The sequence below is a fragment of the Delphinapterus leucas genome, chromosome 17 (genome assembly GCF_059928025.1).
Source record: "Delphinapterus leucas isolate spDelLeu-1000000601 "Yukka" chromosome 17, BTC_Dleu_Yukka2, whole genome shotgun sequence".
NCBI lineage: Eukaryota > Metazoa > Chordata > Mammalia > Artiodactyla > Monodontidae > Delphinapterus > Delphinapterus leucas.
Genome location: NC_143145.1, coordinates 36,445,861 through 36,517,056, shown reverse-complemented (window position 1 = coordinate 36,517,056; position 71,196 = coordinate 36,445,861). Strand labels below are relative to the sequence as shown.

The window sequence follows — 71,196 nt, the reverse complement described above, 5'->3', positions numbered from 1 at the left end:
GTTGCATAGAATATGACCCTCTGGTCAGGAGATACAGATGGAAAGGGAGGGGAGAACAGGGTGTGAATAGCAGCAACAATTATAAAAGTGAGTGTTTCTGGTACCTCTGAGACACCGGATACTGATCCATGTCACTTACATACATTCTCTCATTTAATCCTTCACTGTCGCTATTGTTCTCATTTTACAGGTTGAGTTGCAAGTGGCAGAACTCATATTCAAAGTGAGCTCTCTCTAACATGATAAAGGATTTAGACTTTATCTTCAAAGGAATAAGAACCAATGAAGGTTGGACAGTGATATGGTTAGATGGTTGTTGTTGTCAAAGCGCTGGAGAAAGAGAGCTTGACAGGAGGACTCGTTAGGAGTCCAGAGGAGAGATGATAACAGCCCAACAAGTCAAGAGAGGTGAGAATGGGGAAGATTGGCCATATCTGAGAAATGTTTTAGAGGCTTAATAAACAAAGCCTGGAGACCGATCCCATATTGCAGAGAGAGGAGGCAACGGGAATCAAGGATGAAGCCAAGACGTGGGCTTGGGTGGCCGGGTGGATGGTGGCTCCATTCATCAAAGTAGAGAAAACAGGTGAAGAAGCTGGTTTGGGATTAATGAATGATTTTGGTTTTAGACGTGTTAAGATTTGATTCCTTCAGAACAATAGCTTGGAGATCATCAAGATAATCCATTTGCCCAAATCTGTAGTCCCCGTGACCCTGGAGAAAGAGCTGGTGCCCTGAGTGTCTTGGCAGCTGTTGAAGCATGGCTGGAATGCGGCTCAGCGCAGGCCGGGTGAGCACAGGGCCATGCGTTGCTGCATATTTAAAATTACTTGTCAGGCAAGGGAGCTACAGAGAAGAAAGGCTCTGGCTGGGGCAGGCAAACACCCGTGCCATTCAATAATTCAGCGCAGAGCTTGTCTTGGCCGCAGAGTTACCATCACAAGGAGCATTTTTAAAGTCAAACTCAATTTCTGTGCTAAGTCATGCCTGAGTGAGCTGGATAGTTGCCAAAAGACAAGAGAAGACTCCAGGCCTCTTTATGAACAGGCCCTGACAGATGGGGGTGCTGCAGGATGAAGCTGTCAGTCATGTCCCAGCACTGCAGGCACGTGACTCATTTGCATATGTCACATCCTTCAGCACAGCCAAGTCCGCAGGCCCGGGCTCCAGACCCATGGGTACATGAATCTGTGGCGCACAACCTCTGACTATCGGATTCGAGCTTTATTAGACGCAGGGATCTGGCCTCCTATCCCTCATCTGTATGCTGCTCCGGACCAACTCACAGCCCGTCCAGCCAGAGTGGAGCTCTTCTGGCGGGGGGGGGGCGCATTTCAGAGGAGTGCCCCAGCTTGGCTTTTCTGTGGGGCCCGAGAGGGGCTGGAGCGCCATTAACGTGCTGCTACCAGCAGCCAACTTGCAAAGCTCTGGAAGGACAGGCTGCGTCCGCTTTCCCGGCGGGCTGCCTCGCAGCTGGCCACAGGGACAAGTCCTGTGTATGGGGCTACCTGTCCCCTTGCTTCTCCCTGGTCCTGCTTCTGTGCCTCCTTGATTAGTCCTGGAGCCCTGTGCTACCCCTACTGGGATTCAATTGCTAAGCAGCGGGCCTCTAAGGAGACCTTGATTGCATGTCGATGGTGCTGCCTAAGATCTGGTATTGATGCTTGTTGACCGGTTAGCTGCCTGGTTAGGGCTGGATTCAAGCATTCATTTTCTTTTCTTTCTTTCTTTTCTTTTTTTTTTTTTTTTTGATGTGAGTTAGACACAAGGCTGCTCCCAGCAGGAGGGATCTGCCCTGGTTGCCCCATGGTACTGTCCTAGCCTTCCTGGCTTCCCTAAGGGCCAAATGCATCTATATTTCAACTGGTCCATAACCCACTAGCAGAGCCAGCAGCTAGCACAAACTAGGAATAACAGAAGTGTGTCTTTTCCTGCAGGCTGGCTCATCCCTGCACCAGGATGCCAGGCTTGGAGGACAGGACACAGGCTAGATTTCGGCTCCCACCCATCCCCTATGCCAGGTTCTCTGTGCTGGTCACCAGTGGCACAGCCCTGCTGGGGGCCCTACCCGTGAACAGTCCATCAGTGTGCTATGATATGCCAATCGGTCAATTCTGCTTTAGAGACCCTTCTGCAACCCCCCTCCCCCATTACGTGTTCCAAATTTTAAAATATACTGACTCTTAAAACACAAACTTACTTGAGTGTTGAAATTTTAATGACTTTACTTGAGATGTCTGGATTGTAAAACTTTTGGTTCAGTTCTCACTGAAGGTGAACTTTTGTAGTTTTGTTGGAGGCCTGTGCTGGGCTGGGTCTCTAAGCTCATGTTTAGGGTGCCCACTGGGCAGTCCAGCTCAGCCCCTGTGGCTAGACCTCCCAATGCTGCCTTCTCTCAGGCCCTGCCCCATGCCTCCTTGATCCTTCTGCTTAAAGAGACGGCTCAGGCCTTGGCTAACAGTGCTTACACCTGGCTCCTACCTTCCCCCTTGGGCTGCTCTGAGAGCCCCATCCCAGGAGTGACACAGTTTTGACTGTGTTCTTATGTTTAGGTACCCCTGACCTTTCCTGACTCTGTCTGATTCCCAGTCCCAATATTGTCAAGTTGACCTTGCTCACGCTATTATCTCTGGATCCATAATAACCCATCACATTTAGGGGATCAGGATAGTGGAGGCAGTTCAGGGAATCTAGCTTCCTTCATGGCCTTTGGCGATCTTAAAATAAGCCCGTGAATTATTTGATACTCCTCCCTTCCAGCGCTGGAGCTTAATTCTCTCCCCTCAACTGTGGGCTGAACTTAGTAAGTTGATCCTTGTGAACAGAATGTGGTTTCTTTCTTTCTCTTTCCCTTGGATCCTTTACTCTGGGGGAAGCCAGCTGCCATGCTGTGAGGACACTCAAGTAGCCCTATGGAGAGGTCCACATGGTGAGGAACTGAGGCCTCCTGCCAACAGCCAGCATGTGGCAGTCCTCTGAGTCACCGTGGAAGTGGACCTTCCCACCCCAGTCAAACCTCCAAGTGACTGCAGCCCTGATAATATTTTGACTACGACCTTCTGAGAGACCCTGAGCCCAAACCACCCAGTCAATCCATTCCCAAATTCCTAACCCCTGGCAACTTTGCAAGATCATAAGTGTTTACTGTTTTAATCCCTTTATTTTTGAGGTAATTTGTTACACAGCAATAGATTACTAATACACTTCCCAAAAGTGAGACTGGAGAGAGAGATGGGGGGACTCTTCACAGAATGGTTTTCTGTACAAGCAGCTTCCGTATTGTTTAATACCCCTTTCCACATCCTAATGGCTTGTTTGCTTCTTTATTCCCCAGATAAACTGTGGGCCCCTGAGAAGAGGGTCTTGATAAACTCATCCTTAATTTAGCCGAGTTCTAAGGATACAAGCTTAAAGGTGTCAGTAATCTAAAATTCTCTATTTTCTGTAGCTCACCCTAATATCTGTTTTGGGCATCTGTTCTGAGAGTAACATACACAGACAATACTGGGGGCCCCCTACCTCCCAGGCCCTGTTTCTCTCAGCTCCTTCCATGCCCCCACTGGGTTATGGGAAACACTTGGTTGTCTCTGTTCCCTGCAGGATATGGGAAGTCCTGCCAACTGTTCTCAAGTCCTCTGGGACACGGTTTGGTCCTTCTGGGCCTCTTCCCCAGAAAGGAGGCCCCTCCAGGCACTTGCCTGCCATGATTCACCCAAGGACAAGCGGCTCAATGCTTTGTTCCCCAAGAGAAAAGAATGAATTCACTTGGACTCCTAATTATAAAAGTGTCAGCAAAGGGACCCTTTCAGACTTTGTTAACGATAAACATTAACCTTCCCGGGAAAGGAGATCAATGCCCCTGCCTTCAGTTTCTCTGCAGCCCAAGGATCTGTGTCAGCAACTACGGCTCCTGGGATGGTACATATTTTCAGAAGGAACAAGTATTATGATTGATTAGTAGTGCTGTCTGCATAAGAGAGGGAGAGAGTAAATATAGCTCTGCTCTGTTAACCCCCTCCGACCTATACTTTCTTTTTTTTTTTTGCGATATGCGGGCCCCTCACCGCCGTGGCCCCTCTCGCCGCGGAGCACAGGCCCCAGACGCGCAGGCTCAGTGGCCACGGCCCACAAGCCCAGCCGCTCCGCGGCATGCGGGATCCCCCCGGACCGGGGCACGAACCTGTGTCCCCTGCATCGGCAGGCGGACTCTCAACCACTGCGCCACCAGGGAAGCCCTGACCTATACTTTTGATGCTACCCTGTTACTTCTCCAAGATGTTGGAGAAACAGGCCCTTGGGTGGCAAAACGTCTCCTGTCCTTCTAGGAGGCCCAGTTGCTGGTGCTGTTCCGCAGCTAGCTGACCTAGAAGGGCTCTGCCTGGGTGCGGCCTGGGTAGCAGCACTCTTTTTGTAGCTAGGCTGAGAAGATAAAACAACAGCGGTGGAGTTAGCGTATTATTACCCCAGACGCTCTGTGCTGGATGCAAATCAGTACGGATGTCTGAACTGGCCACATTTCTCACTGAAGGTCCAGGCAGCAAGTATAAAGGCACTTTCATTACTTAGCATCCTGATGGAGGTGTGTGCTTGTCAGGGACAGAATAAACCTTACAGGTCCCGCCATCTCATTGATTCCTCTGATGAAAGGAAACAGGCAGCCTGGCCACGGAAATTCCAAGTTGCAAGAGCAAAAGGAGCAATTCCAACCTGTATCCACTTTCCTGCATGTGCTGGCCCTACTGGGGTGGCCTGTCCATTGAGGGTTCATGGACCTCTTGCTTCTGCTGACTGGCCACAGTGAAAAATGAAGGCTGAATCTCTGGGCTGTAAATAAGAATATGGCAGAACTCTCTCCCCTGCCCTGAAAGGGATTGACAGTGTGCCCAATGGAAGCAAAGACTCTGAGCAGAAGTATGTGCTTTCACCCTGCAGGGCTCCTGGGGACCCCTGGGGGAGGGGCACACTTGGGGAAAAGAAGCCAAGAGGAAGCTGATGCGGAACAAGCTCTGATGATCTCCAGTCGTCACTCACCGCAGATCAAAGCAGCCTCGCTGTGCCCAGACCGTATAAATATCGAACAAGTCTGCTTGGAAGATTTGAGATCCTTAAAGGAGTCAGAGGGAAGAGGATGAGTTCAGCGCAGAAGGTGGTATCAGAAAATGCTGACCCTCAGCTAAGTGCTAATACAAAAGTCAGCAACAAAAGAGTGAGCATGGATTCTATCAGGCATGGCTTCTCTTCTAGGCTTAGAATTCGCACATGCATTACTTCCGAGGTATGGCTGTGCAGGAATTTGACTGTCTGGGTCAGGACAGTCAGGAGAAGGAAAGCATTCATCTCTCTGTTGGGTTTCCTAAAGTCTCCTCCCTTACCTGGAAGTGCAGCATGTTAACTCCAGGCTCCTTCTGTACTGCAAGAGAGCTTTCCACCCCATCGCAGGACACACGCGCTCAGGGTAGGTCATTCTCTGAGGGACCCCAATCGGCTAAAGAGTCATTTTTGCTAAGAAGCCTTCCAAACACCCCAAATCTAGGCCAGGCCCCACTCTCTGCACCCCCGCAAGCCCCACTACTCATTTCCATCAGAGCACACATGACCCTGGCTTGTATATGTATCCATCTCTCCCACTAGACCACAGTGATGGGGCAGGTGGTGCTTTACTCGCCATTATGTCTCTTAGCAAAGTGCCCAGTATGCAGCAGACGCCCCCAAAACATGTATTGAATGAATACACGAGAAAGTGTACGGGGAGCCTCAGAGTGGGCTGTGCTGAACAGCTGCTCCTAAGGCAGCCCCCCGGCCAGAAGGTACCTCTGAGTTCTTGTTGTGACTTCTCCTGGCTAATTGCTGGTGCCACCTGGGAGATTAGCTAGGGGTGATTCTCTTGCAAAGGCTGAGCCCCAGGTTTTATCATCTGACCCCTTTCCTTTCCTAGTGGTTCCCACCAATCACCCAGCTTGTCTGCCCTGGAACACAGCACATCCAGGAGGCCAACTTAGAAGCCAGGAAATTCTCCTTTCACAGTGTGGTGAATCTGAGCACACAGCAAGTGGGACTTCCACTGCGTGGTTTAGGGTTAAAGCATTTCCTGAGCCTCTTCCCAGACTTTCCCACCTCTCTTACCATCTCTGGCTGCCCTAAGTCCACACTCACGGGGTTTTCTGTCCTTCTTAATATTTTCCTTTAGTTACTCTCCTTGCCAGGGGCTGAGCTATCTCTCACTCCTTTCCCCCTTTGTGCGTTACTGGGAGTGCAGGCACTGTTAGGTCAAGGTGCCTAGGCTTCCAGCTGAAATCGCTCTGCTTACAACACCCTGAGAGATGCTGCAGCCCCGCCCTGAATCCCTGGTGTTCATACTCTGTCCTTCCTAGCTCTCCACTCTCTGCCCTCCAGGCTCTTCTGAAAACACAGCCCACTGAATGCATGTGCCCAGGCCCCACGCCCCATTAGGGTTCACCACCCCCAGGCCCCCCTCCACAAGCCCTGCTCTGTGGAAGCTTCCTCACTCGGCCACACTGTCCCCTGGTCCTCATACGGCTCTGCCGCTCACGAGGCCTCACCCTGACCCCAGATCTTGACTCACACTGCTTCCCAGGCATTTGCCCAGCCTGGGCCTCCCCTCGGTTCTCTATGATTTGGAGGAAGAGCCTCACAGCTTCACACTGGCACTCTCCCCTGTCCCTACTTGCTCTTTGTATGAGAAGGTGCCACAGACCTTGGGGAGGGGAGCAGAAATTTACCAGGAGGACAAAGGGAAAATCTCATTCCAGGAAGAGGAAACAGCCAATACAAAGGCCCCAGGGAAGAAAATCAATGAAAGAGGGACAGCCAGAAACCTGGTGTAACCTGCGGGGACAGGTGGAGTGAGGTGAGGGAGAGTGTGGAAGTGGGGATGGAAGGCCTAACCTTGATGTGAACTTGATGGGACATCATCTGTGGGCAAGAGAGTTATTGATTAGCTCTGTGTTTATATTCACTGTCCCTCATATTACAGACAAAGGGCTAGTGTCCTTGATAAGGGTTTGAAATTGATAAGAAAGTTGATGAGAAAAATTAATAAGAAACTGACTTTTAAAAATAGACGATAGGGCTTCCCTGGTGGCGCAGTGGTTGAGAGTCCGCCTGCCGATGCAGGGGACACGTGTTTGTGCCCTGGTCCAGGAAGATCCCACATGCCGCGGAGCGGCTGGGCCCATGAGCCATGGCTGCTGAGCCTGCGAGTCCGGAGCCTGTGCTCCGCAGTGGGAGAGGCCACAGCAGTGAGAGACCTGCGTACCACAAAAATAAAAAAAATAAAAAGACAATAACTCCAGAGAAGAATGAGCGAAAGATATGATCAGACAGTTCACAGAGAAGGAAATACAAATGTCTCTTAAACGTATAAAAGATGTTTGACCTCACTCATAAGAAGAGAAATGCAAATTAATTCTTACTGAGATTCTATTTTCACCTATTGTATTGGCAGAAATCCCAGAATTTGATAACTCGTTCAGTCATTGCTGGTAGAAGTGTAAATTAGCACAACTCAATGGAGGGCAATTTGGCAATATCTACCCAAAGTACAAATGCTATACCCTTTGACCTCCCCTTCTGGGATTTTACTACAGAGGTATACTGTGCACATGTGAAATAATGTATATTCAGGGTAACTAACTATAGCATTGTTGAAATGGTAAAATATAAGAAGCAGCTAAGTGTCCATCTATAGGGTACCATTAAACTGGTGATGTCTTGTTAGGGAACCATTGACTGAAACCTCCTGCTTGGCCAGGCACCATGGTAACTACTTGCCTGAGTTGTCTCACAACAGGAGGTTCCGATAAAGAATGGGGTGCTGCCACCGGGAGAATTCGCCAGGAGCCAAAAGGAGGAGGGAAGAGACGGTATGTCTTGCCAACCTCCCAGAGACCCTCACGCTCGAATCCATCTTGGCTGAGAGATGCGTGTGCCACCAGGAAGGACTCTGAGTCAGAATGCTTGTCCAGAGACAACCCGGAAACTAACCCCGTTACCATGAAACCCGAGACTGCGAGCCACGTGGCAGAGCAGTTCTACGGGGTTCCCTTACCCTGCTGCTCTCTGCCCGGGCGCCCTTTCCCAATGAAGTCTTTTGCTTTGTCAGCACGTGTGTCTCCTCGGACAATTCATTTCCGAATGTTAGACAACAGCCCACTCTGGGACCCTGGAAGGGGTCTCCCTTCCTGCAACAGTCTAACTACACAACTGTGAAAAAGAATGAGTTGTGCTCTCTGTCCTGACAGGGAAGAATTCCAAGACATCCAAGACAGTGATTAGATGGTTAAGTAAAAGATAGGCTAGTGTACACAGTTGGTACCTTTTGTGTAAAACAAGGAGGGGAGAAATGAGAATATATATTTGCATTTTCTTGTGAAAGCATAAAGGAACTTGGGATGGGTCCAAAATGGCCGCCCAAGTGGACGCGGGAGAGGTGTGGGAACCAGGCACGCAGGGGACGGGAGTGAGGAGAGACTTTTCACTGTGAACCTTTTTATACTTTTTCTGAATTTTGAATCATGAGAGTATGTACCGTATTCATAACATTACATTAAAAAAACAGAATTCCTGTTTCCACAGTCTCTCACAATAGTTCTTCTGTAGCCTGGCTGCCCAGAGGAACCCAGCAACTGCTCTTATGACTCACAAGCCATCTGCAGTGATCCCCAAGTGTGAACAAATATTCTCCCCAAACAAATTCATAAGTGTCTTTAGAGGACGGCCACGCAGTATCACCCAACTGTAAGTCATTACATCTCCCTTGAGGTTGAAAAATACCTCCTCATTCTTCTGGAGCTCTGATTCGGATTTTCCCATGTGCTTCTTTCCTGCTCAAGTCATCCTTTTCAGGTTTTTTTTTTTTTTTAATTAATTAATTTATTTTTGGCTGTATTGGGTCTTCATTGCTGTGCGTGGGCTTTCTCTAGTTGTGGCGAGCAGGGCTACTCTTCGTTGCAGTGCGCAGGCTTCTCATTGCGTTGGCTTCTCTTGCTGCGGAGCACGGGCTCTAGGCACATGGGCTTCAGTAGTTGTGGCTCGCAGGCTCTAGAGCGCAGGCTCAATAGTTGTGGCACACGGGCTTACTTGCTCCGCGGCATGTGGGATCTACCCAGACCAGGGCTCGAACCCGTGTCGCCTGCATTGACAGGCGGATACTTAACCACTGAGCCAACAGGGAAGCCCCTCAGGTGGCATTTTGATTTCATTAAGCCTGTATCTGCCCTTTACTCTGATGTCTTTCTTCCTCAGTCATCCCCTCCCTAAAGCAACCTTGCTGAAAAGTTCTGTGGGAACCGGTCACTCTTGGTGCTTTGTGATGACTTTCCCAGACCCTGCCTATCAAATGTGGTTGCCCAATTTGAACACTTTGTAAAAACAGTAAAAATCACTCGGTGAAAATCCTTCAAACAAAGAGCAGCTGTGCTGGAGAAAAAGCCAGTGGGGTGCTCACCACTTTCTTAGAAGTGTGGTGGGAAGCACAGTGTCCCAGAGTTCCAGGAGGTGAATGATAAAGTTTTCCTACACGTGCACTTTGGTTGGGATAGGATTGCGTGAGAAATGGTCTTCTCCACCAGCTGGTTCACAAAGCTGCCCTCTTTAGATCATGGTCAGGAGTTCTCCCAGGAGAGCTTTGAGTCTGGGCTTCCTTCTTCTGGCTTCCTTGCTCTGTGGATGTGACACCTGTTACTCAGGCCTAAGCTAAATTACCACCCACGCATCTGCAAGCAGGTGCTGAATGAAAGATTTATAAGCTCAGGTCTGACTAGGTTGACTCCCTCCCCCGCTCTTGCCTTAAAGCTAATCTTTCGTAAAAGTTCTATTCACTCACGTGTGGCTTGTTTTATTCCCCAGATGAAAAGGGTCTACAGCTTTGATTACACATATGTGCATCCAGCAAACTCCTGGAGTATAGGGACCCAAAACATAGCCAACGCTCCATAAATATTCGTTGAATAAACAAATGAATGAGTGGTTAAGCGGATCTCTAACATTTGCTGTGTATCTAGAGCCGGTCTTATCCAATAGAAATTTCTGTGATGGTGGAGATGTTCTATAGCTGTGTTGTCCAATACTGCAGCCGCTAGCCACAAGTGAGCACTTGAAATGTGGCTGGTGTGAGTGGGGGGCTGCATTTTAGATTTCAATGAATCTGATTTAAAGGGCCACATGCCGCTATTGGCTGCCGTATTGAATGGTATAGATTTCGATTATTGGCTATATAATTTGCTCATCTACACTGATAAACCGTGTAGCCTTCTCAGGTTAACTCTTCTTGTTTAACACGGCCCAGAAACTTTCAACAACCGCTGTGGAAGCAGTGGAAAGGCATATTAGTACTTCCCGTGGCACTTGCCATCGTCACCACAGGCAAACGGAAGCCAGGAGGAGGAAGAGGGAATAGAAATTGGTTCTGCCTGCTTTTTTCGGAAAAAGTCTTGGGTCACCCCGGGAGGGTAAGTGGTCAGCCTCCTGGTTTATGACTTACCCAAGAGCTACCCTCTATGACTGCTCCAAGCCACCACCAGCCGGCTGGGCATAGAGTCAGAGTTGAGTCTGAGGGAGGAGTGCCACGTGGTGAGTCATCATTACCATTTCTCAGAACAGGTGTTCTTCAGGGAACCTCCTCGGAGGGTTCCACACCCAACCTGCCCTTACCTGCAGGGGTGACTATAGCCTGAGGACAGGCATGGAGCTTCATTCCTGTTCAGTGTGGAGTAACCAGCAACTTGTGCTCAAAGATCCCACAAGGGGGACTTCCCTGGTGGTCCAGTGGCTAAGACTCTGAGCTCCCAATGCGGGAGGCCTGGGTTCCATCCCTGGTCAGGGAACTAGATCCCGCATGCCACATCTAAAGGTCACGCATGTCACAACTAAAAAGACCCTGCATGCCACAGTGAAGATCCCACGTGCCGCAACTAAGACCCGATGCAGCCAAATAAATAAATAAATATTAAAAAAAAAAAAAAGAACAAAAGACCCCACAAGGATTTGGATCCAGGGGTAGTTTTGTGCTCTGGCCACTCAGGTGAAAGCTGAAGTCCCCTGTATGGGTACCAGCAACAACTTTAGCAACTTTAATGCCAAACTGGAACCCTCTGTTTGGCACTTGGCCCATCTGGTTCCATCCACTGTTGCCGCGGCCGAAAGCAGAGCACGTTCGCTTTCTGGAGAGCCTGGGGCATTTCAATCACAGCAGAAGGGATGACTGCTGACTCAGCCCTTGTGTGTGACTGTGTGTGTATGTGATCCCCTAGGTGCCACTGTCCTCTAATGGATGGAACGGGACAACCTCTACACCCAAGGTGAGCAGGACTTGCTTATCCAGCTGAACGAACGTAGTTCTTTTGCTTTCTGAATTAGGAAATGTCACAGGGCTTCCCTGGTGGCGCAGTGGTTGAGAGTCCACCTGCCGATGCAGGGGACGCGGGTTCGTGCCCCGGTTTGGGAAGATCCTACATGCCGTGGAGTGGCTGGGCCCGTGAGCCATGGCCGCTGAGCCTGTGCGTCTGGAGCCTGTGCTCTGCAACGGGAGAGGCCACAGCAGCGAGAGGCCCGCGTACCGCCAAAAAAAAAAAAAAGAAATGTCACAGCCAGAGCCCCCAGAGCATCTTCTCTCATCCCTCAGGGATACAGGCAAAAGGTCCATGCCACCTAGCACTCCTCAGTCCTGCGCTAGCCTGCTTGCCACCATTCATTTGAAAGACGAAAAGACTGCAGCGCCAGGTCCCTGACACAGCAGAACTTCCGAGGTGCCTGAGGCCCAGGGCAGTGTCTGGGAGCAGTCTTCCATTGCTGGTGAGCCATATTCTAGAACCTAGAGGTATTTCCACATATCCAACATGCCCGACAGGCCCAGCAGGCAGGGTGGGGAAGCCCATACTGCGCGACACACGGGAGAAGCTCTGGTTACCAGTAGCACAAACAATGCCTCATTCAGGGGCTCAGGTAAGAGTCAGGGTAACCCGTCACTCCACGCTGATGCACCTCGCCCTCCCCTCACTCTTCTGCTTCTCCTCCCAACCTCATCTTCCAAATCCTTGGGGGAAGGGCAAGCCTAAGTTTGAACAATTGGTGTCCAGAAACCCAATCCTTGCAAGAATAATGTGCAGACAGCATGGCAGTCTACTGTCACCTTGTTATTTGACCCTTTGCTTCTTGAAATCCCATCCAGCTGTGTCTAAACTTCCTACAGTTTCCATCACTGCCTTACTTTTTCAGAGCTACTCATCCTTGCAGATGGTGTGACTCTTTCTGGGTCAGGTGTGACTGAGAAGGCTAGTGTGAGTGGATCTCCCTGGCCATTCTGGAAGACCTCTAGTTCCCTGGAGAAGGAGTCTGTCCCAGGCTACTGTGTGTGGCTCTGTACATTTCTTGGGACACTGAAGGTTACTACCTGCAGAAATTATTCCCTAAATAAAGAACAGTTATTTGAGGGCAAGTTTATCTCTGTGTAGCATAGTCATAGAATTTTACATTTTGACAGCTGGAAGAAAACCTAAAAATCACAGCTTCACTTTTAGGGTGAAGAAAACAATACCAGAGAGGTTAAGTAGCTTGGCCAAAGTCATTAAGCTTACAGACACAGCTACTAGAACCTAGAGGAGACAATTGCCAAGACTTGACATGTAAGTCAACGAGTTGAGGTTGACTTCAAATGGAAGTAGGGAACTTACTATGGACTCCTCACTTAGAAGACGGGGTATGGCTTCAAAATTATTTTAAATAATTTCTCCCTTTTTTCCCCAGTATCAGATACTCTAAATTTTATCCTATATTAAGTAGGAAGATCATGTGTCCTCTCTTTCACTGTAAAATGTTTTGCTTCCCTGCCCCCCATTCCACCCCTGTTTAAATTGTACCAACTGGGTTTATATAATTTGGGATTCACTTGGTTGACAGAATCTGCTCATAGGGGAAGATCTAAGTGAAAGTCATGCTGCCCAAAGGGCAAGTAAATCTTGCCTGGAGCCATCCTTACATCTCCAGGGCTATGGATGGTGCCATTTGTCAAAAGATGCTGCAACCTCTCGGGAGGCTGACCTCCAAGGTTGAATTGGGGTCAAGGCTTGCTCTTTCCTTTCTCCTTGATAATGTACCTGTCAACTCTCAGGAGATGTGGGCTGCTATGATATTGAGATGAGAATGGGAGGCTGATACCATCTTGGGACTTACATAAGTTTCAGTCAAATGAACCCCTTTGAACCAGGTGAGAGGTAGCCAAAGTCCATTGCCGTGGAACAGGGTGCACCCGTGGTGAGTGAAGGTTCTGCTTTTTTATGAGCCATATGGGTCTCTCTCCTCCATCTTATCCTGGAACTGCAGGGGTCAGCACCTCTCCAAGTAGGGGCTGGTAAAAGGATCAGTTAATGTTTTCCACAAGGTTCTTTATAGAAGTTTTTTACTTGTCCTGCTAGAGGTCATTCCAGTTCTGTTTATGAAACAGTTGCTAGTTAAGAACCTGGCTGTCATCCATCCTTTATGTTGGGCCACTTTTGTGGTGGGAATCCTGTTTTTCTGGAGATATCAGGGCTATAAATGGTTCCTGGGATGATGGCTCGTGTATCCTACCAATGTAGCGCTGTATTTTATGCTATTCTGTATTATTCCTTCAACAAGATTGGGCATTCCTTGAGCCCAAATAACGCAATTTGTATTTTCCTTAATTTCCTGTCTGGTACACAGCCTAAGCGCACTGTACCTATGAATAAGCAACTTGATTTGAGTTATTAGAGGCTTCAATTAGACAGAAACATACATTAGTAGCAAAATGTTTGTGTATTGTATACAGAGTAAAAATTTACAGTAAAAATACAGTGTTACTCATTCAAGTCAGCAATGAGAAATGGAAACAATTGTTTTAGAAAAAAATGATCTCAGTAAAAGACTTGGATTCAAACGTCCAAAATTTTTCAATAATGTCCCTAAAAAAATTGATCGAAAATGGTGCAGAGGGCATTAAGTCAGCTTGGAAGGTACACACTATGCGTTCACATACGTGAGGAAGCCTGACAACACCTTTGAAAGCTTAGAACCAAAGAAAGGTTGAGAAATGTGACAAATATGGAACACAGCCCTGAGACTAGATGGTTTATCACACTTGCCTGTATCGTGAGGACAGTTTCGGCATAAATGCCAGGTATGTGGACAGATAAGGGGAAATCACATTTCAAGAATGCCCTCCCAGAGCTGGAGAGCCGTGGCTCGGGTGTGACTGAGAGCCACTGCGCGGCATCCTTTCGAAGGGGTTTTCTCATACCTGAGGCCTGACGTCCTCCCAGGGGGTGCTTGCAGCCTGGAAATTAAGTGCACCTTAATTTAAGTGCACCTGGAAATTAAAGGAAGCATCCGGCTCCTGTTCTGTGAGCTGAGTCAAAGGCACAGTGGTGCCCAGCCATTTTCTTTTAAATTTTAACAACGTGAGGGATTTACGCAGCCCCGCAACGTCTGCGTGATCTGCGTGATCCGCTGCTGCCAGGGCAGAAAGCAAGAGATGGGACTCAGACTCCAGAAAGCAGCGCTTCCCTGGAAGATAATGAGCGAGAATAGCTAGCACTCTTAAGTCCAAATTGCTGTCCTGGAAGGTTCTGTGAGGGGAGGAGCCTGAGGAAGTTTGAAAGGAGGGATTGTTCCGCTCCCTTGGGTGCTGGTCGCAGATTAAGTATCAGCAATAACACGTGCACCTAAATCGTTCCATTGGGCTGGAGAAGTTCTAGCCGAAGGTCACTATTTCCAGTTCTGAATAAAATTATGTAAGTTGTTGCCTTAAAATTTTCAGATACATTTTTGAACTGGACTTCGGCCATGCTGTCAGGCAGGCGTTCAGGGAAATGTTGTTAGCTTTGGCTCTCTTGGCCTGGAGGAATTAATCATTTCCCGAAGCTTCTCTTTGGGTTTGGAGACCTCTGCGTGCCTCTCACTTGCTTTTGTCTTGGTTTATGGTTGAAGCCCACTGAAGTCTCCCACCTTTGCTTTCCTGGAGGACTCTCCCAAGTCTGAGGACAACAGCAAACAAACATAACTCAACCAAACAAAAACCCACACATGGGGCAGGACGTCTGTGTTTGGTTGTTGCTTGGAGTATAGTAATGTCATGGCTGTTCCTTAAAAAGGTATCATTGACTTCTGTTTTCAATGGTCAAAACCAAATATAAGGCTTCCCTGGTGGCACAGTGGTTGAGAGTCCGCCTGCCGATGCAGGGGACACGGGTTCGTGCCCCGGTCCGGGAGGATCCCACATGCCGCGGAGCGGCTGGGCCCGTGAGCCATGGCCGCTGAGCCTGCGCGTCCGGAGCCTGTGCTCCGCAGCGGGAGAGGCCACAACAGTGAGAGGCCCGCGTACCGCAAAAAAACCCCCAAAAAACAAAAACAAATTTAAAACAAGATTTGGTGTCAGAAATAAGGGCCTCAGGTAGCTCAGCTAGAGGGTGATAAGATGGGCCCCGAGGAAGGGGTGCTCATGGCCATGACCCCCGGCTCACCACCCATCCCATGGGAACAGACACCCACTTTTCCCTTATTTGTGGGGAACTCCATGAGCAAATCGGGGGTGATGAATCCTGAGCTCCGCTAAAACTCTTCTTCCTTTTCCCAATGAGACAGACCTGCATACAGGAGTTGCTTCGTTGCCAAGTCAGGCAGCTCCCACTTGCTGTGACTCTCAAGCTGAGCTGAGCTGTGTAAGATCAAAAGCAGGAGAGACTTTGTTCTTGCCCACGGGGACTCCACGCAGAGACGTGGAGCCCCAGAGGTCCCTGTTGCGGGTTGAGGAGGGCTCAACCAAGTACCTGTGACTTTCTGCGTTCATCTCTCGACGGGCTCAGACATCTGGTGAGCACTGGACGCGTCCTCATTCCAAGAATGGTACTGAGAATGTCCCCTTTGGCCCCAGAAAGGAAAGGAACTTCCAAGATATATATGTTTCATGTTTAACAACTGGCTCTTGATGCGGGAAGCCCTGGTTTTGTATCATCTGCCAATTTCTGTGGTGTAAATACTCCCAACATGGCCAATTTCAAGCTAACAACATGATGGCAATTGGCTTACAAAATTCCTGAGCAAAAAACGGTGGACTCTTGTGAGTAGAGGCCAGCTCCAGCTCACCACGGGCACTAGCCTGGCACGGCATTACTGAAACTAACCTGAAGACACAGAGCCAGACAGACCTGGAGAGACCCCCCTGGCCCCAGCGCATGGGAGGTGTGTAGCTCAGGCATGTTACCTAACCTTCTGAACTTTCGTATACTTAACCAGGAAATCAGGGTGAATAGCCATCAACATTCTTTCAGTTGTGAGTGGCAGGAATCATTTGAAGTAAAGAGAAAAGGGGGAATTTATTGGTTCATGCACATAATCGAGGAACTGGAGCATTATGGGATTTGTTCTTCTCGCTGTCTCCCTCTGTCAGTGTATTCTTTCCTAAGGGTAAGAACTCGGGCTCATCCGCAATTTCAAATTTATATTCTCACGGTTGAATGACCAAAGATGAGCAGCTCCTTCCCTGTTCTACTTTGGGGAATCCCAGGCTTGGCCACCTCGTGTGTCATGTTGGGTCACGTGTCCATCCCTGGAGCAGCCTCTGTGGCCAGGTTGATGGAGGACTGGATGACTGGCAGCGCCCACCTTACCCTGCGGTCCACATTAGACTTGCCCAGAAGAAGATGCCATTCTGAGCAGACACTACCCCCAGTGGCCACCTTGGGAGTTATGTGCTGATCCTGAGGTTTTGCTGTGAGCCTGGGATAAGACTGTGAGTGGAAAGGGCTGCCCTGCAGTAAGGATTCAGTGTTAGTGCCCAACTCCTCCCCTCCCATCCTTCCCATCCCTCCTGCTTTCTCCCAGTGAATTCTGCCAGACAGACCATGGGCCATCGATAGGGGTCTGGCTCACCCATTAGAAACAGCCTGTACACTTTGCCTCCTGTCCGTGCAGGGCAAACAAGACTGGACAGCACAGAACTGGGAGGCGTGAGACATGGACATTAGTGTGTCACCACCATCTGCTTCAGTATCTTTTTCTTCAGCCTCCTTGACCACTGATTTATATCCTGGATACTGTTCTTAAAGGGCTTTGTTCTTGGTCATTGTGAATTATATGTGAATTACAGCCATGTCTTCTAGAGATGAGAAGACGTAGAGCACTCTGCCAGTGCCCTACTGTGTCCTTGGCCGTGCATACCCCTCTAGCTGCCGGCTGCCGGCGCTGACATTTTGCTGTCTAGGGGCTTCTCCTCACTCCTGGGGCGCCCTCTGCTCTCTGATGGCAGCTGAGAGAGTCTCCGGGAAGCATCCTGCAAGCAATAACTGATGAGCCTTGATGATGAATACCCAGCCCCCACACCTCTGAGGGCTGTGTCTTACGTGGAGCCCCAGAGCTTCCCAGACAGCGTTAAGCTCCGTCACCCACACTGGCAGCTGGCTAGGTCAAAGACCCTCTATTAGCCGCCTTCCCTTCCTTGTCTCTCTTCCCATCCCCGTCTGGTTTTCTCTGTACCTATTTGTGCTTGAATCCTTGTCTCGGGGTCTCCACTGTAGGGGGAACTCAAACAATCATAGGGGATTTCTGAAACAGCCAAAAGAATAATTCTTGAATTGGAATTCCAAATTCTATTTTCTGATTTGGAAATAGCAGAGTCTGACATGTGCATATAAATGGGTAGGAACAATGGGACAGAATACTTGAAATGGAAATTATCCAGAAAATCATGGAGGTTTGGCTGCTACCGTGATAACAATTAATGGGAGGCTACTTTGGAGTGGAGATGCTGCTCCAGACCCGTAGGGCAAGACCCCTAGGGCCAAGCTTCCTGTCTTGAGGCCAAGGTCATGCAGAGGAGGACAATCCTATAAAACTTGGGCTTAGGCCCCTGCCTGTTGTTGGTACTGGCCCTTGCAGCACACCTGGAACACATGCTAACTCTTGTCTCTGTGTCTCACCACATCTTGTGTCTCACCACATCATCTCACCTACATGTGGGAGCCATTCCCATGGAGGGCCAGACTCCATTTGCTGAGGATAAATTGCTGTTTCTTGGGACAGTAGAAGGGAGAGCAGAAAGCAGGAATTCCACCGCACATGTCTTTGTTAAGCCCCTGCGTATATGAATCTGTGCTCGGAGCTGGGAGGGACTCCGGAGCATTATGACCTGCCCTCAGGGAGCTCCCAGCCTGAGTGGAGAGACAGACAGGACACTCACTAACTGCAGAACAGAGCCGCGTGAAAAAATGCCCTGGAATCTTTGCCAGTGAAATGCTGAGGGAAGGCGGGGGGGGAATGATCGATTCTGATTCACAGGGTTGGAAATGACATCCTGTATATGATGAATGGATATAAATCTTCTAGCAGGGGGTCAGATGTATCAAAGGATTGATTCGCTTCTAGGGTCTTTTCCACACTGAGAATTCTACGTCTAAGTACCAGAGAATATCTAGTAGATGTTTGATGAGTTCTAGCTACAGTTATCTGCAAAATGAAAGGCAAAAGCCAAGGGCCTATTTGTAGCTGAATTACCGAACACTGAGAGGTTCTGGCTGGTGTTACCTGGATTGGCTGTCCTTGATGCCAGAAAACGGTGCACAGTTTCCTACTATCCAACTCACTTGGCACTGGTGGCCCCGGCATCCCAGTGCTGGATACTGGGGGGAGGCAGGGCCCTCAGTGGGGGAGGCTACCTATCTGGGAAGGATCCAGAACACAAGGGGCATTTTCAGCACCAGGCTCTGCAGCCTTTGCTGCTGTCCTCGCCGAATTGCAGTGCCTTCCAGAAGGGACTGTACTGGAGGGTGAGCTCCTGCAGGGAAGACTCAGACACCAGACACGTTGGCATTTGCAGGGGAGTTTGCTGTGGTGCCCGGTGGGTGGGAACCATTCCCAGGGTATGTGAAGGGGTGGGAAGGAGAGAAGGCAGGGAAAGCAGCGGATTATTTGAGCTCAAGTCCAGGACCACCCCGGGAAGCCCTTTGAGGCTGCGGGAGCCATCGTCATCTTGAGAGTTAGGGGAGCGCTTGCAGGCTACACCCGGGGAATTCTCCCCAGCCCTCCCACACAGCAGGAAAGATGCAGCGCATGTTTGCTGCCTGTCTGCTGCCGGGGAGGAGGCTCCTGCTCTAGCTGAGCAGCTCTGCTTGAACACAGAGCTGTGGATGGGTGTGTGGGAGTGAGGGTGTGGTGTGTGCCAGGGAGGGCCTTTTGCCATCCTAAATGGCAGGGGGGCAGCTGTTTCGGGATGAGAGGCAGAGCAGGAGGGTGTCTGAGCTAGAGCAAAGGTAATGGTTAGCTGGTTTATCTAGCTAGCTCCCTCGGAGGAGGCCAGAAAGCAATGGTTTGTAAGCGCTGGTGTGTGTGGGGTGTGTGTGTGTGTGTGTGCGTGTGTGTGTGTGAGAGAGAGAGAGAGAGAAAGAGAAAGAGTGAGAGAGAGAGAGAAAGTCTTAAGAAAACAACCCAGGGAAAATAGGCAATATTTATCTTTAGTAAATTTTACACTATTATAAGTAATCGAATTCAGTTCACAAATGTATTTCTTTGTAAAATCGGATGCAATTATATATCGACTTGTTGAGGTTTTTGTTGGCTGGTTGAAGAGATGTTACAAGGGAATGAAAACATTTGCTGAGACAATCAGGCCATGCTCCCTACCCACCACAAAACCTGAAGAAAATCCTTAGAGAAAAGTATTTTTCCCCCTCTCTTCCCACAGCCTCTCACCACTGCAACTACTTTCCCTCCTTTCCCTTTTTCTCTTCCTTGCCAATTTCCTCTGTTTTATAATTCATTCATTCAGTCAGTCAACACACATATTATAGGCATATATGCCAGCATTAGTATCTGTGCGTGTAAGCTACTACGTAAGCAGATTTTCAGTTTTCACTTAATCTAAGGAAGACTTCTCTGATTAATTTCACTCCTAAAGGCAGTGTGTTCTCCATCAGGGAACATGTCTGATTATTTGAGTGGCAGTAGACAGCTGGGATGCATATGGCGGATTCTTGCATGATGTTGGGCTTGGCTGAGATAACACCTCAGGCTCCTCCCCATGCTGAGATGCCATGATTTTGTTGTGATAATTTTTTTTTTTTTTTTTTTTTTGCAATACGCGGGCCTGTCACTGTTGCGGCCTCTCCCGTTGCGGAGCACAGGCTCCGGACGCACAGGCTCAGCGGCCATGCCTCACGGGCCCAGCCGCTCCACGGCACGTGGAATCTTCCCGGACCGGGGCACGAACCCGTGTCCCCTGCATCGGCAGGCGGACTCTCAACCACTGCGCCACCAGGGAAGCCCATGTTGTGATAATTTTTAATGGAATTAAATAGACACCAAGGAAGGACTGTGGTCCCTAAATTGGATTTCCACCCCCTCTACTCCCAAGTGATCAATTCCAACAAAGAAAATGTCAGGCTGATTCCCCACTTCACCCTGAGCTCTGCCTTTTCTCCAGCATTTGCTGACTTGAAAGCTGTGTAGACTGAGCTGAAGAAATTGAGAAAAGAGCAATGTCAGTTCTCCAGAACAGACAGACTTTGTGGAGAGGAGTCAGGCCTGCTACATCCAGGACGTGGCACGATTCACCCCAAAACAGGTAGGAGTCCTCGCTCAAAACTAAAGGTAACAATCGAAAATGAAGGACAGGACAAAAAGATAACTAAAAACAGGGCAATTGTCTAATAAAGGTGTGAGAGCCTCTGGAGATCTGGCAGCCTCTCCAAATCACATTGGGCAGCACGAAGCAGCAGGGGCTTCACTTTGGGTAAACTGGATTCACTCTAACAGACACGTTTTGCGCATCCCCGCTGCATGAGTCTGCACTTTGGGGACCTGCGGGGAAGCTCTGCTCTGTCTACCCAAATCAGACGGTCCTGGGCCCGATGCCCGACTCCACGCGGGTGGGGACAGGGCAGGCTTTATTCCTGGAGCCTGAGATGACGTCCCTTTGCCTGGTTACCATTCTCATCTGAAACAGGGGGATTCTTGCCTTCAATCTCAGTGATTAACACGGAGAAGAGTAAGTTCTGACTTTAGTAATCCTTCCGAAGATGAAGAAATTCTCCCTGGAGCCCACCGTCCTCTAGGCTTGTGTTCACAGGTGATGTATAAACCTGAACCTCTCCCCTCGCCTCCCCCGTCAGGGTGCTGGTGTATAAAGCTGCCCTTAATCAGGGAGACCAGGCAGTGGAAGCGTCTGTCAGAAAGACTGCTTTTCTAATCGAGACCTGCCTGTGTGGGTGATGAGGTAATTTCTTCTTAAGCTTCTGGTTGGTATCCAAGGAGGAAAAAGAACAAAACAAGGTCTGTTAATAAAGGTGTGAGAGTCTCTGGGTGTTTGCTCTTATTAAAGAGACCTCAAGGAAGGCTGCTTCTGGGGTGAAAGCAAACCTTTGTCAAGGATTTCATTTTAGAACGTTCAAAAGACACCAGAGAGAGAGAGAGAGAGAGAGAGAACAAGAGGCAGGAAGAGGCAGGCACAGAGAGGGGAAGAGATGAAGGGAGGGAGAAGCAGGAGAGCCCTTGCCTCACTGAGATGTCGTCACAGGAGAGAATTACAAACACAGGCTCCGGCAGTTTGATCGCTGGAAAAATGTTTGTTAAGGATTGGTGCAATGGAAGAGAGAAATTTCTGGATTCTTTTCAAAAAAGATGTGCCTTTGCTCCTGCAGCTCTGTTCACCTGGAATGCCCTTTTCTGTCCATCTTTAGCCCATCTATTCTAAAAGGCTCAGTTCAAATGTCCCCTCCTCCATGAAGCCTTCTTGATAGCTCCAGTTAGATATACAATTGCTTTACTTTCTGCAGGTCAATAGTAATATTTTTCCATTTAAAATTTTAAAAAGTTTCTAAGATTATGGTAAAATACACATAACGTAACTGTTACCATCTGAAACATTTTTAAGTGTACATTTCAATAGTGTTAAGTGTATTCACATTGCTGAGCACCCAACCTTCAGAAGTTTTTCATCTTGCAAAACTGAAATTCTGTAGCCATTCAACATTAACTCCCCATTTTCCCCTCCCCATTCTCCTGGCAACCATCATTCTACTTTCTGTCTCTATGAAGTTGACTGCACTAGGTACCTCGTAGAAGTGGAATCAGACAGTATTTGTCTTTTGCAACTGGCTTATTTCACTTAAAATAATGTCCTCAAAGTTCATCCTCATTATAGCATGTCGGAATTTTCTTCCTTTTTAAGGAATAGTAATTTGATTTGATTTTTCTAATGGCGATTGTAACATGCTGTCTTATTTTTAAGTTCTGTGTACACTTTATATCTCCCCTAGAGAATTCTAGTTGCCTTGAGGGCAGAGTCTGAGTCTCCCCCACTGAGTTCCACCATACCTATTAGCCCAGCACGTGGCTGAGAGTTTGTGCTAACTGAATATTTGTTGAGATCAAAGGAAGTATGCTGTAAAATACGCTGTAATACCGTCTTGAGGGGGCTCTTCTCTCCATAACCACATAACTTCTCTCTTCTCTCCATATCCGTAACTGCACCCCACACAAGACTCAACAGCAGGTTAACCCAATCTACGTCATCAATTTGAGGTGAGAGGAAAGGAGTTGGCATCAACAGTTTAGGGCTCGTCTACTTACCCTGCAGCTTTCAATCCGTCCTGTATCTTCTCTTGGCATGAGGCTTCTGCTTCCTTCTGGGAGTTATTTCCTTTGGGACAGGAAAGCAGAGCCAATCGTAAAAGACCAGAAAGCCAGGATGGAAAGAGTAAGGAGAGAGGGCGGTGGTTCACGTAGAATGGAACCTGATATTTAGAGTTAGGTTTCCCATCCTGTTAGCTTTCTGGTTGTGTCATCACTTTTTTTTTTTTTTTTTTTTTGCGGTACGCGGGCCTCTCACTGTTGTGGCCTCTCCCGTTGCGGAGCACAGGCTCCGGACGTGCAGGCTCAGCGGCCATGGCTCACGGGCCCAGCCACTCCCCGGCATGTGGGATCTTCCCGGACCGGGACACGAACCCGTGTCCCCTGCATCGGCAGGCGGACTCTCAACCACTGCGCCACCAGGGAAGTCCTGTGTCATCACTTTTAATACTCATATTCTGATAAAGATTAGGTGGTAATGGGGGGCAAGGGACTGTGGAGGTCTTCTTATTAACTGTACGAAACATCTTTTCCCACCCACCCCCTCACCAACTTGTCACTATGGAAGATTTGCTTATTTTGTAACTCAGGACCAATAACGGAAGCTTTGCTAAAATTCGGTTTGAGAACTTGGAGAACTAAATGAAACTTCATGCTTGGTCTGTAATAGTTATTTTTGGAGTTGCTTTAGTTAGCTTGTCTTAGAACTCTGCCTTTCCCTTTGTTTCTACAGTCATTTATAGACTGTGGCATGAACCTAGGGGTTGAGTCAAGCAGCTCTGTGTTCCACTGGTGGTGTGACCTGGGGCAGGCCAGTTCACCTCACTGGACCTCAGTTTCCTCATCTGTAAAATGGGGAACATACCCCCTTCCTCACCAGACTTTCCTGAGGAGTCAGTAGGACCACGAATATTAAGTGCTCCATCTGACACACTGCAGGTGCATAACCGATGTGAATTTCCTTGTCTTCTTCTCCTGGGTTGACCTGATGTCCCTCTACTCAGGCTGTGGCTGAATTGGCTCCATGACCCCACATCAGCCACACTCACTTCACTGCCTTTTTCTCTTCCTCAGCAACCCCTGACCCCCATGGAAACCCCGTGGCAGTCCATCATTTTGGGATACCTGAGAACAGCATTGTGGTGTGGAATAGGGCTCCTTTCAGGCCTAACAGAGTCTTGTTGGAAGATGGAATTTTCACACCCACAAGAGCGTTCATAGAAGAACACACTACCGCAGTTAGATTTCTCTCCAGATGGGGCAAGAGGCTCTGTGTTGTACCTGCTAGTGGAGCTACTGGAGCCGACCCTGCAGAGGAGCCTTCAGTTTTGGACCCACATCACCTTTATTAGAGAAGATGAGTCCTAAGGGTCAGCAGATGGGTAAGACATTGCTCGGACAGCCCAGAACAAGCAGAAATATCCAAGCAGTTTCTGCAATGGTGTAACAGAGCTGGTGCCCTCATCCACCCAGAAAGCCAAAAACCAAAGCCTGTTTTTGAGAAGAAAGTACATGAAGCGTATCTGAGTTACTTGCCTCCTACTCATTTACCAGTTGTTGCATTTATCTTCTTGAGCACAAAGTAACTGTTCTTTCCTTCATCAACCTCTTCTCCCTTGGATTTCAGAGAAGGAAATGACTACTTCCTATAAGGGGCTGATTTGCCGAGGCTTCATGGAGGTGGCACTGGAGTCTAGCCTTAAAAGATGGGGGGGGGGGCTTCCCTGGTGGCGCAGTGGTTGAGAGTCCGCTTGTCGATGCAGGGGACACGGGTTCGTGCCCCGGTCCGGGAAGGTCCCACGTGCCGCGGAGCGGCTGAGCCATGGCCGCTGAGCCTGCGCGTCCGGAGCCTGTGCTCCGCAGCGGGAGAGGCCACAACAGTGAGAGGCCCGCGTACCGCAAAAAAAAAAAAAAAAAAAAAAAAAGATGGGTAGGGGGACTTTCCTGGCGGTCCGGTTCGATCCCTGGTTGGGGAACCAATCCCACATGCCACGCAAAAAAAAAAAAAAAAAAAAAGATAGGTAGGATTGGACAATGTAAATATTTGGAAGCATATAGGCAGAACACTCTTTGACATAAATCGTAGCAACGTTTCTGTGGCTCTATCTCCTAAGGCAAAGGAAACAAAAGCCAAAATAAATCAGTGGGACCTAATTAACCTTAAAAGCTTTTGCACAGCAAAGGAAACTATCAACAAAATGAAAAGACAACCTACTGGGGCTTCCCTGGTGGCGCAGTGGTTGAGAGTCTGCCTGCTGATGTGGGGGACACGGGTTCGAGCCCTGGTCTGGGAGGATCCCACATGCCGCGGAGTGACTAGGCCCGTGAGTCACAGCTACTGAGCCTGCGTGTCTGGAGCCCGTGCTCCGCAACAAGAGAGGCCGCGATAGTGAGAGGCCCGCGCACTGCGATGAAGAGTGGCCCCCGCTTGCCACAACTAGAGAAAGCCCTCGCACAGAAACGAAGACCCAACACAGCAAAAATAAATAATAAAATTAATTAATAAACTCCTACCTCCAACATCTTAAAAAAAAAAAAAGACAACCTACTGAATGGAAGAAAACATTTGCAAATGTTATGACAAATAAGGGATTAATATCCAATAAATAAATAAATATTTTGAAGCAGGCATTCCTGGCAGTAAGAACAGCAGCAGTAAAACACAGAATTGGAAACTTGTAGTGGCATTAATGGAGAATAATTTGGGGAATAAAATATACAAAAAGAATAATAAAATTATGGAACATTAAATAAACGCTATGGTAGGCATTCTCTCAAATGGCCCCAATGATCCCCACCTCCTGACCCTCACCCTCTATGTAATCCCTCTCCTGGAATGTGGGCTGGATTTGACTCACTTCTTTTATTTTTTTTTAAGTTTATTTATTTCATTTATTTATTTTTGGCTGTGTTGGGTCTTCATTGCTGTGCGTGGGCTTTCTCTAGTGGCAGCGAGCGGGGCTACTCTTCTTGCGGTGCGCGGGCTTCTTATTACGGTGGCTTCTCTTGTTGTGGAGCACGGGCTCTGGGCGCGCGGGCTTCAGTAGTTGCGGCACATGGGCTCAGTAGTTGTGGCTTGGGGGCTCTAGAGCGCAGGCTCAGTAGCTGTGGCACACGGGCTTCGTTGCTCCGCGGCATGTGGGATCTTCCCGGACCAGAGCTCGAACCCGTGTTCCCTGCATCGGCAGGTGGATTCTTAACCACTGCGCCACCAGGGAAGTCCTACTGACTCACTTCTAATGCATAGAATATATCAGAAGTAATGGGGTATCCCTTCAGAGATTAGGTTATAAAGAGGCTGTGGCTTCCTCCTTGGGCTCTCTCTCTCTTGCTCTTATTCTCTCTCAGATTGTGTGCCCTGAAGAAAGCCAGCTGCCATGTCATGAGGCGTAGTGAGGGGCTGAGGCTGAAGTAGTGGGTTTACAGGTGCCCCTCCCCACCTCCAGCCAAGCTTTCAGGGACCTCGTGGCCAACTGCTTGACTGCATCCCTTGAGAGACCTTGAGGTAGAAGCATCTAGCTAAACTGTGCCCAGATTCCTGACCCACAGAAACTGAGATGATGTTTGTTGTTTTAAGCCCCTAAGCCTGAAGGTCATTTGTTATACAGCAACAGGAAAATAGTAGAAGCACTTAGTCTAATGCGCCAGACACTAGAAGTGCCTCATATATCTGACGTCACTTAATCAGCAATATTAGGTGGGTATTATTATCCCAACATTTTTCAGTTGAGAAAACTAAGGTTTAGACACCTGCCTGTCATATATCTAGTAAGTGGAGGAGCTGGGATTCAAACCCAGGCTGTCTTACTCCTGGGCTGGTGCTCTTAACTCGGACACTGTATATTCTACGAGGAGTCCCTGTGGGTTACAGTTTGGTCCACTACACCTACCCCTCTGCCTTGCCCCATGTCTTCTGTGGGTTACCCAGTCTTCATGTCTCAGCAGATCCTGGAAGGAGACTTGGAATTCTTCTGAAGTTTTTTTTTTTTTTTTTTGCGGTACGAGGGCCTCTCACTGTTGTGGCCTCTCCCGTTGCGGAGCGCAGGCTCCGGACGCGCAGGCTCAGCGGCCATGGCTCACGGGCCCAGCCGCTCCGCGGCATGTGGGATCTTCCTGGACCGGGGCACGAACCCGCGTCCCCCGCATCGGCGGGTGGACTCTCAACCACTGCGCCACCAGGGAAGCCCTCTTCTGAAGTTTTTTAACAGAATCTCACTGTCTACACTCAGTTACCTCTGCTGGACTGTGCCATCTGCTTGAAGCTCCATCCCTGCTGGTGGCAGTGGCCACCCACTCCCAGGAATCTCAGCCTCCTGACCTTCATCTCCTTGCCGCTGCTTGTCCTGGGCAACACCTGTGGTCTTGGAAGTCAAGGCTAGTGGTGCTACGCTCAGGTGGGGGTAATGGCAGCATTTCTCTTGCCCTGGGCTAGAGGTTGTTTCCTTGGAGACCACATCCTATTCTTCAGGATGCAACAAATGCAATTTTTACACTTACTTATATCATGGAGCTGGGAGACCCCAGATGGTCCTGCCACTACAGGGGATGGAGAACTCTAACCCTGCCTGTCCTTCCTTCGTCTCTGATAAGAAAATAGAACACTGCCCAGCCTTACTCTGCTTCCCCCCCAGTTTAACTGGGCAGTGGTTTGTTGCGGGGCATTCCTGGGAGATTGACACTTGCCTCTGCTAGTGTGTCACAGAGACAGTCCCTCTCTGGGCCTTTGCAGAGACGCAGGGGTGCAGATGTGTGGGTCGCCACATGCTCCTGAGTGACCACGGTATTCCTTCTGATCACAGCATCTACGGGCAACTCAATGAGACCTTTGACACATTGGCTGAGTCTCAAGAGGTCTATGGATGAATGATTATCTTTGGCTAATATTAAAGACAAACAAGCAGGGCTTCCCTGGTGGTGCAGTGGTTGAGAGTCTGCCTGCTGATGCAGGGGATGTGGGTTCGTGACCCGGTCCGGGAGGATCCCACGTGCCGCGGAGCGGCTGGGCCCATGGGCCGTGTCCACTGGGCCTGCACATCCGGAGCCTGTACTCCGCAACAGGAAAGGCCACAGTGATGAGAGGCCCGCGTACCGCAAACAAACAAACAAACAGGTAAAGTAATCAAGCCTTATGAGTTAGAAACAGCCTTTCATGATTGAGAAGACATTCTCCACTGTTGACTAGATATTACATTTTGCTGTAGTGTGTGTGTGTGTGTGTGTGTGTGTGTGTGTGTGTGTGTGTGAGCTCATAAGCTCAAATGAAACGACTGCTCACAAAGTTAGCTCCAACCGACTGGACTTTATACCTCAGCTCCCTGTTAACCCTTGGTGGGAATGAGCAGTGTCCTAAGATTCAGAAAGAATTTACAATGGATGAACCGGGGTCTAAAGGCAACCTCTTGGAACTTCCCTGGAGGTCCAGTGGTTAAGACTTCATGCTTCCATTGCAGGGGCGAAGGTTCGATCCCTGGTCAGGGAACTAAGATCCCGCATGCCACGCAATGTGGCCATAAATAAATAAATAAAGGCAACCTCTCCCTGGGGGCAGAAGAACTGGCCTCTTGTCCCAGCTTCAGCTGCTCTCTGGAGGATCCGGGGCGGTTCACCTCACCTCTGAATATGTTTCCTAGTATATTAAAGCAGGAGGCTGGAGCAGGTCACTCCTAGGAAACTTTTTAGTCTTGACTGTGGTTTTATGAGACTTTGTGATTGTCACTAGGACTGGCCTGTGAGCAGGGCACCACCACCTCCCTTTTCCTCCTCTCACACCTGTTCCCTAGTCCCACTGCCTCTTCTTGAAGCAGTACTGGTTTATCTGAAACAGGGTTTCAACTGGAAGCACTCTCTGGCTCAGAGGCTGAACACTCCAGGCCCAGCACCTGCAACGGTAAAGGAGCGAAGCCTTTGGCCTCCCAGATCATTCCTAACAAGCCCAGAGCTTCCTTTCAGAAGGGTAATGTACTGGTCTCTAAATACCCACAACAGCCATCCCACACTTGTTGGGAGATGAGGGACAGGGTGGGCAGTGACGGACATCTAGCCAGCTTCCTCCTTCCGGGAACTGGGCACCAGGCTGGAGGCCCACACAACGACCTTTTGAATAGGTTTCGTTTTACAGAGGCGGAAAATCAGCAAATGCTAGAATGAAAACTCAAACTCAAGTTAATGACAGAGGAGACATTAATGACTTCCATAAATATTTATTAGAGTGAAAGGGACCTCAACTCAATAAATCACCGGAGCCAGCTTCAAGGCAGTTTCTCAAGCAGAGAAGTAAAATGACTTGCTCAACGTCACACAGCCAGAGAACGCCTTTGATTTGCATTGTGCGTCAAGACGTTTTTCGCTAGGAGGACGGTCTCAGGGCCCTTTAAAAATAAGCTCAAGAAAATGGAAGTCGGAGGCAGTCTGTTAGTCTGCCTTCCCTCTGGTTCCAACACGACTTCCTTTACTTTTCCAGAGGATGTTCTTTGGCCTCGACACCAGCGGACCCGCCCGGAATTGAAGGGCCCTGGGTAAACACCCTTCCTTCTATCTTATCAAAATCCCTCCTGCCTGGGTTTATCAGAGGTGACTCACTCCCCAGAGCCCTTTGCGAGCACGAGCACCCGACTGGAATTGCAGGGCTAAGCAGAAAACAGCTTCTCCACCCTCTTCAGGGAAGGACATCTTAAACTTCCCCTCTTCTCCATCTCCCCCACTGCTGGGAGCTCAGCCACCCGCATTTAGGGGAGCTGGACTGTAGAATTTGGTCCCTGCTTTTCCCACAAGCCTCTTCCCTGTCGCTGGCCTTTAGGGGCACATGATCCCCAGACAGCTGGGGGGACATAGGAAGTGGGGCTGGTGAGTGTAAGAAAGAGAGCAAATGCTCTGAAATGTAAGCCAGATTGTGGGTACCCCATCCCCATTCTTGCCAGATGCAGGGTACTCAAGGAACACTTCCTTTCGAACTAGAAGTATTAGATGCTCCCACCTTCAAGAAATATTTTTGAGAGTAAGACAAATGATGGTTTGGTTAAAGAAGCCAAAGCCCTTAATACTCCTCGTATTTTCATCATCAAGGTCGGATGTGGAACAGCAGCTCAGGAGAAATGTCACATTGGCTTCTGCGTCCCAGCTGGGGCAGGCTCAGGGCAGCGAGCTGCGTCACCCACCTACATCCCCAGTCAGAACTAATGGATGGGTTTCTCCCTCCCTCCCTCTTTCTTTTCCTCCTCCCTCCCTCCCTCTGTTCCTTCCTTACTGTTGAGTGGGGACCATCTGCCAAGCACTGTACAAGGTACAGGGCATCCAGTGGGAGCAGGGGTCCTCTGGGCCTCCCAGTCCCACTGGGGGAGAGAGACAGACACCTAGACATGGCAGCTGTGAGGAATGTTGCAAAGAAGAGGTTTGGGGGGCCTCAGGGTGAAATGACTGGTCTGAGAGGCCAAGACAGGCGTTCTGGAGGAAGTGATGTTTGAGTTGATATCTGCAGGGGCAAAAGGTGAGAGGGAGTGGGGGCATCCCAGGAGGAGGGAAGGGCTTATGCAAGGGCCCGATGGGAAAACGGCAGAGAATGGAAAGGTGGCCAGTGTGGCCCAGGGCAGAGCGGGAGGGGACCCAGGAAGGAGGTGGGCCTGGAGGGGAAGACCAGTGTACAGCACGAGACACTTTCAGAGTCTTTATGCCTGGAGCCTAGGGAAACCTTCAAAGAGATGGGAGCAGGCAGTGACATTCAGGGAACACTGGATGTATAAGCGGGCGCCCAGTTCAGTGAGAGCCACGGGCCCAAAGGCTCTCCGCCCTCCCTGTCAAGCAGTGCCAATGTGTAGGGACATTCCCGGGAGCAGCGGCTAAGCAGCAAAGTGAACCAGGAAGTGGTGGAGGCGGGGCAGGGACAGATGGTCGGAGAGTGGGCCCTCAGCATCACCTTCTCAGTCCTGTCCTCGTGGAGCTCAGGCCCCAGGCCTGCCTTCCCCAGATCCTGCACACACACCCGCTCCTGGAGCGGGTGAGCATACCAGCAGAGGATTCCATATGCCGCCTCCGCCCTGGTTACACCACAGGTGCCGTGAGTCAGCCACCTGCATGGTGAGTCAGGGGAAGACGTGAGAACGCGAGTGCTGAGGAGGCTGGAAAGGCAGGTGGGTGCTTGGCAGGTGCCCAGCTTGCGAGGCTGCTGGGGGCAGGGAGCAGCCCTTTCCACCAGGAGCCTCCTCAGAGAAATCCTCTGGTCCCATCCCCTGCAGTTTACCTCTCCCTCTCCCCTCCCTCTCCGCCCCGCCCCGCCCCAGCTGGCCGACTGCCACCATCACCATGGCTACGCTTGCTCCAGCTTGCAGCCCCACAACCAGCAGGAGTCAGAGAGGGGGAGGGCGCCGGGCTCATTAGTCTTCCTATTGAGCTGGGTTCTTTTAAAACTGGCTCGTGGTTGCACACTGGAGACGCAAGGCCTAGCCGCTCACCTGGAGGGCTCACCTCAAACAAACAGGTGAGAACGGCTGAATAGCACATATATACCAAGGAGGCTTATTTGCACCATGCACGGATGCACCATAGCTTCCCTTTTTTTTTTTTTTAAAATTACCCTAGTGAAATTCTCTGGGGTATTTTTTTATTTTATTTTATTTTATTTTATTTTATTTTATTATTTTTGCAGCACGCGGACCTCTCACTGCTGTGGCCCCTCCCGCCGCGGAGCACAGGCTCCGGACGCGCAGGCCCAGCGGCCACGGCTCACGGGCCCAGCCGCTCTGCGGCATGCGGGACCCTCCCGGACCAGGCCACGAACCCGTGTCCCCCGCATCGGCAGGCAGACCCTCAACCATTGCGCCACCAGGGAAGCCCCATAGTTTCCCTTTTAAGCACTGATGCATAAGAGATTGTTGGACATGACTGATTACCGGAGATTTAAGGCCCACCCACTGTGTGACTTGAGGTAGATTTATAAGGCGTTGGTGGTTAGAGGCTATTTGAAGCCAGACAGATCTGAATTCAAATCCTGACCCTGCCACTTATCAAATGGTTGAACTGGCACAAGCTATTGAAACTTGCTGGGTCTCAGTTTCCTCATCTGTAAAATGGGGGTAATAATACCTACCTTGTAGGTTGTGGTGAGGATTAAAGATAATTTATGCAAAATGTTTGGCACATAGTAGGTGCTAAAAATGGTTATTGTTGTTGTTGCTGTTATCATGACAGTGTTCTGAGCCATTTGAAATGGTCCACTTGTACTGGTTGATTTGAAGCTAACACAAAAGGCCAACGTTAGCTTAAAGGCTGCCAGGACCGTGAGTTTTAAGATGGTGGGTAGAGCATTTTCCACCCCCTCCTAACAGACAGTTTTCCAAGTCTGTTAGACGTTGGAGGCATATGTAACCCTGAACCACAGTACATGAAGACAGTGGAAAGGTGAAGAAATCAGCAGGGAGAAGGAAAGTCCACACTGAGTGCCTGGGGACAGGGGTGGCATATACCAGAGAGAAGGCTATGGCCCGTAGAACCTTGGCAAGCCTCAAGAATTGGGGCACCAAGTGCTGTGGAAGGGAACGATGTAGGGCCTGAAGACAGAGGGATTCTTTAGAAGTATTTGTAAGAGGCACATAGACTTCTGCAGGTCCCAGCTCCAACTTTACCTTTTGCAGGAGAGAGGAGGTTTATTTTTCTTTATTATTATTATTAGATTTTTGGCCACGCTGTGCGACCTGTGGGATCTTGGTTCCCCGACCAGGGATCGAACCCATGCCCCCTGCAGTGGAAGCGCAGAGTCCTCACCACTGGACAGCCAGGGAATTCCCAGGAGGTTTAGAAAAACTGAACGAGAGAGACTTTGTGGGAGGCTGAGGTGTACTCTAAGTAACCCCCCTCCCCTCCCCTCCCCTACCTCCCCTCAGAACACCAGGGCAGGAGATTGAAAGATTCTTTTCTGCAGAAACGGACCCACTCCAGGAAAAAGACCTACACATATTGACATGTGGAGGCTTCTGGTGAAAAAGCCCGTTGTCTACCTGATCTTCCTAGAATAAATCCCGTCCATGTCCACAGAACTTCCAGTCAGCTCTTCAGGGCTTCATCCTTGAGCGGCAGTCAAGGATCACAGGTGAGGAAAGCATCCAACACGACAGAGAATAAAATAAGCATGAAAACAACAGGATCTCTGAAGGAAGCAGAAACAAAGAGTGAGCAGCAGAAACTGAACGTATTTGATATCGTTAGAGGCATAAGGGAAGACACTGTGTCCATAGGATGTGATGAAAAAGAAACGAGTAGAGCAAAAAAGAGTTCCTGGAAATATGAACAAAAAATTTCAAAAATTCTGTAAGTGTTGGAAGATATAGTTAAGGAGATTTCCCTGAAACCAAAAATAGACAGAAAGACAATAGGAGAAAAAAGGATAAGAAAATTAGAGGAGTGATTCAGGAGGTTCAATATCCGATAAGTAGTTTCAGAAATAACAGAGGAAAATTATGGTAAGGAAATTATCAAAGAAATAATATGAAGATGCCCTAGAACCAAAGGACACAATTCTTGATGAAAATGCCCAGCACAATAGTTGAAAATGGACCCAGACCAAGATACATCATTGTGACACTATAGAACTCTGTGGGAAAAAGGAGATCTTTAGAGTTTTTAAAGAGAAAACTAAAAAGTTTATATATAAAGCATCAAGAATCAGAATGGCATTGGACTTCTCAATGCAACATTGGAAGTTAGAAGATGTTGGAAAAATGCTTTCACTATCCCAAAAGAAAATTATTTTTAGCCTAAATTTCTATTCCTAGCCACACTATCAAATAAGTATGAGGGTAAAATAAAGATATTTTCAAACGTGCAAAATACAAAAAATATTGACATCAATTGTATTCATTCTTGGGAAACCACTGGAAGATGCTCCACCATGGTGAGGGAGTGACTAAGAAAGAGGAAGCCTTGTGATCCTATGACAGACAGGGGAAGAGGGAATTTCCAAGATACTGGTGAAGGGCAGTCCCAGGAGGACAGCTATGAGGTAGGCCTAGGAACCAACTCGTCGAGGTTAGAGCAGAGCATTGAGGACTCCAGGAAGAATTTCCCCAGGAAGTTCTGATTATCAACAGGTTTCAGATGTTAAAAACAAAACAAAACATTGAATAAATTGGTTTGCAGAGTTGTTGGAAATATGGAAAGACTTAGATATTTACAGAAAACAAAGCAAATGCAAAATTGGAAGGAACAATCAACCCCAGGAAGAAGAAAATGTTGAGAAAAAGAAATGTAATCTCGATTCACTGCTTGGCTCAGTAGTGAACAATGTTTATTGTGTATAATCATAATAATGAAAACACTCCGTGTGGATCTGACCCAAAATTGATAAACGATTGTATTGGAAGGATACAAAGCACAGGAAGAGGGAGAGGAGTGATCTAAAATATTCACTCACTGTATAGCGGAAAATATTTAAAGCAAGTGACTCAAGAGAGAACTGTATATGCCTATTATCTAAAAATATGAATGTAAATATGAAAAAAGAAGGAGGGGAAGAAGAAGAAAAAGAAGCAGCAGCTATGAATGTTGCAGGTGGTTGCCTCTGGGGAACAGAAGGAAGATGAGGGAGGAAAGAGGTTAAGGGACTCTTACAGATGTTATATTTTGATTAAATACAGACAAAAATTAATTAAAATCCAATAAGGGAAGTAAGACTGCACCTGCATTGGTCAGATACTGACCTTACCTCCCCCAACACAAACCGAGGGTGCTTTTCAATTCCTTCAGCCACAAAGCCAGCAGTCAAAGTGGCAGACACATACACAGCATTAGGAGAATTCTGGAATTGGGACTGCCATTCCCGCTAATAGGAAAACACCGACAGTAACGACTAGCAATGGTTGTCATAGGTTTTCAAGGCACCCTAGCAAGGTAGGTACCATGTTACTCCCTGTTTTAAAGGAAAACACCAAAACTCAGAGAGAGTCAGGATTTAATGGGAGTCTTTGATATGCGAGTGGTAGAGGCAGGACCTAAAGCCAAGTCCTCCGTGGTAGATTTTATTTTCTATGATGGATTAATCCCTCATGCTCCTTCTTCCACGCCTCCATCAAAAGATGGAGTCTGGGCTTCCCTGGTGGCGCAGTGGTTGAGAGTCCGCCTGCCGATGGACATGGGTTCGTGCCCGGGTCCGGGAAGATCCCATGTGCCGTGGAGCGGCTGCGCCCGTGAGCCATGGCTGCTGAGCCTGTGCGTCCGGAGCCTGTGCTCCTCAGCGGGAGAGGTCACAACAGTGAGGGGCCCGCGTACAGCAAAAAAAAAAAAAAAAAAAGATGGAGTCTGTTCCTCCACTTTGTTGAATCTGGGAAGGTCTTATGACAGCTCTGACCAACATAAAACAGTGTGAGCGATGCTGGGTGACTTCTCAGGTCATAAGAAGACTTGCAGCTTTTGCTCTGGTCTTGTGAAACGTTCCTTCTGGAACACTCCCTCTGAAAAGCAGCTTCCATCCTGGGAGAAGCCTAAACCACATGTAGAAGTCACATAGGCGCTTTTGTCAACATCTCGGCCTAACGGGCATCACGTGCTGCCCACGTGAGTGAGCTGCCGTGTTGGACCTCCAGCTCGGGTAAACCTTCAGCTGACTCCAACTCCAGTCACTACCTGACCGCAAGCACACGGGAAGCCCCGAGTGGACCTGTCCGCCTGAGACATCAGCCCACAGAACGGTGAGAGAGAATAATTAGAGTTTGAAATGATTAAATTTGGGGAGTGATTTTGTTACATGGCAATCGGTAATTGGAACATCACCTGGACACCAAGGTCTACATTCTTTCCTCCACACCACCTATAAGTGCTTCCCAGCAGAGACATTATTAGAATTTGGATGGGAGAAATTTTTATTTTTCAGAACTTCCCTACACACTGTAGGACCCTTAGCACCCATAGCCCTTGCCCACAAATCTGATACCCCTCCCCGCATACCATAGTGATACTAAAAATGCCTTCACATTTCCCCAAATGACTCCTAAGAATAACGTCCCCAGGTGAGATCTCCAGGGAGACAAAGCCACCTTGAGATTATTTAAACCTGAATCGCACACATCCAAATGGAAAAGCCGGGGCAGCTCTGTCAGTGGGAAAGGACAGAAAGGGAAAGCACACAGGGTATAGTTAGCAGGTCCAACCGCAATGTCTCTGCTGCCCTAGCTCTGCCATCTGGGTTGCTGGTCGAGACCTTTCTGACTCCAGCCTCCCTAAGCCTTGCAGAGACCGTTTGGTAGGAACCATGCCTGTAGGAGGAAACAGTGTGGAGGAATGACAGACCCATAGAACATTGATCTGGGAGGGAACCCACAGATCTTCCAGGCCCACCCTCTCACCTGACCGCCTACTGGAGCCAAAGAGGGGTGTGTGTGCCGGGACGACACCCCAGGCCCTCCTGCCCCAAGCCTCGTGTTCTTTCTACTCCTCAAACAAGGAAGGAGCTGTGGCTGGGGTTATTAAGAAGGTGAAATGGGCGCATTCAAGTTGGCATGTGGAATCCAGCCATTCAAGTCAGCGTAACAGGAGTGCTGGTTGTAGCAGTTTGCCAGGGCTGCCGTAACAAAGGATCACACACTAAGTGACTTAACAGAATTGATGGTCTCACTGTTCTGGAGGCTAGAGGTTCATGATCAAGGTGTCGGCAGGGTTGTTTCCTTCCGAGGGCCATGTTCTCCTCCAGCTTCTGGTGGCTTGCTGGCCATCTTTTGCATTCCCCTCACTTCATCGTCACATGGCATTCTCCCTATGTATGTCTGTGTCCAAATTCCCTCTTTTTATAAAGACCCCAGTCATATTGGATTGGGGCCCACCCTATGTCAGTAAAACTTCATTTTAACTTAACTTCTGCGAGGACTGTTTCCAAATACAGTCACGTTCTGAGGTACAGGGGGTTCAACATATGAATTTCTGGTGGTGGGAGGGTCAAAACCTAACCCATAAAAAAAGGGTTCCGTGAACTCACATGCTTTCCGTTTCCCATGTGAAGTGTCACCTTAGATTTCCTAAGTTTGCATCTTGTTTTGTCTCTTGGCTTAAGACCATACAGTGCAGTGAATTCATTTGAAAAAATCTCATTTGGCCAGACAAACCTGGGGATCTGTCTCTTTTACTGAGATAGCAATCTGCAGCCCGAGATCTGCTTTGGCAACTCCCAGAAGTCTTTGGTGGGGCTTCTAATCTGCTTCTGTGGACACACCTGTGACAGCTGTGATGGAGGTATGAGTCACATTCTGCCTTCAGAAGGATCCCAAAGAAAGATATTAGCTGGCTGAAAACACCTGGGAAACGCAGCCACCTGGGGGATGAGGAGCCTTCCAGCTTTGGAAGCACAAAATATTTATGCCAGACAATGGGATGTGAAAGAATATGGGGAAAGCCTGATGTCACTGGAGTCCAGGGAGAGGTGTTTAGTTAATTATTTATTCATACATTCTTTCAGCATGTTCTTAGTAAGCACCCAACGTGAGCCAGGCACTGAGACACTTAAAATCTAGTGGGGAAGGGCTTCCCTAGTGGCACAGTGGTTAAGAATCCACCTGCCAATGCAGGGGACGCGGGTTCGAGCCCTGGTCTGGGAAGATCCCACGTGCCGCAGAGCAATTAAGCCCGTGCGCCGCAAGTACTGAGCCTGCGCTCTAGAGCTCACAAGTCACAACTACTGAAGCCCAAGTGCCTAGAGCCTGTGCTCTGCAACAGGAGAAGCCACTGCAATGAGAAGCCCATGCACCACAACGAAGAGCAGCCCCCGCTCGCTGCAACTAGAGAAAGCCCGCGGGCAGCAACGAGGATCCAATGCAGTCCAAAATAATAAATAAAATTTAAAAATAAAATATAGTGGGGAAGAACAGTAAACACACAAGTAATTTCTGGTTGTGATAAATGGTATGAAGGAAACAGTGTGTAATAATAAGGATATCAACTTTTAAAGGTGGTCAAGGCGCCCTCTCTGATGAGGTAACAATTAAACTGAGACCTGAAGTATTCAGGCCAGGGTGCTCTAGGTGGCAGGAACGGCTTGTGCAAAGGCCCTGAGCTGGTGATGAATTCGGTGTGTTTAAGGAACCCAGAAGAAGCAGATGTGCAGTGGTGGAGGCGAGAGATGAGGCTGGAGAGCGGGATGTGGGTCAGATCACACAGGGCTCTGTGGGCCGGGATGGGGAGGCCAGATTTCACACAGATACTACGCAAAGCCACTGAGGAGTTCTAAGCAAGAGAGTGACCCGATTTGATTGTTTGTTTTAAAAAAAAAAAAAAAATTCTCTTTGCCCATCAGATCGGCAAAGAATAAAGTTTGAAAACATGGTGTTGGCAAAGGTGTGGGAAACAGACAGACTCTCACATGGCTGGAGGAGTTCTAAATTGGTATAAACCCTAAGAGGAGTGATTTGGCAATATTTATCAGAATCAAAAATGCACAATTTTTACCCAGGGGCTTTATTTCCATGAATTTATTCTACACATGTATATTTCAAAGTCGATGTATGCTAGCTTATTCATTGCAGCATTGTGTATGATTGTAAAAGACTGGAATAGTCTACATATCAGTAAGTGACTAAATCCAATGATCTCGACAGTAAGGGCTTGGATGAGGAAATGTTGGTCATCCACACACTATACTGTGGGCAGCGGTGGGCATGTCCTGACATGGCTCAGCCTCTGAGATGTATATGTAGCCAATGATTAAAAGCAAGTTTCAGGGCCGTGTGTATAGTGTACACATATGTTATTTGTGTAAGAAAAGGATGTGCGTCTGTGAGTTTGGGTCCTCCAGGAAGCAGACACCAGAATGGAATTAGAAGCGCAGAAGATTTGTTGGGGGAAACAATGTTTAGAGGATAAAGGGGAAACAGAGCAAGAGTGAGGTGGGAAGAGCTTTCAGATCCCAATGTCGGTCTGATGCCAGTGAGAAAAGAAGCGGAAGGAAGGAGATGCAGCTCTGAGAAGTCACAGCCACAGAGCAAAGACCAAGTTACAGGAGTCTTGCGTCAGGCAGGAGCCCTGCCGGCTCCATCATTGACCGGGCCTGAGCACTGTGGTGCCCCCTCAGGTGCAGCATCCCGAGGCTGTGGACTGCCGACACCCTCACAGTCGTACGCCCTGGAAGATAGCTTTGAGCTGTACACCTCCATGGCTGCCACGGATTTTTATGCTTGGAATATTCAAGAAAGAGGGTAAGAAACCGTGCAACACAGGTTACCGCTGGGGAGAAGAAACTGAGGCTCAGAGCATAGGGGTCGGAAGCAGATTTTCCCCATACAGTCTTTTGCATCATTTGAATTTTCTCTTTTTTTTTTTTAACTTTTAATTCAGTGGCATGTAGTATATTCATAATGCCATGCAACCACCGCCTCTGTCTAGTTCCAGAATGTTTCATCACCCGGAAGGGAAACCCTTTACCTGTTCATCAGTTGCCCCTTCTTCCTCCTTCCCCCTCTCTCTCACTGCTCCCCCCAGCCCCCCTCTATCCTCACTGCTCCCCCCAGCCCCCCTCTATCCTCACTGCTCCCCCCAGCCCCCCTCTATCCTCACTGCTCCCCCCAGCCCCCCCTCTATCCTCACTGCTCCCCCCAGCCCCCCCTCTATCCTCACTGCTCCCCCCAGCCCCCCCTCTCTCCTCACTGCTCCCCCCAGCGCCCCCTCTCTCCTCACTGCTCCCCCCAGCCCCCCTTCTATCCTCACTGCTCCCCCCAGCCCCCCCTCTATCCTCACTGCTCCCCCCAGCCCCCCCTCTATCCTCACTGCTCCCCCCAGCGCCCCCTCTCTCCTCACTGCTCCCCCCAGCCCCCCTCTATCCTCACTGCTCCCCCCAGCCCCCCCTCTCTCCTCACTGCTCCCCCCAGCGCCCCCTCTCTCCTCACTGCTCCCCCCAGCGCCCCTTCTATCCTCACTGCTCCCCCCAGCCCCCCCTCTATCCTCACTGCTCCCCCCAGCCCCCCTCTATCCTCACTGCTCCCCCCAGCCCCCCCTCTATCCTCACTGCTCCCCCCAGCGCCCCCTCTCTCCTCACTGCTCCCCCCAGCCCCCCTCTCTCCTCACTGCTCCCCCCAGCGCCCCCTCTCTCCTCACTGCTCCCCCCAGCCCCCCTTCTATCCTCACTGCTCCCCCCAGCCCCCCCTCTATCCTCACTGCTCCCCCCAGCCCCCCTCTATCCTCACTGCTCCCCCCAGCCCCCCTCTATCCTCACTGCTCCCCCCAGCCCCCCCTCTATCCTCACTGCTCCCCCCAGCCCCCCCTCTATCCTCACTGCTCCCCCCAGCCCCCCTTCTATCCTCACTGCTCCCCCCAGCCCCCCCTCTATCCTCACTGCTCCCCCCAGCCCCCCTTCTATCCTCACTGCTCCCCCCAGCCCCCCCTCTATCCTCACTGCTCCCCCCAGCCCCCCTCTATCCTCACTGCTCCCCCCAGCCCCCCCTCTATCCTCACTGCTCCCCCCAGCCCCCCCTCTATCCTCACTGCTCCCCCCAGCCCCCCCTCTATCCTCACTGCTCCCCCCAGCGCCCCCTCTCTCCTCACTGCTCCCCCCAGCCCCCCTCTATCCTCACTGCTCCCCCCAGCCCCCCTTCTATCCTCACTGCTCCCCCCAGCCCCCCTTCTATCCTCACTGCTCCCCCCAGCCCCCCCTCTATCCTCACTGCTCCCCCCAGCCCCCCTCTATCCTCACTGCTCCCCCCAGCCCCCCCTCTATCCTCACTGCTCCCCCCAGCCCCCCCTCTATCCTCACTGCTCCCCCCAGCCCCCCCTCTATCCTCACTGCTCCCCCCAGCGCCCCCTCTCTCCTCACTGCTCCCCCCAGCCCCCCTCTATCCTCACTGCTCCCCCCAGCCCCCCCTCTATCCTCACTGCTCCCCCCAGCGCCCCCTCTCTCCTCACTGCTCCCCCCAGCCCCCCTTCTATCCTCACTGCTCCCCCCAGCCCCCCCTCTATCCTCACTGCTCCCCCCAGCCCCCCCTCTCTCCTCACTGCTCCCCCCAGCCCCTGACAACCACCAGTCTGCTTCCCATCTCTACAGATTTACCTATTCTGGATATCTCATGGAAATGGAATCATACAATACATGACCCTTGATGTCTGGCTTCTTTCATTTAGTATAATGTCTTTGAGGTCCGTTGTACCATGTGTCACTGCTTGACTCCTTTCTACAGTTGAATAATATTCCGTCATATGTATATGCCACAATTTTGTTTATCCATCACCTGTTGATGGACACGTGTTGTTTCCACCTTTTGGCTATTGTGATTAGTGCTGCTATAAACATGCATGTACATGTATTTGCTTGAGTTGAATTTTTAGTTCTTTTAGGTACATACCTAGGAGTAGAATTGCTGGGTCTTATGATAATTTCATGGTTCACTTTTTGAGGAAATGCTGAATCATTTTCACAGTGGCTGCACCATTTTACATCCCCATTAACAGTGCACAAGTGGTCCAATTTTTCTACATCCTCGCCAACACTTGTTATTTTCCTTTTTTTTTTTTATAGTACCCTCCTACTGGGTGGGAGGTGGTATCTCATTGTCATTTTGATTTGTATTTCCCTAATGTTTAGTGACAATGAGTATGGTTTCATGTGCTTATTGATCATTTGTTTATCCTCTTTGGCGAAATGTTGATTCAAGTTCTTTGCCCAGTTTTTAAAAAGGTTGTTTGTCTTTTTGTTGTTAGACGTCTTTATACAATTTGGATACTATATCCATATCACCATTTGAATTTTGATCCATATAAATATGGAGACCTTCTCGAAAGAGACATAAAATTAAAACTGTAAAGAAAGAAAACGATCTTTGGTTGGTATATGGGTGACAGCTGAGCATGGGGGCGAGTGGAAGCAGCGGGAACAGTTCAGAAGCTGCCTTGGTGCTGGGCTAGAAATGCTGGTTCGGGTGATGGCAGGGCCAGCAGAGATGGGGAGAGGTGGGCAAATGTGAGATAAGAGAGCTGGACCGGATATAGGGGTGTGAAGACAGAAACGAGGAATGAGGGACCCCTAACCAGGTTTCTTGCTCGAATTCCTGGACGGGAGTGCTATTTACCTGGAGGAGAGGCAGCCTTGGGATAGGGTGTAGGATCTAGCTTTGGACAACGTCAAGTCTACAGTGCCCAAGAGTCATCTGAATTGAGATGTTGCACAGGAGACACGACTGTGAGTCTGGAGTTTAGACTTCCTGCTCCATCCTTTACCCCTGAAATACTGCCAGCATCTGTAAAGACAACTGGCCATTTTCAGATGACAAGAAGAGGCAAGAGCATTCCCAGGAGGGGAGAAGTGAGTGCCAAGGCGTGACAGATAGTACTTGATGGAGATGCCACAGAGGGTTTAAGCCTAAGAACGGCATGACATGGTTTGCTTTGTAGAGAGTTCTCTCTGGTGGTAACAGGACAGATGGATCAGAGAGAGCCAGCTAGGAAGTTCTTGCTGGAATGAAGGAGCCGAACGCACTTGGGGTCAACGGGGATGGAGAAGAGGGTACTGCTCGAATGTGGATGGGACGTGGGGTGGGGAGGAGTGGACGGGCCTAGAATTGCTCTCCACTTTCTGGCTCGACGGATTGCATGGGGCGGTGGGGAGGCAAGGGGGGCCTTCCCTAAAAACAAGGAGGGCGGCAAATCCTTAATTGACTTCAGCTTGACTTTGTCCCCAGGCCCAGTGTGGTAAGAAAGCTTCCTCGCAGCCTGTCTCTCACCACGTCCCACAGCAGCCCTGAGCGAGGAAAGGTGGGGCTCTAATTCTATCACCGCCAACTTGGACTCTTTCTCTTCTTGGCTCCCACATCAGCTCCGTCACCGATGCCTCAAAATCCTGCCTTCAAACTATCTTGCTTCTGTCCTCACCTTTCCATTCTTACCGGGGCCTAAAATGGTGGGAGATGGCCAGGGCCTCTCGGGGCTTCTGGGGGCCTGTCGCTGGCTTACAGGAGTCATCTTGCTGAAACAGAGGCTGCTGTGCCTAAGACGACCTCCTCCAAAATGCACGGCAAGTCGATAGCCATGGGCAGGAGTGTGATGACAGGCCCTCTGTTCCCTGTCATAGATAACGCTGGCTAAATCCGAGGGCAGAATCCAGTGGAGATTCTTCTGAAGTTCTGGAACTGGGGAAGTCCTTTGATCGGCGGCTGACCACTGTTCATGCAGCTGCCACCCCCGAGAGAGCCTGGCTACTGCACACAGGATGCCTCAGGCCGCAAGGCCTCCGCTCTGGAGGGCCCGCCTTGCCCCGTGGGTCACAGAGCCCAGCTGTGCCTCAGCGCCTCATTTTGCAGTTAGGGACAGAGGGAGTCAACACCAAGCTGGCCAGGTGCCTCGTGTCAGGAGTCCAGCTAGGAGAAGGGACGTGCACAGCGTGTGTGTGTGTGCTGTGTGTGTGTGTGTGAGTGGTGTGTGGTGTGTGGTGTGTGGGTGTGTGTGCTGTGTGTGTGTGTGTGAGTGGTGTGTGTGGTGTGTGGGTGTGTGTGGTGTGTGTGTGGTGTGTGGTGTGTGTGTGTGTGTGGTGTGTGTGTGTGGTGTGTGTGGTGTGTGTGGTGTGTGTGGTGTGTGTGTGTGTGTGGTGTGTGTGTGGTGTGTGTGGTGTGTGTGTGTGTGTGCTGTGTGTGTGTGAGTGGTGTGTGTGGTGTGTGGGTGTGTGTGGTGTGTGTGGTGTGTGGTGTGTGTGGTGTGTGTGTGTGGTGTGTGTGTGTGGTGTGTGTGTGTGTGCTGTCTGTGTGTGTATGAGTGGTGTGTGTGTGTGTGTGGTGTGTGTGTGGTGTGTGTGTGTGGGGTGTGTGTGTGGTGTGTATCTGTGTGTGGTGTGTGGGTGTGTGTGGTGTGTGTGTGGTGTGTGTGGTGTGTGTGTGTGTGGTGTGTGGTGTGTGGTGTGTGTGGTGTGTGTGTGTGTGGTGTGTGTGTGTGAGTGGTGTGTGGTGTGTGTGCGGTGTGTGCGGTGTGTGTGTGCGGTGTGTGTGTGCAGTGTGTGTGTGTGTGTATGGTGTGTGTGGTGTGGGTGTGGGTGTGTGTGGTGTGCGGTGTGTGTGTGTGTGGTGTGTGTATGGTGTGTGTGTGTGTGTGTGGTGTGGGTGGGTGTGTGTACGTGTGGTGTGTGTGTGTATGGTGTGTGTGTGCGGTGTGTGTGTGTGGTGTGTGGGTGTGTATGGTGTGTGTGGTGTGTGTGTATGGTGTGTGTGGGTGTGTGTGGTGTGTGTGTGTAGTTTGTGTGTATGGTGTGTGTGTGTATGTGCGGTGTGTGGTGTGTGTGTGGGTGTGTGTGTGGGGTGTGTGTGTGGTGTGTGGGTGTGTATGGTGTGTGTGGTGTGTGTGTATGGTGTGTGTGGGTGTGTGTGTATGGTGTGTGTGGGTGTGTGTGTGGTGTGTGTGTGGTGTGTGTGGTGTGCGGTGTGTGGTGTGTGTGTGTGGTGTGTGTATGGTGTGTGTGTGTGTGGGTGTGTGGTGTGTGTGTGGGTGTGTGTGGTGTGTGGGTGTGTGTGGTGTGTGTGTGGTGTGTGGTGTGTGTATGGTGTGTGTGAGTGTGGTGTGTGGTGTGTGTGTGTGTGTGTGTGGTGTGTGTGTGTGGTGTGTGTGGTGTGGTGTGTGTGTGTGTGGTGTGTGTGGTGTGTGTGGTGTGTGTGTGGTGTGTGTGTGTGGTGTGTGTGGTGTGTGTGGGGGGGGGGGGGGGGGGGGTGTGTGTGGTGTGTGTGGTGTGTGGGTGTGTGTGGTGTGTGTGGTGTGTGGTGTGTGTGGTGTGTGTGTGTGTGGTGTGTGGTGTGTGTGCGGTGTGTGGTGTGTGGTGTGTGTGTGGTGTGCGGTGTGTGTGTGTGGTGTGTGGTGTGCGGTGTGGGTGTGTGTGTGTGGTGTGTGGTGTGTGTGTGTACGTGTGGTGTGTGTGTGTACGTGTGGTGTGTGTGTGTATGGTGTGTGTGGGGGTGTGTGGTGTGTGTGTGTATGGTGTGTGTGTGTATGGTGTGTGTGTGGGGTGTGTGTGTGGTGTGTGCGGTGTGTGTGGTTGTGTGTGCGGTGTGTGTGGGGTGTGTGTCTGTGTGTTGTATGTGTGTTCGGTGAGTGTGTATGTGAGTGTGTATGTGTGAGTGGATCAGAACAGGATGGCAGGAAGGCTCCTGCCAAGGTCTCTGGATGGCAGGAAAGGTGCCGAGCAGAGGACGTCAAGGGAAGGGGGAGGCGGTCTTGGGCTTTTCTGGCTCAGATGTACTGCTTCTCCTCTGAACTGGCCACATTTGGAAGCTGGACCTGCGGCCTGAACTGTTTCTGAGAGCTTCCGAGAATCCCAGCACGGTGGTCCGGAAGGTGAGGGGGAGAAGGGAGTAGGTTTGCCTTCTCACCTGCCTGACTCTTGGTTGTAACTTGTCAGCACGCTGACAGGCTTTTTGTTTTTCAAATGAAGCTTTTGTTGGATGTTTGAGTGAAGAGCACGACACACTCACAGGATCAAAACCCTACCGTGGGGGAGAAAATCAGCCTTAATTGTATCTTCCTGAAAACCAGAGAGTATAATTTCAAGCACAACAGCTAAATAGACTTCTCTTTTTAGACTGATCGAATGCATTTTATGTGCGTGTGTGTGTCTGCGTGTGTGTCTGCGTGTGTGTGAGGTGGGGCAGGGATCTACTTCTTCTTTGCCCTCTGGGGCGAGGTGTGCTCCTGGGCAGGGAGGAGCTGAGCAGTGTGGTCTCAGGATCTTCCACCCTCCGTTGGCGCCAGTCTCCATCTTCACCTCTGACCCCCGCCCCCCGGAGTGTCCAGCACTGTGCAGGGCACATCCTGGGCCCTCAGGAGGTGCTGGTGAAGGGGTAGCTCAGAAAAGGGCTGGATGAGTGAGGAATGTGTCCATATCTGGGGCCACAGCAAGTTTTGGGGGCAGCTGTGTGACTCTGGCCTGTCACCACTGAGCTTTCTGACCCCTGGGCTATATCCATCAGGGTCACCTACAAGACCTGTTGACCTTAGACCCCGCGGGGTTGAAGCTCATGTCCTTGGACCTCACTAAGTGCAGCCAGGGTCACTCCCCTCGCTTCTTTGAGATTGAGCCCCTGCCTCTCTGCCACCCTATCAACTTCCTTGACTACAATTCTTGGTGATTTCAGCATCCACAGAGTTGGGGTTTTTTTTGGCTGCCCTGCACCAGGGAAGTCCCCTCCCTTGGCTCTTTTAATAGAGCTTCTGGAACTTTGATGAGAGTTCTTAAAGAGCTAAAAAATTGGGTTTTTTCCTCGAAGCAAAATAAAAATTCAGCAAAGATCATATTTCTTCATCTGGTCCTAACAAACTCCCTTTTAGGGCCGCATCACATGGCTTGCGGGATCTTAGTTCCCCGATCAGGGATCAAACCCATGCCCCCTGCAGTGGAAGCACGGAGTCTTAACCACCGGACCGCCAGGGAAGTAACAGTGTTGGTTCTGTTAACATCCTGTCCTTTTGTTCCTTGCGCGCTCTCCTTCACGGATGCTAGACCTTCCCATTATTAAGAACTGCCTGGAAAGCCTCTGTCGCCTGTTCTTCAACCACGTGCTACCTTCTCAGCCCTGCTCATTACTTCCAGAACCCCAATTCCCACCACTCCTCAACCGGATCAGGACCTCAAATCACTGATGCTACCACCTTTGATGGGTCCCTCGCTACCCTCATCTTCTCTATTTCCTCCTTATCTAGCTGAAATTCCACTGCCACTCATGATAAAACTCCCGTGTACACATAATAGCATCCACAATCCCTCACACACATCAACTCCCCTACCCTTCTCTTGCTTTGTGGTCCTCACAAAACTGCAGCCCTGGTGGAATTCAACCTTTCGTCAGCTCCGCCCCTGTCCCACCTCCCACCTCAGCTGTCCATCCTCACAGCTGGACACGGACGAGGAGACAGATGATAAGCAGGTGGATCGGTGTTATTTTAAATCTAAGTGAGCCCTCAGTGCTTCCTGAGCCCGACCGTGTTCCCCGGTTCCTCCACGTTCCCCCACTCCTGGATGACGGCTTTTCACTTCTGTCCTCCAAGCTCCAACATCTCCATCCTCACTCCCAGGAGGTGACACTGCTTCTGATTTCACTTAGGAAATAGTGAAATTGGAAGAGAATTTTAGGAGACTCCTGTAATCATATCTTTATTCATTTACTAGAGCTGCCATAGCAAAATATCACAGACTGGGTGGTTTAATAGACATGTATTTGCTCACAGTTCTGGAGTCCAAGATCAGGCTGTCGGCAGGGTTGGTTTCTCCTGAGGCCTCCCTCCTTGTCTTGCAGGTGGCCGCCTTCTCCCTGCATCCTCACACGGCCTTTCCTCTGTGTGTGCCCATCCTGGGAGTCCCTTCCTCTTCTTAGAAGGACACCAGTCCTGTTGCGCTCGGGCCACTCATATGAGGCAGAGCCACGCCTCCGCACCAGCTCCAGCTCCGCCCAGGAAGCCTGAGCCCCTCAGTGAAGGCTTCAGGGGCAGAGCAAACCCCCTCACCCCCTGCACTAGTGCTTTATTTTACTTTTAAACAGATCTGATTTTTCAGTCACTTCCTAAATGCCAGCAAAACACAAAGAAACAATGGGATTCCCGGAAGGTCCAATTTTTTTGATCAAACGTTTCCTTCGTGTCTGGTGATGGAAGTCCTGCGATTGCCCCTTCTACCCTCGGATGCCTCTGAGACAGGCCTGGGAGGTGGCCAGTGTGTTCTCCCCGTCTCTCCACTATGCTTCAGCCTTCCTGGCTGTCAGATGCCCATGGCTTCCGCTCCGTGGTCCTGTCCAGGAAGGCCAGACCTGGCCCAAAGGGGAGAAGAGAGCTGGGGCAACACAAAAGTTTATTGATAACCACATTAGGTACAAAAGTCCGACTGAGCCCAGTGACTCAGCGCTCTTAAATTGGGGAGGGCAGTGAGTTTGGAGAAGAAAACAGTGTCCTTGGATTCTTTTACATTTTTCTAAATTTCTCCTACTTTTCCACTTCATTCTGGTGTTTGGAGAGAGAGAGTTAGGGAGAGATGATTTTATTTCATAAAGATTTTATCTCCCAAAAAAAAGATTTTATCTCCCATAATCTTAATGATGGAGGGAGTCTCAGTGTTTGTTTATTTGTTTCTGAGACCTATAAACTTGCCCTGCTCCTGACTCAAGTCACCTTGAGGCCCCCGCCCAGAAGACTAATGATCAATTAAAATGTGGAGAAGCTGCCCAAGTGACTGGCATGTGTGAAAATCAAGGGGACATCAGTTGTAAAAGGTCATTTTCTCTTGGGCCTGAGGCTGTTTCTCTTCCTTCAGGCAGCCTCAGAGAATCAATCAATTCTGCTTTTCTGAAGAGAAACAGATTCCAGATTTTTCTTATTAACTCATTCCTCATTACAATGAAGGCGTTTCTCTTCACCCAGAAAATCTTCCCAGCTGCAGCCTCAGTGTCAATATAAATTTGTTCTATACAGTTTTGTCTCCCAGGGTTAGCCTTTCTTGGTTAAATTTTTATTATTTTTCCTTTGTTTTTTCCTACTTTTATTATCATGATTCTTTTTTCTTCTTTTTCTTTTTTTTTTTTTGCGGTACGTGGGCCTCTCATTGTTGTGGCCTCTCCCGTTGCGGAGCACAGGCTCTGGACGCGCAGGCTCAGCGGTCATGGCTCACGGGCCCAGCCGCTCCGCGGCATGTGGGATCTTCCAGGACCGGGGCACGAACCCGCGTCCCCTGCATCGGCAGGCGGACTCTCAACCATTGTGCCACCAGGGAAGCCCTATCATGATTCTTTCCTCTTCTTCTTCTCTTCCTCCTCCCCCTTCTTCTTCTTCTTCTCATTATTATTTTATTCCCTCTTTTTTCCCCCTCTCTTTTCTAATCCTCTGATTTCATAGTTATAGCTCCAAATGCACGGTGGATATTAAATAAACGTTTCCTATTAATAAACGTTATGTCACTTGATCTGCAGTGACAGCTCATATTTACTGAGGCTTTACCATATGCCAGCTCTGATGCAAGCTCCTACAATGCATTATCCTGCCGAACTCTGAGAGTTACCTCTCTGTAGGAGAGCTGGGACTTAGGTTGAGGCAAGCAGGACACCTAGGGCACAAGATTTAAGGGGGTGCTCACTCTCAGAGTCCCACAAGTGCAGCATCAACACCTGAGAATCTCTCAGTGCTCCCAGCCCTGGTCATTACTATAATCTCCATCTTCATTTTAACATCTAAGGAAATGAGGCTCACAGAGGGTAGGTCAATTGCCCAACACAACAGAGCTAAAGAATGAACAGAATTTGAACACAGGTCTAGCTAACTCCAGAGCCCAAGCTCTTAAGAATTATAATGAATACGTACCCAGGACACCATCCTTAAATATGAAGAGGAAGCCAAGCATCTTCAGACATTTGAGAAAAGCTTCTAACACAATCACCAGAGATCTAACTAAGCAAAGAGACAAAGAAATGCAGAAAGTCCTAAAGCTGACATAATGCAGGAAGCAGAAGAAAACTTCAGCCAAACTGAAGTTTATATCCTTGAAGAATTAGGAGACTTTGCTTCCATGACATAAGAACAGGATAAAAAAGAAACATTCAGAGAATAAGAAAACACTTGCAGAAAGTAAGAAGTTCAGGGAATCCCCTGGTGGTCTAGTGGTTAGGACTCTACACGTCTGAGGGCGTGAGGGTGCAGGTTCAATCATCCCTGGTTGGGGAACTAAGATTCTGCAAGCCATGCAATGCAGCCAGAAAAAAAAAAAAAAAGAAGAGATTAAGAAGCTCATAAGAGAAATGAATCTCTCAATAGAAGAGTTGAATAGTAAGGTTGAAGAAGTCTCCCAGGAAATAGAATAAGGCAAAAAGATGACGAACAGGAGAGAAAAGATAAAACAGAATCAATCCAAGAAGTCCAATAACAAACTTACAGGAGTTCCAGGAAGAAAGGAGAGCAAAAAAATGGAGAGGAGGAAATTACTGAAGAACTGATGGAAGAAAATTTGGACCAAGTGCTGGGAACATTAAGTAAAAAATAGATAAGTTATTGTAAAATTTGAGAACACCAAGAATAAAGAGATTATCATAAAAACTTCTAGAGGAAAATACAAAAGATCAGAAGTTCAGATTTCTCACTGTCACCATTGGAAACTAGAAGAGAGTGGAGCAGTACTTTCAAAATTCTGAAGGAGAACAACTTCCAAATGGCCAGTTGAATGTGAGGATAAACCGAATACATTTTTCAGACAGGCAAAATCTCAACAGATTAACTTTCTCAGCAAACTACTAAAGGATGTGCTTCAGTGAAACAAGAGAATAAACCAACAAAAGGTGACCCAGGAAATATCTAGTCTAACACAGGAGAGAGGTGAAGGGAAGTCCCAGGGCAACATGGTACAGTAGGTCTAGAGAGTTCTCCATTCAGAGTGGAGCTGCAGGATGGCGGGCACTGGACCTCTGCATTCACGCCATAACAGGAATAAATGATCTGAGTTTACACTTCATGTGTTTGTCCATGTTGAGAAGAGTCTAATGAGAACTTGGAGGAATTAGTGAGAGGCACTTAAAAATCTGAGCAAATGTAACGTGGTGATTAACTCCAGGAAAAGCAAAACATTGTACGTGAGGGGAAATGTAATTATAGCAAACTCTGAGGCTTAGCTGTGAGCAATATTTAACAATATTTACCGGGACACAGCAACATAAATTCTGAGTGTTCATTAATCCAAAAGAGGTGAAATACCATACCAAAGAATGAGTATGAATGTGCTCATGTGTATAAAATGCAAAAAATGAATTTTCCTCTGCCATAGTAGGAAGTTAATACATGTCTATAATGGGAAAAAATTGAGAAATATATTATTTAAAACTATGGAGGAAAATACCAGAAAAATGTCTAAACGAGTTGAAAGTGTGCTCACCCAGAGCTCCCTCACCCCCTCCCTCACTCAGAGCTCCCTCACACCCTCCCTTAAAAAAAAAAAAAAGAAAAAGAAAGAGTGGAAAGTGCTTTCCTCTGAAAAGTAGGACTCACAGGGAATCCCTGCTTTTTATTATATGCATTGTAGTACCTTTTGATATTTAAATAAGGTATATTTGTTACCCTGAAAAAATTAATAGTAAAAGGTAATTTCATTACCAGCTATTTACTTGCCTTTTTTTTCCCTCTAAAACTAGAGGCTAGAGTGGGAAAATGTCCCTTCTCTGGGCCTTTTTGCCCTTTGAACAGAATACACTGTCTTGGTCCTTCCTCTTCTGTGTTATTACAGAACAGAGCAGCAGTTTTAATCACTCCAAACAGCACATAATCCTCAACCTGATATTTGACTTTGAAATTAATTTTACCATTATATTTGACTACACTTAGGTCATAAAGTACATTGCGAAAAGCCAGCTCATGAACCGTTTAAAAGCTGGCTACCTTTCCCACCTGCCTCCCCTCCAGGGTAAAGGTTACTGTTTCTCCGAGGGAAGGTATCAATGAGGGCAAATTTTGCCCTCATTCATGTTCCCACACCTTGCCTAGAACTGGCTGTCGAATTCAGAGGTTCAAACCCTCCAATGGCCTTTGAGTCACTAACTCAGTAACGTTTATGAAGCATCCCAGGAAGCTCAACACCATCTTAGCCCTCTGTGGGGAGAGAAAATACCAGAACCAGTCCCTGACTTGAAGGAACTTAAAATCCAGTTGAGAGAGAGGGCCATGGACGAAAAACCATCACGAACAAAGCAGAATTAAGAGAGCACCAGTGCGATGCAAGAAGATGTGAGGCTTGCATCCTGAGTAGGGGAGACCAGAGAAGGTGGGAGTGGCCAGATCGGGCTCCAGGGAGGAGGTGGAACTCTGCCGATGTGCTCAGAGTCATGTCCTGCTTCCAAACTATCCTCCTGGACCCCCTTGACCTGGCACTTCTCCCTCCTCAAAGTTAATCACGCGTTCCTCCGGGCTAACGCTGTGTTTTGTATGCGCTCTGGTGCTGCAGCCATCATGTGGCACGACAGTTTGTGACTGTGTGTTTATCCCACAAAACCGTGAGTCTACCAGCTCCTGGGCTGTGTATTCTGGCAGCCCCAGTGCCCAACTCAGCCCAAGGGCTCGAGGATGTGAGCCGAATGAGTGAGTATTGTTTCATGCGAGGAGGAAAGTGACGACTGGCAGTGGGTCTCCCCGGCCCCCACGGGCCCCCGTTTCCCACCCTGACAGGTTTGCATCTGCCTGTGGAAAAGCTGGCAGGAGAGCCAGTCAGAAAGGCAGACAGGACAGGGAACGGGAGTTCTCCCGCATCGTCTGGCGGGAGGGCTGACCTCTGGCTGTGTCTGGTACATGGAGGACTCCCACAGAATCCACACACCACCCTCCCAGGCCCTGGGGCTTCCTCCTTTCCACTCCATGTAGCCCCCAGGAGACTGAACTGTCCTCTCCTGATTTCTCAAGAACACAGAGCAAACCAGAGTACTCAGGTGGCCTTGTGGGGAGAGCAGGTGGCCGACGTCCACCGACCTCCCCAGGTCTGCAGACCTGGGGCCGCCTGAGCCCATGTTGTGAGTCACATAGGACAGCGAGAAGGGACAAAAGTGAGTGGGGCAGGTGGGGCCTGGTGGCTCCCCACCACCCTGGAGACGCCGCCAAGCAGAGCCACTCAGGCTGCCCACGGGCTTGGCAAAGCTGGCGTCAGTCTCGCCTTACGCGCCTGTGTGTCCTCTGTCGCAGTTATTTAACTTCAGCCTCTTTGCTTGTCAAAGGCCCTGATACCACCTCCTTCATGGGGCGTCCACCGGCCAGGCTGAGATCAAGCAGGAACCCGGCCCGCACGGGGCCTGGTACCCTCACCGCCCTCGATGGTTGAAGGCTCTCATCTCGTTGGTACTGCTTCCCACCCCCTCACACTGTAGAACCAGCTCTTACATGTGGGAGATGCAGAGCACAGCAGCGGCCCGAAAAATGATGGGAGTGCTAACCATGACTTGCATTTTCTATAATTCTGGTTTTCTCTTGACCCAATTAAAAAAAAAAAGGAGGCTTTTTGCTCCTTTTCCTCTTGGGCCCAGGGGTTGTGCTAGTTAGCCTGGCTGCGGGTAGATTGTGTCAGTCAGAGGGCGTGTGGGAGGGACCCTCGGAGCAGTCCCCAGGGGCAGTGCTAAGCCAAGGTCAGGGCGAGAAAGTCAGACTCCCTGGCCTCTGCTCAGTGGCCCTGTGGGGCAAGGGGCTGGTGCAGGAGGGGTGGGGAGCAGACTCGAGTGGACAGTTCCTTGCCCCCCATGCAACTTCCGGGGCCCTTCCTGACCAACCCTGGCCAGGGAACCACCTGAGACACTTTTGGAAAGTATTCATGCCCAACTCCCACCCCCTTCCCATTGGTCTAGGATGGGACCTCATCATGTCATCCAGCGGTCCCCAACCTCTTTCGGCACCAGGGACCGGTTTCATGGAAGACAGTTTTTCCATGGGCCAGGGAAGGGCAGGGTGGGGGGGGATGGTTTGGGGTTGATTCAAGCGCATTACATTTATTGTGCACTTTATTTCTCTTATTATTATATCGGCTCCACCTCAGATCATCAGGCATTAGATCCCAGAGGTTGGAGACCCCTGATGTCATCGGTATTGTTAAAAAGCTCCCCTACTGATAACAAAGTGCAGCAGAGGTTGAGACACTCCCGGCCTACTGTGACTTGGCTGCTGAGTTAACCCTTTCTTTTCTTTACTTTTTTTTTTTTCTGTGGCACGTGGGCCACAGGCTCCGGACGCACAGGCTCAGCGGCCATGGCTCACAGGCTCAGCGGCCATGGCTCACGGGCCCAGCCGCTCTGCGGCTTGTGGGATCTTCCCAGACCGGGGCACGAACCTGTGTCCCCTGCATCGGCAGGCGGACTCTCAACCACTGCGCCACCAGGGAAGCCCGTTAACCTTTTCTTGTAAAGTCATCCTTGGAGCTCGTGCTCAGGAGTCAGGTCGCCTTGGTTTGCATCCTGGCTTTGCCACTGCTGGCTCCGTGTGACCTTGGGCAGGTCAGCCAGCAGCCCTGAACATCGGTTTCTTCATCTCTGCAATGGAGAAGATAACAACAGTCCTTTCTCACAGTGTGTAGTGAGCATTAATGAGATCCAGCCTATAAAGTGAATTGACATGTCATTACTGTTAATTACTATTAATACTAATTATTATCATCACTTGGAGAAAATGCTCTTATTTTCTACCTAATCTTGCAAGTGCAGAAAGCCTTTGGATTATTCCAGGCACTCATCTAATGGATTCTGCAAATTACCATGTGGACGGTGACACCCTAGGCCATTTCTTTTCTCCCTACTCTACTTGTAAGTCCCAGGGAAATCTTCCCAGACTGTTAGTCTCCAATGGCAACAGAAATATACTTCTGTAATACATAAATGTTTCCAAAGCAGTTTTTCAGGCATCATTTCATAAACACTAGCCCGTGCCCCTGTGAACATTTCACAGCTCCTTCCCACCTTTAGCGACAGACTGAGCCAGGTCTCTGGGCACAGTGAGCATGCACAAGCCACAAAGGTGGGCAGCTGGGGCGCCAGCTCTGGCCTTGAGAAACCTAAATCTCAGACATGTGTGCGCATGCTGCCTAGTCGCTCTTGCTGACGCCTAGCAGTGCAGCAACTGGGCTTAAAAAAAGCAACTCTCGTTTCCTCTTTGGGGAAGGGTGCTGCGCCCCAGCTGCCACCTGCCCTTCCCCCAGCCCCAGCAGGCGATAACGGGGACAGCGGTGCACGGAGGACCAGGTGCAGGCTCACAGGAGCAGGGAAACCATGGAGTCACCGAGCAGTCGGGGAAGCCCAGGACTCATCCCTCTTACTGCTTCTCTTCCCAGGGGCCGTGTCCCGGGACGTCTCTACCAGGTGAGCAGACCCTGCGGCTCCCTGCTGGGACTGCTCCAGGCAAGGTCAGAGGTCACTTCCGGAGGAAGGAAGGGGTCCCTCGAAGAACTGAAACGAGGCCATGTGGCCGGCATGAGTGAGCTGAAGGGGCCAGGGAGCTGAGTGGGGTGCCCGTGGGAGCTTTCAGGCTGGGCTCAAGGACTGTCTCTACCCTCAGACAATGGGAGGCCACTGAGGGCGCTGGCAGTAGGGTGCCATGACCAGAGTTATATTGTGTGCTGGCTTCAGTTCTACTCATAACCCCTTTATTCTTTCCAAGAAAAGCTCCACCAAACACAGCAAGCAACATAGGCCAGCACTACTTACCCTGTGGCAGGCCATGTGCTGAGTGCTCTACCTGAGTCAGCTGCCTCCTCTATGGGGTCCCACCCCATGTCCAGGAGGATGCCAGGGCACTGTTTTGTCCCTGGCCCATTCCAGGTCTCTTTCTGCAATGGAGTGAGGGGTTATTTTTTATTTTAATTATAATTTTTTAATTGAAGTATAGTTGATTTACAAAATTTCAGGTATATATCAAAGTGATTCAGTTACACACACACACACACACACACACACACACATATCCTTTTTTTTTTTTAATGTTATTTTCTTCTTGACCTCTGGAAGCAAGTGGGTTTATTTTCATTTTTAATTTTATTTATTTATTTATTTATGGCTGCACTGGGTCTCTGTTGCTGCGCGCGGGCTTTCTCTAGTTGCGGTGAGCTGGGGCTACTCTTCTTGAGGTGCGGTGGCTTCTCTTGTTGCGGAGCATGGGCTCTAGGCACATGGGCTTCACTAGTTGTGGCTCGTGGGCTCTAGAGCGCAGGCTCAGTAGTTGTGGCGCATGGGCTTAGTTGCTCCGCGGCATGTGGGATCTTCCTGGACCAGGGCTCGAACCCGTGTCCCCTGCGTTGGCAGGCGGATTCTTAACCACTGCGCCACCAGGGAAGTCCCCCCACACATATTATTTTTCACATTATTTTTCATATTATTTTCCATTGAATATAGTTCCCTGTGCTCCATAGTAGGTCCTTGTTGTGGAGTGAGGGGCTCTTTTTAGCTCCCAAGGTGATGTCACATCTCACATCTGAGAATATCAAGTATTCTCAGAACCAGAAGGACACCCAACATTCACCTGGTGTGCACTCTCACCAGCTCCTTGAACTCACCCCTCTAGAAGCCACTTCTGGGAGTCAGGATGGCAACAGAAAACATCCCTCTGGGTTGCGTGCTTAGTTGTGGTGGCCACAGAGGTTTCCTAATCTTTCCCACCCCAAGTGAGCTACCCCCCAAATGGCAGACCTCCCTCCCCTTGCGGGGCCTGCGGCTGCCTGGACAGCTGACCTCAAGGGCGAGGGTGTCTACAAACGGAGGGCCTAGAGGGCCTGAGCCAGAGATGTACAAACTCGTTAATTAGTCAAGTCACCGAGTTCATTCATTCATAAAGTCCAGAAGCACCTACTTCTGAGCCCAGGTAGGAATGAGGAAAGGGCTGGTGAACGGTGTTCCCTAACTACCACCATTGGTTGAGAAACAAGTAAGCACCTGGCACTTGATAGACATGGTCCTTGTCCTACTGACAACCTATTTCACAGATGAAGAAACTGAGGCCCAGAGTGGTTATCAAATCTCGGTCACATGCCTCTTAACGTGGCTGAGCTAGGGTTTCAACCTGGCGCTGCAGAGCTCAGTGACAATATCGCCCCTTCCATAGGTGCAGAGTGGCCTGGGCCTCTCTGGTGAGCAGGACCCTGAAAAGAGGCATCGTTTCTATTGTTCATACCAGTCTGGTCTTACAGTCCAGCAGCTCAGCTCCAACTGGTTTTAGCCAGTTTAGCCAGCAGCCGATTGCTGAGCCAGCACTGGGGGGTGATGTAATGGGCGCTCAGAAGCATTCCCTTTTCTGTTTACACCCAAGTACAAACTGCACTAAGAACCTCCAAGTCCTAACGAGGCAAGTAAGACAAGCCTTGCTAGTGCCAAGTTACAGGCTATCCTGGGCCCTAAATTGTATGCAGTCACAAAAATCACTTAAATGATTTTTGACTTTCAGAACAGGATCCTGAAATGGATCCTGTAAAGTAGTGAGCTGCATGTCATTTGAGAGTATCCAGTAGATGCTGGATGTTGCCAGAGCAGTGGCAGAGGTGCTTCCTGGACATACTGGACATCCAGGTAGGGCAGACTAGATGGCATCTATAGTCTAAACAAAACTAATGTAGGAAATAGTGTGTGTGCCGCTGGGCACTTGTGTGCACATGTGCATGCATGCATGTGTGTTTTGGGTTGGGGGAAGGAAGGGGGAGCTGGGTATCCAGGAGGGTCTCCGGATGTCCCTCCCTATTATTCAACTGTTAATTTGTTATCTATTGGAGGTCTTATGCTAAAAACTGAAAAATCACTGCTAGAGGGGAATGGTGAGTTAATGAGGAATTTTGAGCAGAAAAGTGAGGCAGTAAGATTTGCATTTTAGAAATATCACTCTGCTTGCAAGGTGGAGAATGGGATTGGAAGGAAGCAAGAGTGGAGGGGCTAAGACAATTGGGGGGTGACTGCAGTATTGATGGCAGCCAAAACCAAGGCAGTGGCAAGAGAAGGGGCAGAGAGAAGGGGCATTTTGGAGGTAAAATTAGAGAGACCTGGTGGTTCCTGCAAGACGTGAGATAGAAAAGGAGGCATCTTGCACAGTTGGTTGGTTCAGGTCTGGAAGGACGGTGGTGGGGCCGCTGAGGCGGAGCACAAAAGCCAGAGCAGTTTCTAAGGGAGATGGATGAGCTGAGTACTGGGCATGTGGGTGTGACCACTCTGTGGGACATTCCAAGGATAGGTGGTAAGTTGGCAACTGTGTTTTCAAGTCCTCAATGGAAAGCTCAGGGCTTTAGGTATCAACTTGGATTTTCAGTATTGAAATGTCTTTATAAAGTTACATGAATGGATGAAGTAACCAGGGGGAAAGTATAGCTAGAAAAGGGAAAAGGGCGCAAGAATAAGGCCTGAGAAACCCTTAACGTTAAGGGGGTGGCAGAGAAACTAGAACCAACCAAAGAAATAACAAAGTGGTTGTGCATTAGTGGGCAACGGGGTTTAAGTCTGAAGCTCAAGGAAAGCACTAGGTTCAGATGTGTCAGTCATCGGCATCTAGGATGTCAGTGAAATGATGGGAGATGATGGGAGTGAGAAGAACTGTGAGCCTTGGAACACCAACTTGTTGTTCATGGGGAGGGGGAAGAGGAGAAGGCCTGGAAAAAGATGATAAAGGAGGGCTTCCCTGGTGGCGCAGTGGTTGAGAGTCCGCCTGCCAATGCAGGGGACATGGGTTTGTGCCCCGGTCCGGGAAGATCCCACATGCCACAGAGCGGCTGGGCCCTTGAGCCATGGCCGCTGAGCCTGTGCATCCGGAGCCTGTGCTCCACAACGGGAGAGGCCACAGCAGCGAGAGGCCCGCGTACAGCAAAAAAAAAAAGATGATAAAGGATCATCCAGAGAACAGGGACAGAGTAGAGTCTTAGAAGCTGGATCAGTCAGGATACTGCTGGCTACCAGTAATAGAATAGCTGACTAAAATTGACTTAGGTAATAAGAACATTAGTTCTCTCATAAGAGGTCCAGAAGTAGGCAATTCCAGGGTTGGTTCAGTGGCTCGTTAAGTCAGGCTTCTCTTTGGCTTTTCCTCACGTTTGCAAGATGGCTGCAACCACTTCAACATCAATTTTCTTTTTTCTTTTAACCAATAATGTGGCTTTTTCTTTGTGTCCCTCCTTCCCCTTTCTCAGAAAGTAAATCTTTCCTAGAAGCTCTTGCAGGTAGACTCTCCCTCAGATGCCGTTACCTAGCCCTAGCTGCAAGGAAGATGGTCGCTTGAATAACTAGTATTTCAGTCACAGTAGAAACAGATCTAACTACAGGAAGAAGGCGGGAGAAAGGCTGGCAATCAGGAGGGCGACTAACAGGGCTTTCCTCTGGAGCCAGAAAAGGTTCCAGAAGTAGAGAGTGGTAAATATTCCACTAGAGCAGTGACTCAGCGCCATGAACACAAATGATTTTACCACACAGGGTAGAGTGAGTGTTAACTAAAGCAGTAGATTGGGGAAGGAGTAGACACTGAATTACAAGTGAATTGAGGAGTGAATTCAATTATCGTGGATATCCTGGGATAAGAAAATAGAATAAATAATGTAAACCAGTGGTTCTCAGCATGGGGAGATTTTTGTCCTCCAGGGAACATTTGGCAAGGTCTGGTGACATTTTTGGTTGTCACAACTGGGGTTGTCAACAATGATCATGACTCAGGGTGGGGAGGTGTGCATCATAACTCTCACTACTGGCTTCTAGTGTCCTTTACCATCTTTCCAAACTGAAAGGAATGCATCTCTAGTGGGTAGATGCCAGAGATGCTGCTAAACATCCTACAGCTCTGTAATGGACTGAATGTTTGTGTTCCCCAGAAATTCATATGTTAAAGCCCTAACCCCAAATGTGACAGTATTCTGCCGGCAGGGGGGATGGGGCTTTGGGAAGTTGTTAGTGTTAGAAGAGGTTATGAGGGTGGGGCTCTGGTCTGACGAGATTAGTGCCCTTATAAGAAGAGTCGTCAGAGAGCTTGCTGTCCCTCTCTCCTCACACTCAGAGGAAAGGCCAGGCGACGGCATGAAGAAGAGGTGGCTGTCTGCAGGCCAGGAACAGAATCCTCACTAGAAACTCAACTGCCAGACTTTGACCTTGGTCTTGCAGCCTCCAGAACTGTGAGAAATAAATTTCTGTTTTTAAACAACCCAGTCCATAGTATTTTGTGATGGCAGCCCAAGAAAATTGAGGTAAACACACAGGATGGCCCCCACGATAAAGAATTATCTGGCCCCAAATGGCAATAGTGCTGAGGTCGACAAACCCTGGTGTGAACTATCCTTTTAAGAATTCAGGTCAAACGGGGAAGTGGCATGAAAATGCCGTGGCAAAGAAGAAGGGAGAGACAACGGCATGTTGCTGGGCTGGGGGCGCCAGTGCAGAGGAAAGGCCAGAAATTCTGAAGAGAAGGTTGACCACTGATGCAGAAGGAGCCTGGAGGGCCAGGAGGGAGAGAGGTCAAAAGGGAGAGGAGGGGGGCCTCCTGCAGCCTTAAGACTGAAGAGGAGAAAACAAAAAGGGGTGGAGGCAGGTGTGCTTCCGGGCTTGGGGCTGGACTAAAGGCCCTTCCTGCTCAGGACCATGATTGTCAGGAGCCACAGGAGGCAAGAACATCCACGGAGTGTGGGAGGGGATGACGGGGTGGGGGATGACGGGGTGGGGGGTGGGGGAGGGCCCTTCTGGAAGTGTTGTTAAGGGGAACGAAGGGAGGCCAGGCCAGGCGTGGAAAAAGCCTTGTGGAGCAGGTGAGGGCCTGCCTGAGGCCGGGCTCTGTGGTGGCCACAGTCCTCAGTATATGACTCTCCAAGCTGCCAGCACCCAGGGCCAGCCCGGGGAAGGTGCAGTGAGGGACTCACGGGCGGGGCAGAGGCTGAGTGTACAAAATGAAAAGGATCTCAGAAAGGGATGGGAAAATGGTTCCGGGGATCAGCCCTGTGGCCTAGGCCCCAGACAAGTCATTTAAACTCTCAAGACCTCAGTTTCCTCACCTGTAAAATGGGGTTAATGGTGCCATTTTTCTCTGTTGCTTCATGGGGTGGTTGTGAGGTTCAAGAGAGTTTATGAGAGAGGCTTTGTCAACTAGGACTCCTTCCCTGAACGCTAGTTATTATCACTAGTCCTTGGTGGAGTGGATGGTGACCAGGACTTTCATGGTCATCTTTGTTAAGTATCTCGTACCTTCCCTCTACTCCTGGGTGTACAGAACTGAGGATTCCTGTCCTGGTGTGACAGATGGACAAACGGAATTATCCCAGGACACACAGCGAGCCCTCAGACCTTCCCTCTCTCTCTGGTGTCAGGTCATGGCCGCATAAGGAATGCCCCTGCTGCCCCCCACGCCCACCCCGCCCAGGGCCCAGGCCTCTCTTCATCCCGTGTCTCCGGTGTGTCGTGCACACCCCTTTGATGAGCACTTGGAAGGGAGAGGGTGTCGTCATTGCCACCTGCTGCATCGTTTAATTAGAGTTTAATGAGAGCCATGGGCAGCCACGGAACGGGGAGAGAGAGAAAAGTTAGAACAAAGGGATAGGGAGCGAGAAGCAGCTGGAGACCCAAGATGGCCAAGAGTTGGAAGCAGACAAACATAGGATACAGGGAAGGGCGGGGCTTCCAGGGGCTTCGTCCTCCTGGTTTCACCACGTGCTCTCTTGCCCTTTCAGACTGGATGGAGTCCAGGTGACAGAAAGCTGGGGCCAGGCCGGGACAGAGGTGGGAGGAGGGAGGGCTGGGGACAACCGGAAAGACCCTGGGCGGTAGGATGGCAGGGCTGGGTTGGGGGGGGAGGGGGGGTCCCTGGGATACCAGAAATAGGGTCGCCAGATCGGTAACCCATTTCAGACGGAACAGCGGGCTAGTCATCGTCACTGACTTATTTTTTGGCTATAATTCGTGTGATAACAGCAATAACGTCTTCCATTTGCAGAGCACCTACTCAGTGACAGACACACTACCAACAGTAGCTTATTTAACCATTAGCCACGAGGTCGCTCTCAGTATCACCAAGGACAGATGAGGAAACTGGGCCCCCAGAGGCCACGTGACACCCCAGGCCACACAGCAGTACGAGGCATAGCCACTCGGACCCAGCTCGGAGGCTTTGGAGCCTGAGTCCCAGCCACTGCTCCACCACAGATCACAGCGGCAGCAGCGATCTCCGCAGAAAGCCCCAGCACCCCGTTCCTCCCTCCTCGCACGCTGGGATGACTTCTTCCCAGGCCATAGGCCTCACCTAGGCATCCCCGCAGCCACGGCACACGGCCAGTCACTGCCATCACTCCAATTCCTGAGGGGCTTCGGGGACTAGAGCTCAAAGGGACACATTTCAATAGCAGATTCACAAGCCCTGAAACTTAAAAGAGGATATAATTTTGAACAGGGGGTTTTCGTGTCTGTCTCTCTACAAGCCATTAACTGACTGCTTCATCCATCCATCCATCCATCATTTATTCGTCAAGAGTCACTATAGTATAATGGTCAACAGCATGGACTCGGGAGTCCATTCAGCCATGCCTGATTGAATCCTCACTTCCCATTCCTGACCTTCATGGACCTCATCTGTCTGTGTGTCAGTTTCTCTACCTGAGAAATGGGAATAGCACCTCCTCGGGTAGAGGCGAGGGTTAGTGGGTTAACTCAGAACAGTGCTTGGCCCTGGTGAATGCTAACCTGGGCCAGGAGATACCAAGTCCAGTGGGACACAGATCCTGCCCTTGACACGCTCACAGCCCGGGGAGGGCATCAGTGTGGATCTGTCCACCCCACCTGCCGGCCAGCACAGGGCAGGATAAGGCCAGATGCCCTAGGGCCTCTCCTCAGCCTCTCCAAGGGCCTTTCATCCAGAGGCAGGTGCTGCAGCCTTGGGCAGGGGCCCGGAGGGGCAGAAGGCTGCTTTTGAGCTGGGCCCACACCAGCCTTGCCGCTGGGAATTGGCTTCAACCTCCAGGTGTGCGGGCCTGTTTGAGGCCGTGCCCCAGTGTGCTCTCTGCTTTACTTCCTTCTTCCCTGAGTACAGACTGGGGAGGGAGGAGAGGCTTTTAGGATGCCAGGGGCTGGCTCTAACAAGAGTCCATCTCCCTAGGGCGGCTGGTTGATGAAGAAAGAGTCCCAGTGCTCAGAATGCTGACCCCAGACACCTTACAGCAGAAGGTAGAGCCCAATAAGGGAAGTCACAGCCAAAAGTAGGGCACTGGCCTGGGCTTTGTCACCTGCTAAAGACATCCACTGCCCCCAGTGCTTTGTGATCCGGATCCTGGCGGCTTCTCCAACAAGACGGCAGCCTCTGATCTCTTGCTTTTGCTGGAGCTCAGGCAGAACAAGGCTGGAGTCTCATTTGTCTGTCTGAGATGGAGGCTTTCAGAGCCAGGCAGCTTGGAGAAATGAGGTGACAAAAAAGAAGCCGGCCAGCAATTAGGTAATGCCAGCCTGCCTGCCAGGCAGCCCCGCACAGAGCCTGCCCCCAGAGTCCACCAGGAGCCCAGGCGAGAGTGGACACGTGGATTCCGGGGCTGGAGGCACACAGCCGTGCATTAGAAGAATGGCCAGGACGTGTGAAGGCCAGAGGGGCCCTGGGAAGTGGCCAGTGGCCTAGCATCTCTGAGCCCCACCTGTGTAATGGGGTGGAGACTGCTTCTCTCACTGGGAGGCAGGGCCCTAACCTAATCCTCCTGCGATCACAGGTGCAGGGACAGGTGGTCTGTAACTACAGGTTCCTTCCTTCTCTAGTGGGACTTCAGGACAGAGCTTCACGCAGAGGAACCAGCGCTGGGCGAGCAGTCCCTGAGCACGGAGCTTGGTTGTAAGGACGTTCTAGGGCACCCCTGCAGCTGGCCCTGGGGGGGAGCTGAGGCGCTGTGCTCTGAGCCACACAGGGCCCCGTTTGCAGGCTGCCAGGCCCTCCAGAGATGGCAAAGGCTTCTCCCACACAACTGCCTCTTCTTCACCTTGGTTCCCTCTCAGCTTCTCCATCGTGGACAAACAAAATTCTCTGCTTATTCATTTCTCTGAGTTTTCTCCCAGGCTAGTCCTTCTTTTAAAAAAAATCTTTGGGGCTTCCCTGGTGGCACAGTGGTTGAGAGTCCGCCTGCCGATGCAGGGGACATGGGTTCATGCCCCGGTCCGGGAGGATCCCACATGCTGTGGAGTGGCTGGGCCCGTGGGCCATGACCGCTGAGCCTGCGCGTCCAGAGCCTGTGCTCCGCGACAGGAGAGGACGCAGCAGTGAGAGGCCCGCGTACCGCAAAAAAAAAAAAAATTTAAAAAAAAAAATCTTTACTCAAAGCCTCATTCTTCCTTCTGCAAAATTCACTGCAACACTTCCTCCTTGGGTGAGCCTTGGAAGCCAAACAAGTCCCAGGGTCTCTTCTCTAAATATCTGAATCTTTCTCTCTTTAACCAGGTACTTATTTTGGTGTTAGTTTTTTGTTTTTTTAAGTATATGTGGGCCTGCATTTCTATGTGGGGAGTGGGAAAAGCCCAGAAGTTCTTTGGTCCTGGCTTCACTATTTACTAGCTGTGTGACTGTAGGCAAGTCACTTAACCTATCTGAACCTCAATTCCCTCATCAAATAATAGTTTCTACAAGTGTTTCCCTCACATATTGTCTCATCAGCTCTTCAGAATAGCCTCATAACAAAGGAATTATAAGAAAGTCCTACTTTACAAATGAAGAAACAAAGACTTTGAGAAGTTAAGTTCCCTTAACTGTGTCTCTGGGACACAAAGCTAGTGACAGAACCTTGACTCTGAACCCCCCATTCTTTCTATGAGATCGGAGAAGATAAGGATCTCTTTCTGGTTTACTTCCCAAAGTTGTCACGGAAGTCAAAGGACACCGTCCATTCGTTCATCTAATAGACATTTGCTGGGTGCCATGGTGTGCCAGCCTTGGTCTCATGGAGTGAAGGGCTCCATAAGCGGTAAGGAGCTGGGCAGATGCCAGTGAGGATGGGGCACCACCCCCCTAGGGGAGCCTGCTGAGCGGTCTCACAGAGGAGCCCACCCCTAGCGTGGCGCCTGGCACAGGGCTCCCCTTAGCCCTTGACGAACAATTCCCTTCCCTTTCCAGCCCAGGCTGTCTTGCACTTCAGCCTCACAACACCCTGTTTGGGAGGTACCACGAGCCCCATTTCACAGATGCAGGCAATGTGGATCCCAGGGATGGTGGAGCTCAGGCCTGGCTGCATGTGGAATCTACAGAAGCCAATGCCCAGGCCGAATCCCAGGCAATGAAATGAGGAACTCAGGACTGGGGCCCGGGTGTCAGTGCTTTTTCCAAAGCTGTGGAGCCATTCCAAGTGCAGCAAGGAAGAGACCGATGGTCTTGGTGGCTGGGTGCCTGCAGTGGGTGCTGATGGACCGGGAGCTGATTAGTTTCTGTTTATTTACATCTCCTCCAGAGGAAGTGAAACCCAGGTCAGTTCTCCCTCTTAATGGCAGCACTGCCCCGGAGGCTGGAGGGACCTTGGAAATGGGCAGGGAAAGGCTTGGAGAGGCGACGGGAGTTGGAGACTGGCAGGTCCATCTCCATGCTTGGCCTAAGTCTGGGCCTGGAGAATTAAACGAAGGGCAACAGTCTGCTCTGGGCACATGCAGCCTCCCAGCTTGCTGGGTGCAGCTGCTTCCTTAATAGGCTGGGGGCAGTTGTCACCCTCTGTCCTTGGAGGGAGGTTTGAGAAGCAAGGCTGCCAAGAGGCAGCCAGAGCAACAGCTTCCCTGGGTATCCGTGGGCCAGGAGCAGTGTTACCCTAGGATGGAGCTTGGCTCGGTGCCTGGAGCATGGTAGGAACTCAGTCAGTCCTTGCCTTGAAATGGTATCCTTTGTGCGTTTCTTCCCTTTTCACTGCACCCCGTGCCCCAGCTCTTTGTGCAAGACTTCTCCCCATGTCTGTTAGAGGCATCCTTGCTGCCTCAGGAAGTTCAGGGTTTTTATTTGAGAAGCATCTTAGTGAGCTTGGGCTGCCATAATAAAATACCACAGACCACCGTGCAGCTTAAACAACAGGAATCTATTTTCTTGCAGTTCTGCAGGCTTGAAGCTCAAGATCAAGGTGCCAGCAGGGCTGGTGTCTGTTGAGAGTCTTTCCTGGCTTGCAGATGGCACCTTCTCACTGTGTCCTCACATGGCAGAGAGAGAGAGAGTAAGTAAGCTCTCTGGTCTCTTCTTATAAGGAAGCTAATTCATGACAGGGGGACCTTATAACCTCATCTAAACCTGACTACCTTTCAAAGGTCCCATCTCCATACCATCATGTTGAGGGGACACAGTTCAGTCCATAGCATTCCATCTCTGTCGCCCCCCAGATTCATGCCCTTCTCACATGCAAAATATATTCATTCCATCCTAAATCCCAACAGTCTTAACTCTAACCAGCATCAGCTCCAAAGTCCAAAGTGTCATCTCAGTATCATCTAAATCAGATATTGGCGAGACCTGAGATACAAGTGATCCTGAGGCAAATTCCTCTCCAGCTGCAAACCTGTGAAACAAGTTTCATGCATCCGGAATACATGGTGGGACAGGCATAGGATAGGCATTCTCATTCCAAAAGGGAGAAACAGGAAAGAAGGAAGGGGTGATGGGTCCCGAGCAAGTGCAAAACCTAGCAAGGCAAATTCCATTAGATCTTAAGGCTCAAGAGTAATCCTCTTTGGTTCAATGCTCTGCCTTTCCAGACTCACTAGGACAGTGGTTCTGCCTCTGCAGCTCTGTCAAGTGGAAGTAGGGGTCTTTCTCAAGGCTTTCTGGCCTGTTAAACCCCAGGTGGTGGCCTGATAATCTCCGAATTGCCTTCAAGGTCCTTCTTCCCCTTCCTTGAATAACAGTGTAAGTTTGTAACCAAAAAGCTCTGTGGTCTGGTTTTGTGGAACTCAAGAAGTCTGACCATCTACTCTCCTGTCTCGCTTTCTTGGTCCCCTTTAGTTCAAACCAGCAGCATCTCTGCTAGTATAACCCCATCTCCTGACTCCTCCTGCCACTAAGGATGGAGATGGGGACACCTTGGTACCCAGCCTCCCTGAGCTTCGGTTTCCTCATTTGTAAAGTGGGGATTACACAGACTAACGCTTGCAAACCTCTTCTTACAATATCTGACGGTAGTAAGTGTAAAATAAATATTTACAACTACATTTTTCAGATAAAGAAACTGAGGCACAAAGAGGTAAGAACTTGCCCAAGGTCACCGGCCAGTAAGTGGAAAAGCTGAGATTTAAGCCAAGGCCATCTGTCTTCAGAGTTATGAGACCTCACCTCAAACAAATTGTTCAAAATATAATATGCACTCATGTTTTTCATTAGGAGCAGTTAACAGGATAATATGACATTGGCCAAGCAAGGGGACAAATTTGTTCTTAAACCTAATTTCCAGTGAATTTTTTCTCTATCCTCTTTTGATAGACTGGCATCCTTTAAAGTAGAGATTATATAAAAATCCATTCGAGTTGACATTAGTCATAACCGACTCTTCTGGGGGCTCAAGCTCATTAGTGGTGGATAGGCTTAAGCTACAGTGCATATAACCCAGATCCACATACCATGCTGGAAGGGCATTCTGCGAAAATCAAGTAGTGTGGAAATGCCATCTGATGCTGCTTATTTCGGGATGTACTCAATACCACCAAAGTAGAAAGCCTTTAGAAGCTTCCTAAGGATGGCTGCAATTCAAGTTTGGCCTGCGCTCATAAATTAAACACAGGCATGGGGACCTGGTGACCCTGGCTTGGCTCCCACTTCTTTTTTTTTTTTTTTGGAAAGGGCATGGAAACTGCTCCATCTCCAGGTGACACTATTGGCTCCCACTTCTGCCAGCTTCTAGTTGTGCCCCCTTGCAAACTCAACTTATGATCATTCAGCCGCACTCACTTGTGGTTAATACATCTATGTTCAGGGAAACTTCCTCAAAATCAGTGACACTCAAAGGGAGGTCTGCCAAGCATCTGCCGAGAAAACATCAGGGCCCTTGTTAAAATGCAGATACCAGGGCTTTACCCGGTTCTGTTGAATTTCATGCTCTAGGAACAAGGCGAGGGAATGTGCATTTCTGACAAATCCTCCAGGTAACCCCAAGCCCGCCCTCTCAACCCGTATGGTATACCTCAGGCAGGTGTGGGGACATGGGACAGCTCTAGAGGAACCTTCCTGGACCATGTCACTGCAAGTCTGTCGCGGAGCTTTGCCTCAAGCCTCAAAATCATGATCCCTTTGGAGGTGACATGGGGGTGGCGGACGGACGGTGGTTCCTGCTCAGGGCTGTGCGAGTGCTGGGGTGACCTCAATTATGGGTTACGAGTAGTGAGCTTTGTAGAACAGAAGCCACCGCTCCCTGGCTTTTGTCTCTTTGGCTTCCTCAAGAGACACGCCAGGTTCAGGAAAGGGACGCACTCTTCCGCCTGGGGCCATGTGGCCACGCACCCAGCAGTCGGCCGTGACTCAGCTCCTGCAGCTCGCGCCGAGGCCTGGGGCGGGGCCGGACGATCAACAAAGAAGCGTCCGAACGCACCCTCCCGGGGCCGCCCTCACCTGCCCAGCCGGCCGGCCCCGCCCCTCCCGGAGGCGGCCCTGGGGATGGTCGATGCGGGGCAGACGGGGCCCGGGGCGGAGGTGCGGCTCTAGGGCCGCCCCCGCCCTCTGAGTCACCCCTTCCCGCCCGAGCCGAGCCCGGCGCCTCCCCGCCCCCCTCCCTCTGCGCCTGCGCGCTGCGCTAGTTCGCCCGGCGGGGCTCCTGGCGCCGGCGGGACCCGAAGACTCACCCGCGCTTCCCTCTCGGCACCCGGACCAACGGGGTTCCTTCCTGAGAACAAGCCTGCTATCCCGCGTCCCTCCGCAGCCGGTGTCTGTCCAACCGCGCGCACCAGCGGGCAGGAAACCTCGACGGTCACTGTCCTGTCACTGGGTCTTCCGCGGCCTCCCTGTTGCTGTTCCCACTCCCCTTGCCATGCCTGGAAAAGCATGGCAAGTCGCTAGTGGCACCGACCCTCCACAGCCGTCAGCTTTCCCCTTTCTCCTGTCAGCGGTTCTCAAAGGTTGCTGCCCATTGAATCACCTGGGGAGCTTTTAAAAAACTGGCCAATTAAATCAGAGCCACGGTGAAGTAAGTCAGAAAGAGAAAAACAAATATCGTATATTAACGCATGGATGTGGAACCTAGAAAAACGGTACAGATGAACCGGTTTGCGGGGCAGAAATAGAGACACAGATGTAGAGAACAAACGTATGGACACCAAGGGGGGAAAGTGGGGCTGGTGGTGATGAATTGGGAGATTGGGATTGACATATAACCTAATATGTATAAAATGGATAACTAATAAGAACCTGCTGTATAAAAAAAATAAAGTTCAAAAAAAAAGAAAACACACACACAAAATCAGAACCACGGTTGTTGGACTCGGGCATCAGCATTTTGCTAAGCTCCTCAGGTGATTCCAGGGTTCAGCCTGGGCTGCGAACCACGGACAAGAGGTGGGCTTTCCAAAATTTCATAGGCATTGAAATCACCTGGAGTCTTGTTAAAATGCAGATTCCCTCTCAGTAGGTCTGGGGAGGGGCCTGAGAGACTGCATTTCTAATAAGCTCACAGGTGATGCTGAGTCTGCTGGTCTGAGGGCCACATCTGGAGCTGCATGACATTAAATGCTCCTCATTCCTTTACCTTTTCTCTTGTGTAGTGACAGAGGAGATATGGGCTTTGGAGCAGATGGACAGGGGTTTGAATCCCACCTCTGCCACTTCCTAGCTTGGTGAAACTGGACTCTGGTTCTGGTGTGTAAAATGGGGGCTTGATACTTTACCTTGCAAATTTCTGGTGAGGATGACGTGAGATGATGTATGGAAGGCACCTAGCATTCAGTGAGTGTTCAGTGAAGACCAGCTGTATTAGGGTGGCTTAGCTCTCCAGTGGCCCTCATGGCTAATTCAGCCAAGGAATAACAGAAGCAGAGAAGGAGTCTTCCAGGTTCCCTCTTCCCTGCTCTCCTCCCTTCTAGGAGGACTGGGTTGGATGCCAAAACACACCACTGCAGGGGGCAGGGGGCAGAAAGGAAGGGGGTAGGGGCCGGGTTGTGGGAGCTGGAGGGATGCGAGGTGGCAAGGAGGGTCCGCATGAGAGCCTTTCATGCTGGTGGTGGACTCCACCCTTGATCTGGCTCTCCTGAGACTTTGGCCAGAATGTGTCTCATTTGATGGCCCAGTGAAGGGGTTGGAAGTCAGAGCCTCTGCGTTAAAGCTCACTGCCTTGCTTGAGGCCAGTGGTGGGGATGACGTGCAGTGAGACTGTGCACGTAGTGAGATATATGAATGCCCCGTTAGGCTCTGCCCAAATGCAAGGCACATTTAGGATCTTCTTAATGCACAAGACTGTAAGACTGCACTTTCTTTTAAGCCATAGGTTCCAATGTTCCTCCAATGGGTAGCTCAGTGGGCAGGATTTTTTAAAGCAAGCTTTCTTCTATACAGAGCCCATAGGCTCTGATAGCAAGGAACCTGCAACTGAGCCGTGGAGCTCTGGTCCTCGGGCTGCCCCCTCTGGGCTCCTGCAGTCTGCTCTGAACACTGCTGGTCCTGTGTGCCTGCGCTGTTGTATAATCATCGTTCCGTGTCCTTCTCCTCCCCTGAACAGTCAGCTTTGTGAAGGCAAGGACTGTGTCCTCGTCTACCTTGAGTTCCCATCACCCAGCAAAATGCCTGACACCTAATGGGTGCTTACTAAGCACTCACTATCAACACAAGAATAACCGGGCGGCAGGTACTCACGCCTTTGTTTCATCTTGGGCCTCAGCTTTTTCATGCGTGAAACGGGCTTCGAGCTAAATTTGATCTCTCAGGCTCCCCCTGGCTCTAACAGTTGATGAGTTTGCATTGTTCTTCATGGGGTTGTAATCCACTTTATTTTTCCTTCCCAGGTACACATTCCTACACTTGACCTTGATTTTGTGTTTGATCCTTCCTCAGCCCATTTGTATGATGGGCTTTATAAATGCCGTGCTAGTTAAGGCCTGAAATGCCTTTCTTTTCTCACCAGCTTCTTCATGCCTAGGCCATCTATCTGGTTTTTGTTAGAGGCACATTGGGCTGATCATTTTAGGCGGATGGAGCTAGTTTTCTCTTCCATGCTCACCTTGGCAGCTTCTGCAACATCCTTGGGCACATCCCTTCTGGGTCCCCGGTGGAGCCAGCACCCCCTGCCCTCTTTCTTTTGCCCAGGGTTTGCTCATGGCAGAGAGAATGTGCAGACTGCCCAGACCAAGGGAGGTGCCGTCCCCTCCTCCTAGCGTGTGATGCATGGCACTGGACCCAACTGGTCACACAGCTTCCCAAAATGTCATCACCCACAGGAATAAATGTGTGACAGCCCCCAACTCCTCTAAAATACCTCTCACATTTACCTGTTAGGGCTTAAAGAGTCCAAATAGAATGTATTTTCGGGGGGAGGGGTAGGGGTGGTCTTTTCCTCTCCAGGAAAGCTGCCACAGTAGGATATTCTGTAATATTGGCCTAACCCTTGGATATCTGCCACTAACAAGTCACCATGTATGGTGCTGTCTGCAAAGATGGCCATGCACTGGCTGCCCCTGTTGGAACACGTGCTGCTCCTCTCATCAGAAGGTATGGTCTGGGCTTCCCTGGTGGCGCAGTGGTTGAGGGTCCGCCTGCCAATGCAGGGGACGCGGGTTCGTGCCCCGGTCCGCGAGGATCCCGCGTGCCGTGGAGTGGCTGGGCCCGTGAGCCATGGCCGCTGGGCCTGCGCGTCCGGAGCCTGTGCTCCGCGGCAGGAGGGGCCGCAGCGGTGAGGGGCCCGCGTACCGCAAAAAAAAAAAAAAAAAAAAAAAGGTATGGTCTGTTTCTCTCTCTCCCCCCTTTTTTTTTTAATTTGTTTAAGTTTTAATTTTGAAATAAATTCAGATGTACAAAAGAGGCAAAAATATTACAAAGAATTTCCATATATCCTTTATCCAGTTTCTTCAAAGTTTATACAACCAATTATCAACACTTGGAAATTAAATTAATACAGTACTAATGTTCCCCTCCCCTTGAATCAGGGGCCTTAAGACTGGCTTGGACCAATAGAAGGAGACAGAGGGGGCGCTGTTCCAGTACTGGGCTGAGTTCGTTTGTTTTCTTGCCATCCTGAGCCACAATGTCAAGTCCAGGCTGTCCTGCTGGTCAGAAAGCCAGCTGCCAACCTCGAGGCCCCAACTGTGTGAGAGA

General features: G+C 50.0%; 1 long non-coding RNA gene across 1 annotated transcript; it reads right to left on the bottom strand.

The window, feature by feature from the left end:
• Positions 1–44,240: 44,240 nt before the first annotated feature.
• Positions 44,241–70,897, bottom strand: LOC149746933 (uncharacterized). Its single transcript, XR_016388366.1, has 3 exons — positions 67,743–70,897; positions 54,699–54,820; positions 44,241–53,531 (listed from the first exon to the last, which is right to left on the bottom strand). It is a non-coding gene; the product is annotated as an uncharacterized LOC149746933 (long non-coding RNA).
• Positions 70,898–71,196: the final 299 nt, after the last annotated feature.